The sequence below is a fragment of the Candoia aspera genome, chromosome 3 (assembly GCF_035149785.1).
Source record: "Candoia aspera isolate rCanAsp1 chromosome 3, rCanAsp1.hap2, whole genome shotgun sequence".
Lineage (NCBI taxonomy): Eukaryota > Metazoa > Chordata > Lepidosauria > Squamata > Boidae > Candoia > Candoia aspera.
In genome coordinates, this window is record NC_086155.1 from 195536889 (window position 1) to 195608977 (window position 72089).

Here is a 72089-nt window from a genome sequence, read left to right on the forward strand (position 1 = left end):
TTCTCCTTTTAACTCAGATGACAAGGATGGCTGTCAACTGTGCCTTCTGCCTAGCAGTCTCATGTCTTTTCTTGTTGCCCCCCTCCAATCCTGTCTTGGCCTTTGAACTAAAATTTCTTCAGAAATTCTGACCATATTCTTTCAAGTGGCTATTAGTGCTTAGAACAGCCAAAGAACATTGTTAGGTTGGTCTCCTTTTGGTGAAGCATGACTGTGTCACAGCTCCCTTTTGTATCCCAGAAAAGTGATGGTGGAAAAATAAACACTCTGAGAGGACCTTGTTCTTTCACAAGAGTGTGACTCATAAAAGGATGCTGAGCTTTACACCAGGGCCCCTGCATTTATGGGACTTTTGGTGTGGATTTGGGTGCTTTCTGCAATCCCATTCTTCATCAGCCTGACGCCTTCCACCATTTCTAGGTAATGTGGCCAATGGCTTAAAACACTATATGACACTTCTTTTATTTGGTGCCTTCCACCTAACAATTTATGTTGGCTAGGAATGAGGGAAGAGGTTGATGCTTGATAAGGGCTGGCAAAGGGGCTATTCAAACTATAAATCCATGAGAATAAGCTTCTCCTGTGATAATTTTTTGCCCTTGATGCTCTGCTTGTTTAATATGCAATGAGGGGAGAAATACACATAGCCAGCTTCCTTCCTTCCTCTACTCATCAATCCTGTCCCCAACCTGTATTGTAATACACAACTGGGCAGGATTCAAGAAATCTTCCAGGTGAGGATGCAATCCAGCGACTTGTGCAGACTGAGTCTCCACTGATCACATGATGCCATGAGGCGTGTGCAGTTGTGGGCAGTTTCAACATATCTCTGTATGAATCCTTTATTTGGAAAGGTCCTTTCAAGGAAGAGAAAGACACTTCAGAAATGCCAGTGCTTGCCCTAATGGACTGAAGGGGCAGTTTCTCCTCTCACCAGAGAGATTCTTGACTCACTCCATTTCCCATTTCCTGGCATCCTTTGAAGCATCATACTGACAGGTAAAGTAGGTGAAGAAGCCCAAACCCATCATCATCATCATCATCACCACCACCACCATCTGTTAAATTTGTTTTCCTTTTATTCACATGTGTCATACACACATACACACACACACACACAAGGTAACAATACAAGAGATACTTTAATGAGTAACCAGCTTAAGATTGAAACCTCTAGTATCTAACAATTATTTTGATGTGAGTTGTAGTAGTTCTTCTTCAAAGTTATACTCAACTTCGGATGAAAAAGCCAAATAATTCTATGCTCGATTATTGACACCCTTAATTGTAATTAACACTGGTGGAATATTTTTTCTTTCTCTTTTCTATTCTCAATATTATGTAGAACGTTAATAATTTTTAAACATACTATGCAAACATCAATGTATTGAAACAACACAATGTATTTAGATTTATAACAACAAACAACATTTCTATGGCAAAGCATAGAAATATGGTGGAACATAAATAATATATTATCTTTTATATTTGTGAAGAGGAAAAAGAGATGGGTATTATGTATAGACCAAAGTAGGGTAGGTGAGGCACTCAGTTACAGACCAGGAAAAATGTTCTGTTGAGTGACAGTTCTATCTGCTCAGCAGTTTGCTACAAGGATATCATACAAATATCATTTGGCTGGTGACTCTCTGGGAGACCCGTATATGTGCAAACATGTAAACATGTCTCTGGTTAGTGCACTGATTCCAAATAGAGCTCAAAATAGTCAAAACAGCCTGGATCAGTCTTGGGTACATGCTGAATTACATTCAGAAGGGTTAGGAGTTGGAAGAGTGTTCATCGTGAAGTATCCCAAGTTTGTGGAAACTACCTTTTGTTTCCTAACCAGAATCCCTAAGTTCTGTCAGTCAGAACCCATGCAAAATCCCTTTCAAATAAACATTTAAAAATGGAGTGCAAACATTTTTGTGAACTGAACTACCATTCAGAATCAAACATTCCACATTCTGGCCTCCAGATTTAATTCATGTTAAGGTGGGGGATAAACAACTGCAAATCAGAAATCCTTGCTACTTTATTGCACATCACTAAGCTGTTGATGAGTTGGTTGCAACTGGCCTCTGTTCGCTTCTAATCTAAACAACATGACACCAAAGGAGAAAAAGGCTAAAAAGGGAAAGAAGGAAGGGAAAATAGAACATAAGATATCAATTCTTAAATATAAACTGTTACTATAATGACCAGCCTTCAGCAAAGGATTGTTACCTTGTCGTGGTGCTGGAGCTTGAGTACCTCAATGATGCCATGAGCTAAACCGTGAAGGGCCACCCAAGATGGGAAGGTCATGACAGAGAGGTCAGACTAAATGCGATCCCTGGGGAAGGTAATGGCAACCCACCCCAGTATTCTTGCCGTGAAAACTAAATGGATCAGTACAACCAGAGATATGTCGGTATACCATTGGAAGATGAGACCCCCAGGTCGGAAGATGGTCAAAATGCTACTGGGGAGGAACAGAGGATGAGTTCAACTAGCCCCAGACGTGATGACACAGCTAGCTCAAAGCCGAAAGGACGGCTAGCGGCCGACGGTGCTGGTGGTGAACGGCAAATCTGATGTCCTAAGGATCAACACACCATTGGAACCTGGAATGTAAGATCTATGAGCCAGGGCAAATTGAGTGAGGTTATTGGTGAGATGTCAAGATTAAAGAGAGACATTTTGGGCATCAGTGAACTGAAATGGACTGGAATGGGCCACTTCACATCAAACGACCACCAGATCTACTACTGTGAACAAGAGGACCACAGAAGAAATGGAGTAGCCTTCATAATTAATAGTAAAGTGGCTAAAGCAGTACTTGGATAAAATCCAAAAAACGATAGAATGATCTCCATTCGAATTCAGGGCAAGCCATCTAACATCACAGTGATCCAAATATACGCCCCAACCACAGATGCTGAAGAAGCTGAAGTAGAGCTATGAGGATCTGCAGCACCTACTGGACAACACACCTAAAAGAGATGTTATTTTCATCACAGGAGGCTGGAGTGCTAAGGTGGGCAGTCAGATGACACCTGGAATTACAGGTAAGCATGGCCTGGGAGAACAAAACAAAGCAGGACATAGGCTGATAGAATTTTGCCAAAACAACTCACTCTGCATAACAAACACTCTCTTCCAACAACCATGGCTTTATACATGGACTTCACCAGATGGACAACACCGAAATCAGATTGACTACATCCTTTGCAGCCAAAAGTGGTGGACATCTATACAGTCGGTAAAAACAAGACCTGGAGCTGACTGTAGTTCAGATCACGAACTTCTTCTTGCACAATTTAGGATCAGACTAAAGAGATTAAGGAAAACCCACAGATCAGCTAGAGATGAGCTCACTAATATTCCTAAGGAATATGCAGTGGAGGTGAAGAATAGATTTAAGGGACTGGACTTAGTAGATAGGGTCCCGGAAGAACTGTGGACAGAAGTTCGCAACATTGTTCAGGAGGTGGCAACAAAATACATCCCAAAGAAAGAGAAAACCAAGAAGGCAAAATGGCTTGCTGAGACACTAGAAGTAGCCCAAGAAAGAAGGAAAGCAAAAGGCAACAGTGATAGGGGGAGATATGCCCAATTAAATGCAAAATTCCAGAGGTTAGCCAGAAGAGATAAGGAATTATTTTTAAACAAGCAGTGCACAGAAGTGGAAGAAGACAATAGAATAAGAAGGACAAGAGACCTCTTCCAGAAAATTAGAAACATTGGAGGTAAATTCCAGGCCAAAATGGGTATGATCCAAAACAAAGATGGCAAGGACCTAACAGAAGAAGAAGAGATCAAGAAAAGGTGGCGAGAATATACAGAAGACCTGTATAGGAAAGATAACAATATCGGGGATAGCTTTGATGGTGTGGTCAGTGAGCTAGAGCCAGACATCCTGAAGAGTGAGGTTGAATGGGCCTTAAGAAGCATTGCTAATAACAAGGCAGCAGGAGATGACGGCATCCCAGCTGACCTGTTCAAAATCTTGCAAGATGATGCTGTCAAGGTAATGCATGCTATATGCCAGCAAATTTGGAAAACACAAGAATGGCCATCAGACTGGAAAAAATCAACTTATATCCCAATACCAAAAAAGGGAAATACTAAAGAATGTCCAAACTATCGAACAGTGGCACTCATTTCACATTCCAGTAAGGTAATGCTCAAGATCCTGCAAGGTAGACTTCAGCAATTCATGGAGCGAGAATTGCCAGATGCACAAGCTGGGTTTAGAAAAGGCAGAGGAACTAGGGACCAAATTGCCAATATCCGATGGATAATGGAAAAAGCCAGGGAGTTTCAGAAAAACATCTATTTCTGTTTTATTGACTATTCTAAAGCCTTTGACTTTATGGACCATAACAAATTGTGGCAAGTTCTTAGTGGTATGGGGATACCAAGTCATCTTGTCTGCCTCCTGAAGAATCTGTATAACGACCAAGTAGCAAGAACAGACCACAGAACAACAGACTGGTTTAAGATTAGGAAAGGAGTACGGCAGGGCTGTATACTCTCACCCTACCTATTCAACTTGTACGCAGAACACATCATGCAACATGCTGGGCTTGAGGAATCCAAGGCTGGAGTTAAAATCGCTGGAAGAAACATTAACAATCTCAGATATGCAGATGATACCACTTTGATGGCTGAAAGCGAAGAGGAACTGAGGAGCCTTATGATGAAGGTGAAAGAAGAAAGTGCAAAAGCTGGCTTGCAGCTAAACCTCAAAAAAACCAAGATCATGGCAACCAGCCTCATTGATAACTGGCAAATAGAGGGAGAAAACATAGAAGCAGTGAAAGACTTTGTATTTCTAGGTGCGAAGATTACTGCAGATGCTGAATGCAGTCAGGAAATCAGAAGACGCTTAATCCTTGGGAGAAGAGCAATGACCAATCTCGATAAAATAGTTCAGAGCAGAGACATCACACTGACAACAAAGGTCTGCATAGTTAAAGCAATGGTGTTCCCCATAGTAACATATGGCTGCGAGAGCTGGACCATAAGGAAGGCTGAGCGAAGGAAGATAGATGCTTTGGAACTGTGGTGTTGGAGGAAAATTCTGAGAGTGCCTTGGACTGCAAGAAGATCAAACCAGTCCATCCTCCAGGAAATTAAGCCAGACTGCTCACTTGAGGGAATGATATTAAAGGCAAAACTGAAATACTTTGGCCACATAATGAGAAGACAGGACACCCTGAGGAAGATGCTGATGCTAGGGAGAGTGGAGGGCAAAAGGAAGAGGGGCCGACCAAGGGCAAGGTGGATGGATGATATTCTAGAGGTGACGGACTCGTCCCTGGGGGAGCTGGGGGTGGTGATGACCGACAGGAAGCTCTGGCGTGGGCTGGTCCATGAAGTCACGAAGAGTCGGAAGCGACTAAACGAATAAACAACAACATAATGACCAGCATGAATGATAACTGTTAAGGATGAGCAAGACCATAATGGACATTGATTTTTCAACAGAGCCAAATTAGTGGGTTCTCCTTCCCATCCCTCTCTCCCTCCCTCTCTCCCTCCCTCCCTCCCTCTCTCTCCAGACAGAAGGGCTGATTTCAGTTAATAATGGGAATCAAATGGAGCTAGTCTCTCAGGAGAACTGCTGGAATAGATTCTTTTAACCAGATCTGTACTAGAGGCTGTTCATTGGGTGAGACACTGCAGTGGCAGTATTTATGGCTAATCCAGTTGGTGTTGAATGGACAAAGTATTTACTATGGGTGTACTCCGAATGCAACAACATGTATATTGATGGAAAATAGGAGTTGTGAATCATGTGTATTTTGCAACCCATAGCAGTGTGGCTTCCAGTTACTACCCTGTCATTTTATTTATGTCCTATTAATTATATGTGCACTTCTGAATCACCAAATAAATGCAAATATTTTAACTTTCCAGATCTTTCCAACATCTTTACTACATAATGGAAAGTAACTGGGAAAAATATTTAGAGAACAACTGCAAATCCCTGCAAATCCCTCTCCAACTCTCCATTCCCAGCTTATTACTTTCTAGTGTCTCTTTTTCTAAAAATGAACCTTTGCTAGCTTCAGTTGTGCTAAGTGAATATGTTTCTTTTTCCACTTGTAGTTATGTCTTGATCCAGCCCCATTTGTGGGCAGGCAAGTTCAGCTTGTCTACCTTTCCAACCAGCTAGTCTTTGGACCACTCTTGTAAGTAAAAGTGACAATATCACAGCTTTAAAACACCATGTACTCAATAGCACATGGAGAGCAGCATCACCCCTGAACCTGTTACATTAGAATAGAAATAATAACCAAATTGTGGTTTGCAGGATACATTGTGTGTTTCACAAATGAGCCAGGTGCCTCATTGATGGGATAAAAGGTTTGTCTAGATCTGACCCATGTTTTCCTTTGTCAGTTGTGAAACAAACACATGGCAGGTATTTCCAGAGTGATTCAGAACTTGAAATGAAGAAGGCAATGGCAACCACTAAGTTTTACCATGGGCAAAATAACTGATTGAATGGTCCTAAGGACAACTTCTTGATATAACTGAGAAAAGAAGTACAGGACAGTGAGATCTATCATATGCACTACCCCAACTAGATACCTCCTCATGAACTTCTGATCATTGATAGCAAAGCAGCAGTAGCATTAATAAATTCTTAAGTATGCTACTTCCTGACATCCTTTGCAGCTGTGATTTTTTTTTGTCTCCATACTTTTGCATCCAGAACATCATGCAGTCTTCTGCATAGCCCTTGCCTACCACACTGCAGACTTCAAACTGCATCAGGTGAGATCAAAGTATAGGGTCCTCCATTGGGCATGGCTTGCAAAGCCAATCAGATGCAGTGCAGCTGAACTTGCAGTCATGTTATTACTTTCAGAAGAACTGGATGTTTGGGCAGATGTGGTATCTCCCTCTTCCCTGTCAACTAAAAATAATTGCCTGATGTACTTATAATAGCCTTCCCCAGGCTGGTACCTTCTAGATGAGTTGGGATTGTTGGCTGGACATTTTAAGAGTGATGGTCTCAACACACCTGGATGATGCCTGGTTGAAGAACATTGTTCACTGTTCATGACACTATGCATGCTCATATTCCCTAACAATTGGCAAGAATGAGCTAAAAATCCAGGAAATTCACAGAACAGTGGATTTTGCTGAACACAAACTGAACATATATGTGACATTTTTATAATTTCTGCCATAATATTTCATCTTGCCTTTATAAATTGCATTTTCAATTTTAAAAATTCTTCTTCCTTGAATAACCCTGAAATATGTTCTTCTAGGGATAATATGGAACTTAAAAAAAAACCTCTCAGGAATCTTTGAGCAAATGCAAAATGAGTGCACATGGCCTTTCCAAACCTCAGGCCATTTACTTTGGCCACCAAACGCCCACAGAAAAAGAGCTTTCGATTTATATATTTATACTTTCCTTACTTAGTATTGATTCTAAATAAAGAGGAAACCATGCTTGACGGGAAACCTATGAGTAAAGGCCCACGAATTAAAGAGTTTGTTTTATCTACCCATTTCCTTTTACTGTTGCCAAAATAAATAAGTCATCCCTGCTCCCATCCTCTTTATAGTCAGGTGGATGGAAAGACTACTGCTTGCTTCTAACAGAAGGTGATCTTTTTGAAAGATTTCTTGACTGGCAACCCTTTATTCCTTCATCTGACGTTCTGTAGAGAATCAGAATGTGATTTCAGCATTGAAGGGACCCTGAAAGCAAAGTACTGTGTGTCAAGGCCTACCAAAAAAAAAAAAAAAAGGGGGGGGGGAGGCCACAATTCATTGAGGGAAGAGCTGGAGAAGATCCATTGTTACCACAAAACGGGTTAACCCCAAACTTTCAAAATGATGCTGGAGGCATGCAGGAACTCAATGGAAGGCCATCAATTTTATTAATTCTCCTGGAACCTCCTGGAAGGCCATCAATTTTATTAATTCTCCTGGAACTTCTGTTTCTGAGAAACTAGTGCCTGTCTGGGTATCTCTGCAACTTCTGCCAAATTACAGGTCTTACATTACAAAGAACAGTCCTCTATATGAACTCATTGATAAGGCAGGATGCTAGTTAAGATCAAAAGAGAATATATTGCGACCTCTTTTGTTTGGCAATGTGTTTGAACCCCCCTTTTTTGTGGGGGAGGGTGATATAACAATGGCCATCCTAAGGAAATTTCTTCCTTAATTCCTCATAATATTATCACCAGGCAGAGTAAACTGTGCTGGCTGTCTTTCTCCACATGTGTTTGTATAATGTACAATGTGTGTGTATGTGCCTTCTAGTCAGTATTGACTCCTGGCAAAGCCTTGACAAGATTTCAGAACTGGTTTGCCATTGCCTCCTTCCTCAGGCTGAGAGAGAGTGATTGGCCCAAGGTTACCCAGCTGGCTTTGTGCCTAAGGCGGGACTAGAATTCACAATCTCCCAGTTTCTAGTCTGTTGCCTTAACCACTATACCAAACTGGGTCTCTATAATGGACCATACAATTCCAATATTTCCCAGACAAAGGACATTGGGTTGAAGAAGATTGGGTTAGTTAGAAACATAGTCTAGTTTAATAAGTAATCTACCTTTTATCTTACATCCCAGTAATACATTCATAAACACATACACATGCATCATACAGTTCAATTTTTAGGGACACAACCTGATGCAGAGCACATAAAAGGAGTCCAAAATATTAACAAAATTAAAGGCGTAAGAAAAAAAGAAACATAGCTAAAATTAGTTTACACCAGCATTATTCAGTACCTCTCCATATCTTTCTATTCTTGTAAATCATTCTTACTTCCACAATCCCGATCCACCACTTTATATTCTGCCTTTTGTTCTTTAAACATCTCATCTTTCTCTTTATGAGGATCTCATCCATCCAACTATAACATTCTTGACCTTTCCCTTTCCCTTGGCCCATAAATCATTCTACCCCTTATTTGTTTTGTGATTTATTCTTCATTGTTTCTATAAAATAAACATTTTAGTATAATTCTTTTGTATTACTTACTTCTGTTTGTATTTAATTCCCATTCATTCAACACCCATTCTTTCTCAGTTCTACATCTTCTTGTTTGACTACACAAAGTACTTCAGTACCTCATTCCCACTGCATTCAACCTACTTTTCTTCTGAGTTGTCCAACTTTCCCATGTAACAAAGTGGCAGAAGCACACTCTTACAATACACACTTCTTTCAACAAGCATTCCTCACAACCTACCAAATACTACCTACTATCTTTCTACCAGCATTTGCCCATCCATAGTAATCATTCAACAAGGAACACAAATTCATCTACATGCTCTAGTTTTTCACTATTTATGTGTATTTAGTCCATTTTTCCAGTCAAACACAACTACACTGGTTATTGATAAATCAATTTTCAGATCCATGTTACTCATTACATTATACAATCTCTTTTTATAATATTTTTATTAAAGTTTACAGATACATAAATAATAAAAAACCTAATACAAACTAAGAAAATACAAAAAATGAAAAGAGAAATAGAAAGTGCAGAGAAAAAAAATTAAAAAGAAAATATTAAAGAAAATATTAAAGAAAAAAGAAAAGAGATATATAAAGAAGTGATTTTCCCCCTCCATCAAGACAAGTACAATTTCAGTAATTTATCACCTTCTCTGATACTACAACAAAAGATCTCTTCTTCCCATATCTTATCTCTTATCTATAAACAAATCTTTAAAGCCTCATCATTTGGTCCTGGTTAAAAAAAATCCATTAAGAGCTACCAGGAACAACATATATATTTTAACCTTGATCAAATAAACCTACTTTATATTCTTTCCCTTTGCTTGTAAGAATCTTGATTTTTAATCCCTTTAAATAGTGTCCCAAAAGTTGATTTCTTTTCATTTTCTCTTTATCTCTTCTCAGAAATTCCTTCATAAGTTTAACACATCTCTCTTGTAAATGCAAGATAAGAAAGTTATCCAAGTCACTCTTCTGGTTTGTTATTTGTATGTTCTTTTTAATTATTAAGACATCAGCTGGTTTCATTTGTAAATCCAGTGTAACATCTTTTTCCGTATCATTCTCGTAACATGTCATTTTCACATCCACTTTTGAAACAGCCTCAGTCTCAGTCTTCTCTTCTATCACCTCTTTTAAATCCATTTTTATGATAAGAATCTTAAATGTAACTTCTGAGTGCATTGTTCCCAAATATCCTTGAATTCTTCCGAAGTTAGAATATTGTAGTCCATTCTGTATTAGTGGGTCCCTTCTCCTTTAATTATAATCTTTAGTTCTTTCTGGTTTCCTCCAGTGTCCAACCTTCAAAGTCCCATTTTATCATTTTTTTTCTAATCAACATTTTCCCATTGAAAGATTTATTACACTTAGTTTCAAAATCTTCATAGATTTTGTATAGAATTTTAAACAACCCAAATGAAGGATTCTTGTAGTTAATTTCAAAACCTTATTTCAAATCCATCTTGCTCCTTAGTATGTTTATAACTTTGCAAAATCAACATTCTAATCACCCTTTTGCTGTTTATTCCAAAATTTAAAAAAAATTAAGTCCTTATACTTGCATAAAACTTCTTTCGCCAAGGATTGAAAGAAACTCACCCGGTGTAATGAAACTTGCCTCTCTGAAGGTTCTTAATATCCAAAAAGCCCTTAAGAAACAATTTCCAGAAGTGCTTAGAAAAGGAAGTGGGCGAACCCAGTGTCTTTTTTAAGGTGTTGAACTGCGGTTAGGCAGAAATGGTTTTCCCTCAGCTCCCAGGGCTCTAAAACCTGCTGGAGACCACCATCTTTCAGTCTCCTCACAGGGAGCCCCTGTATGGAGCATAACAATCTATCTAACATTAACTGCAAATCTTTCACATTCTCAGCTAATAACATTGCATTCATCTGTCTACCAAAGTACACATATATTCAGGTTCCCAACCAGCTCTAGTGTCACCACAAGCATTCCTTATGCATTTATCCATAAATAGAGTAAACAACCAAGGGGACATCGCTCATCTTCAACTTACTCCTTGCTTGGGGTTGAATCTTTCATTTAGCATGTCATTTATTCCCTTGTATGCTTTACCTCCATTGTATAACAGTGGAATTTGGTAACATAATTCTTTTCATTCTCCCATGAAGCTTCACATACCTTTTCCTTACACTCACTTTCCATTCCATTCTAATCAATTTTATAATATGGAGCTCTTTGAACTAGATTCCATGGAACTTTAGGGTTTAGGGAGGAGTTGAGTGTGTCCCATGAGAGACTAATGGAAAAAAATTGAATGTACTGGTGATGGTGACTGTCAGACATGCCTTGATGCTGCCTTTACTCTTCCCTTCTCACTGGCTGCACATATCCAATGTTTGTTGTCATCAGTATTTGCAACTGCTGCACACAGGAGGTGACTAGCTGCCTTTCCCTTGCCACATGCACATGCACATGGACACACACACACAAAACCCAACTCCCTGCCTTATCCCAAACTATGACAAACATGTCTAACTTGCTTACTGTAGTGGCACAAGAGCAATAACGGTGAGTCCCTCCCACCCTCTTCACTTTCCACACCTCAGACAGTAATTCTGTGTATGCATGTGAGCATCATCAAGGGAGATATGATCAGAGCTTTATCAACTTTGGTTTTACACTGACTGGGAAGGAAGATGAACCAAATGCACAGTATGCTGAATGTGAGCAAGTGAGAGGTAATAGTAGATGGAATCTATCTTTCCCAAGATTGTATTTGTTTGTTTATGAATGAATGAGATTTATATCTACCTCAGTCTTTGTAGTACTCTTGATACTGCCAAGAAATTATGCATTCCACATTCAGAACCTCCCATCACTCTTTCATTATAAATAATCAGATTAATTATATTCATTTCTTTTGTTACATGTACTGTATACAGTATATAAATAGACTTTTTTTCTAAATAGATACTTAACCATTATCCAAAGGCTCCACTTTTCCTGTATTTCTCATCTTGTTCTCATTCCAACCATTCATGTCACCAGCAGAATATTTTTCTCCTACATCCATTTATTTACAGTATATTGTTGCTTGATTTTCCTCAAAATTTATCTCTACGGACTGTAACATGCAAGCATCACCAAGCTTTGCATTCCTACTTTTCATACAGTCTTTGAGTTCCAGAACTCCTACAATTTAAGATGCTTTCAGAAATTAGACTTAAAGTTGGATAGATTTTTTTCAGAACTTACCCAAACTATGAAACAGCCATAAGGAACATTAATTTCTATGTCTTATGAATAGACCATTCTTCACTAATTCAAAAATTACTACAGGATATTCATTACTCAGTCCAGAACTGACTTGTTGGTTCATTAAGTTCTGATATCTTGGTGACCAAGCAATTTCCATTAGAGGGCAACTGATAATCAAGCCTTAGTATTCCATGGATGGAGGAGGTGGAAGTAATTAATTCTAATTCCTGGGTTTTCATCAATCATCAATATGAAAGGGTCCCATTCTTTGTTCAATGGATAAGTTTAAACCAATATTTTTGTTTTGTCTCTGGGAAACTATAATAACATCAAACCAGCTCTCCAGATGCAGGTTACACTATATAATTAGGTGCTCAAGATAAACATTACTGTAGCAGCTGGAACAGAATGAACTTTTAAAGGACATCATGTTGATCCATCAGTAAGAATACAATTTTGACTTCGGCCAAGAAACGGCGACTTGATGATAGCTTTACTCTCTTGTTTTAGTAAACAAAATTATATGCTTATGAAATAAAATGAGATTTTTAAAGGAGATTACTCAGCTATGGATCCTCTTTTTTCAGCTTGGCAGAAGTGTGGGAAGAAATAGATGAGCAAAAGCCAACTAGACATGTGCATTATTAAAAATATTTGATTATGTCATCTTCTTACTTGTTAAGGCCTGAATGGCCAAGTCATCCATTAATCAATTATGCATCCAGTGCGTTACTCTGGTAATATTCATTTTCATCTTGTTTTTTACGTTCCTTTGTTTCTTCATTCCTTCTGATGTCAGTTGCGGACTTCAACAGTTTTGTTCCTGAAACCACATTTCATTTTTCTAGAATGCCCAAATGCAGCATCATCCCAAGGCATTTTGGCCAGGAGAAATGGCAGCATTTTCTTCTGGATTGCATAAATGTGATGGACAATGGACAAAATCCACAATGGACAGAATAAATAATATCTCAGAAGGAGATCATTCTAATGTTGGATTATCACCATCATTCATCATCAAAATTAGAGTAGACTCATTTAAACCAACAAACAAATAGGACATTAATGATTCTTACAAGAGTTTTCTAGCAAGACAGGCCTCCCTAGGAAGTGAAAAGTAAAAAGATTCACCCTGTCTCTTTTCAAACAGTGGAGACCCCTGGAGATAATAGTCTTCATATATAGTTAGATATACCTAGAAAAGGGTGGTCCAGTAGATATTTGTGCGCAGCTTTAAATATTAATAACAGCACTTGAGCTTAGTAGTACATTGAAAGCCAATGAAGTTTGTTTGTTTGTTTGTTTGTTTATCAAATTTCACCACCGCCCATCTCCCCCCGACAGAGTTTCAATGAAGGTGTCCAATAATCTCTTCATCTGCTCCTTGATTTTCCAGTATTCTGGACTAATTACAGTTTTAAAAATAATCATCAGTGGAAGAACATTTTGGCAACCTAATAGTGTCCAGATTCTTCACTTTCAACTTCATCAGCCCTAGCCAACGTAGTTAATGACAGTGACTTGTGAGAGCAGAGTATAAAATGTCTTGTCTAATCCATCCCAGGACCTATCAGAGATGGACTTTATCCCAGAAGTTTCATAAGCAGCATATCTTCCTCAACTAATTGAAAGTCCTTTATGTCACTGAGGTTACTTGAACTCAAGTTATAAATATGAATATCGCAGTGTTCACAGATTGGAATCTAGTTTGGGATCTATATTGGCTAGAGGGAATGTAATTTACCTCAGATCTACTGCTCTGGGCAGATGAAATCTTCACCAACATGTTTCATTTGGCAAGACTAAGCTTCCATATATTAACTTAGTCCAGTCCAGTCCAGTAGTACTCCCAGATCAACATTGTCTCAAATTACCCATCAAGAAGAAATAACTAGAAAAGACAATGTGCCAGCATATTAATGATACACAATTGCATGTACTAGAGATATCATTTAGTGGCTTCCTTTATATGGGGCTGCCTTTGAAGAGGATCCAGAAAGTTTAGTCAGTGCAAAGTGCTTCAGCAATTTACTGTTTGCATATTATAAACTGTTGTATAGAGGATTTCTCTCTCTCTCCCTCTCAGTCTCTCTCTCTCTCTGTATATACTGTGTGTGTATGTATGTATGTATGTGTATGTGTATGTGTATATGTATATGTATATGTATATGTATATGTCACAAGTAATATACAGTATATTAAACAATGGATCATTACTGTAAGCTATCCCAAAACATAAATACCATTGGGCTACGTTATAGTTCTCAATAACAACTTCTGTAACTGGGTCTCCATGTAGAAGAGGAAGAATACTGAAGTGTATCTTTAATGCCCAACGGAGAAGAATACACTGACTACCACTGGAGATTTCATAGAATCATCAGGGTTGCTTTCCTCCCCATCCCCACCCCCCGTCACTGTCAGTCAACAATCAGGATGACCAAAACGCTCTTGTGAAGGAAAACGAGGAAGACCTGTCCCCATCAAAGATGCTATATATGGATAATTTGAGATTTAAAATTAAATCACATACTATAAACCTGCATCCAGAATAATTCACAAGTCTTGTTTTGCTAACCCATATGTAGCCTCTTACAGTCTTCAGACCCTAAGGAATTAGTTCTAGCATCTCCTTGGAATCATATGGAAGTAGAAGTGGTCATGATGCAGCATCTAGGACCCTCTGACACTAAGAGAAATTCTGCACTGCGTCCTAAGCTGCTTGTCTCCCAAGCTAGTGCCAGTTGTTTCTTAAGATAATTTCAGAAATTCCAGTATGGATTGCTGTGGGTTGGCAATGGGACTGGGACAGTCCTAAGTCCAGACTCTGGCCACTGCAAGACCTGTGTCTTGCCCTTCCCATTCTTGCGGTGAAGGCAAGCCTTGTTGGCTAGCTAATGGATGGACCGTTATACTAGTGCCTGCCTTTTCCCTTTAGGTGATCTGCCAAGCAGAAAGAGTGAATTGTGATGATTTGGGACCTTAAAAACAGGTTCTATCATTGGGTCTCAGAGGGATCTGAACATTAAGAAAAATTGTTTTCAAGTTCAACACTGTTCCTGGTGACTTCTATGAACACATCAATGCAGTTTTCTTAGTATGATACAGAATGAGTTTGCCAGAGCCTTCCGAGATTTTTTTTTCCTCATCTAACCTACAACATTGGGGTTCCCTGGTAGTTCCCCCATCCAAGTACTAACCAAGGCTGAACTTGCTTAGCTTTCCAGAAACAAAGTGGCCTGCCATCTGAATAGGGTTTGATAAAAATCACCATTGTCAATGAAAATCTGATACTCCCAATCTGAAAAGCATTTTCATGAAAAGACCAGAAGCGCCCATGGCATCTCTAATGAACCAGTCTCATTGTATTAGCAATTTTTTATTTTTAGATTTTTTCTGCTATGATGTCATCTGTAATTCTCAGTGATTAACCATTTTCCTTGTGCCTAACATGACCCTTGTATCCTGTGTCTACATTTTTATGACTCAGTACTCAACTTCACAGTTCTCTTTCTATTGGAAGTCCTGGCAAACCCAGCATGCCTCATTTGCATGTGAATTAGCATGTAAATTGAGTTGTCCCACAATGCAACTCTGAGGAAGCTGTTTGTTGCCACTCCCACTTCCTTTTTCTCTCTTTCTCCTTCTTCCACCCAGGGAGAAGCAGGCATGCTGCTCTGCTCTCCATTCATCAGAGCCATGCACTCGGACCTTGATGAAGGATTCTGCCCCTTTCTTCCACACAGCCCTTGGCAGCAAAACAGGCCTGAGGGTTTAGGGCAAAACTAAGTATTTAGAAAAAAAAGAAGAACAAAGGAACTTCATCTTTTCCACCAAGATGGATGTTACAGAAGCAACAATAAAGTCAGCAAGAATTCTTTTACTTATCTTAACCTAATCTAAGCATGTGATTCTTTATGCTTGGGAGAGCTGAGTGTATAAGATCAATAACCTGTATTTCTCTGACATGCTCATTGAAGCTATTTTAAGATAATATTCTTTTTCTGTGCCAGCTTCTCAGCTGTGTTATAAGCTCTGCTCCATTTCAGTGGTTCTAGCAGGCCACTAAATTGGCTTCACTTTCTATATCATCAGCAGGATTCGCTTCGATTGGTATCAGCAGGATTACCAGATTTCCCTCCCCTCCCCTCCCCTCCCCTTTTCCTTTTCCTTTTCCTTTTCCTTTTTTTTTTCTTCTTTAGTACCACAAGGGGTGTGCTTGACCATAAAACCCAAACATCACTATTTAATTTGAGGCCCAAACCACAAGAAAAACAAACTGCTTGAATTGTGTGTTAGAGAGAGGAGGAGGAGGAGGAGGAGGATGAGAAGAAGAAGAAGAAGAAGAAGAAGAAGAAGAAGAAGAAGAAGAAGAAGAAGAAGAAGAAGAAGAAGAAGAAGAAGAAGAAGAAGAAGAAGAAGGCAGAGACAAAGACAAAGACAAAGACAGAAACAAAGAAAGGGAGATGTGTAGTGAAGTCATCACATTCAGCATTTTAAAATGTCTTCCTATCCTATCTTGTAGAAGGAGACCCATGGTAGACAGGACTCTTGTCTTTTCCAAATTTTAGTCAAAGGCATAAGTTTTTGTGAGCTGTGGCTCATTTAATCAGATGCAAACACATGTAGGATTGAAGCTGGGGTGAGGTGGGTATGGGAAGGCAGATATTGCACAAAAGAATCAATGTACAAAGTAACATCAGCGTATTTCAGCCTCTCAGGACCCTTCACAGCAGACCTCAAAGTAAGCATTGCACAAATGTACAAGAGAGTGCTGTACTCACACATATTAAAAGGTCTCAGGCTACCTCAAAAGGTCTCAGCAAACACAATGGGTTTTTAACACATTACCATTGTTAATTGACAAGGTACTTGTAATCTATCTCACACATAACCTGCATCTGCATAACCAACCTGTGTTCTCCTCCCCTTATGCCTTTTAATAAATATGTATGTTAGCTGGAAAATATACCACCGGTCTCTTTCTGATCTTTGGATCTCCTGTCTTGATACTCTTCAAATTAGTATTTACTTGGCCAATCCTGGCTGATTTTGAAAAGCTAAGCTAGGTACAGCCTCGTGTGGCGCAGAGTGGTAGGCGGCACTACTGCAACCAAAACTCTCCCCATGACCCAAGTTCAACCCCAGCAGAACCTGGATTCTCAGGTAGCCGGCTCAGGTCGACTCAGCCTTTCATCCTTCCGAGGTCGGTAAAATGAGTACCCAGCTCGCTGGGGAAGGTGAGGACTGGGGGGGCAATGGCAAACCTCCCCGCTATAGTCTGCCAAGAAAACGTCGTGAAAGCGGCATTCCCCCAGAGGGTCAGACATGACTCCATGCTTGCACAGGGGACCTTTCACCAAGCTAGGTACAGAACGCAGACCACTGATAAATTGCAAATATTTTGTCCAAATACTAATTGAATGCTAGATATATTTCCTGCAGATTGATTGATTGATTAAATTTGTATGCCACCCAACTCCCAACAACTCTGGGCAGCTCACAAGTAAAAGCATTTTAGAAAAATACAAAATAAAAGAATAAAAGTCCATGAGATATTACTGAGTGCCATCCAGACATTCAGACAAATGTCACCCAGACAAAGTACTTGTAGGAGCAGTAATTCGTTTTAGTGTCCACTAAAATCTGCTGATCCAGATTCTATTTAACTTTTAGGGGGAGTGGAAATTTATGGAGCAGCATTGCCTGCCTCAGAACCTATTTCAAATTATTCTGCACTATATACCCCACATTCCTGTTTCTTACCTGCAGTTCCAGACAGTGAACATTATATGATTTGGTTGGCTAACATGTGCTTGCAGCATATCTACTGCAGTGAAGTGTTCTTTGCATGGAGAAGACAGTTTGCAGAATCACAGGCCCCGATTCCCTTTGTTGATAGGATAGATATTCCAGCAAAACTGCAATGAGAAGTACAGAAGAAATTTTATGCAGGTCATTTAGCCATCACCAAATAGGGTAGCCATGGTTAAGTCAAAGCTTTTAAAAAGTGCACGTTTTGCCAGAAGAATAAACCTTTTCAGAGAGAAGAGATATTAATGGCTCCATCAACACCAGATAGGTCCTGAATGAGAATTGGAGCAGAACTTTGTGAACTTGGACATCATAAATATTTAATTGTTATAGACTGTTTTTCAAGACAGCTCAAGACTATGAATACAGCTGATCCTACCAGATATATGGCTGTTAATTGCTTTCACAACATAATGGTTACACAGGGAAGCCCTGTTGAAATCATAATCAATAATATCTTACAATCCACAGTGGAATGGCTTGCACTGTATAACTTTATTCATTATATATATATATATTTAAAAAACACTATACGCAAGCCAATGGGGAAACAGAAATTATGGTTCAAACTGCAAAGTGATTTTTTTAAAGACCCATTCATAGCTTTATTAAGTTATAGAGCAACTTGTATCTATCCCACCAAGTATACCCTACCCAATTATTCATGGATTGACCATTACAAATCCCAATTCCAAGTCTGACAACAAACCTGCATTCTCACTGTCTTGTTTTTAAGGAAGTCTGCTCATCAGATGCAGAAGCAGAAGTAACCTATAATTCCCACTTCAATTATCACTGAGGAGTGCAAGCTTTATCAGAAATCTATCCAGGATCCCAAATGTGAATTAAATTAGATGATCAGAAGAGACAATCAGAACCAGTAATTGTGTAGGAACAATAGCTGACATTTCAATCTTACAATGGCAAGATTAATAGAGACAGTTAGGATGAACAGCAAGTCACTTCCGGCTAGTACGAAAAACAGCAGTCTTTATGCTCACAGGAGCTTCAGAAATAAAGTCTAGCAGAGTAACTTTGCCAACAGGCTGAAACTCCAAGACTGAGATAGGGTCTAACTTTGGGCCATACTACTGAAGCATGACAGCTCTGAACTACATTGTCAGGGACTTGTTCCATGTCTTCAAGCCTACGAGCCGCACACTCCATTTCCTCTCTTCTTCCCGCACCTTCTCTAGGCAGGCTGGGGAAAATTATTGTAGGCAAGGATGCCCACTTGTGATATATGGACTTTGATTGCATGCTAATGGCTTTGATCTTGACTTTTTTGAACAAGTCTATCTACACCTCTGTTTGTAAGTAGAGGATTTTAGGTGCAACTGGTAGCAGGTGTAATACAGCAAAGACTTTTAAGAAGATATGAATTAATTAATGTGGGAAAGTAGAATTCTAAGAGCATAGGTATATACAGTATAATATATTTATATATAGGTATATATCATGATAAGAAAGCATAAAGCTTCAGGAAGGCAATGGAAATAAACTTATTTTAAAGGGGAAGGAAAAATAGAACATTGCATTTTCCCAAATGCACACTGCAACAGTTAACTGCTCACAGATTACTGTCTCACAACAGAAGTGCAGTTTTGAGAGAAAACACAAAGAGTGTGCCCAACAAATGAGAAATATGTATTTATTGTAAAATATATATTTTCGTCTTTGAGATTACAGCAGCTTTTGATGTTTGGAAGACAGGTCTCCAAAACTCAGTTTCCTTTGTCTGCATTCTCATGTTTATATCTATTTTGTGACTGAGAAAAGGAGAAGAAGAAAAGTAGTCCAAAGCTTTATGCTCAGTTGTATATCTAGAAGTAAATAAAGCATTTTCTGGGAATAGCGAAGCATCTGGTAATACTATATTTAGGAAGCATTTAAAGAAACAAGAAAATAAACAGGGCTGTAATTCTTGCACACATCCAATAAATGAAGCTTGATTTCAATATATAAGGTTAGAATGACCCCAGATGATTAGAGAACATGGCATTAATTTAAATTTGGCAAGGTCCCTCTCCATGGAAAATTGAGTTAAGCTTAAAAATAATGCTTCAATCTACTTATATATATGTCAATCTCCCTATATTTAGGAATCCTTTGCCCATGAGGACCAGACACTGCTGAGATAATAGTAGCAGTGGGTGTGTAACAGGAAATCCATTTTTCCCCCAGACTGGTACAAGCAGATACTCAAAAACCAGAATAGCTAACAAGTAAGGAAAGTGCCCTTCTGAACTCCCCCTGAACTTTGGTGTGTCTGTTTCATAAAAAAGCAAAGCCTAAAAATAGTCTGATGAATTACCTGAACATCATTTTGAGACAAGTGAAAACAGACTAATGACTCTGGAGGCCTGATTCTTTCCTGGTACAAGCTGCAATCGACTAAATTAATACTGCTTGGTTGCAATCTGAAGAACAGACACATATCTGCAGCTTCAGCTCTCTTAGCTGTTCTTTTCCGTCATTTGGTCCATCCTTTGCCCAGTGTTCTCACTCAAACAAGGCTTCAAGTATTCTACAGAGCAAGCTGAAGAAAGGAGGAGAGACAGTATGATCAGCTTGGAAGAGCCACAAGTTGGAAGCTGTGTTCCTGCCTCATTTCTCACTATTTGTGCATGTTCTGCAGAAAGAAATCTAAAAAAATCTAACTGAATTAAAAGAGGGCCAATATTATAGGCATTGCTAAAATAAGATATGCTATATGAAGAAAATAGAGAGAGGTTCCCCAGGGAATTCACTGTCATGAGATGTGGTGATATGTACCAGCTTTAAAATGGGATGGAATAAATTTGTGGTGGAATAACTGGACTGTAGGTCATGGAGAATGTATAGGAGAACATTCAGGACTGGGACTAGCTGTTGAGGAGCAGGTAAAGTCAATGCTCACCTGGAGACAACTGATTAGCCATAATGTGAAATAAAATGCTGGGCTACTTAAATCTTTAGAAGATCTGTTTTGGGGATCTTATGAGCCAGCAACTAAAGCTTCCAAGATCAAACAAGAGTGTGACTAGCCCATTTATGGATTTAGATAATCTTAGATTCTGGACTTAATGGTCTTATAAAGGGGTGGACATAGCACGCTTAGGTGCTATTACTTGGAAATACATGCCATTTGATTGTCAAAAGATAAAGATAATGAAGTGGGCATCTGTAATCCTGTACATCCATTCCTGCTTGACCTTGGGCATAATTTAAAAAGAAGAACAAAAGAAGAATGGCATAATGAGCATTTGTAATTCTGTGGGCTTGTCACGTCCATGTTGACAAAGGACCAACATCTACCATACAGTATTTGCTCAATTCATTTAAACTAGGATGATCACATTACCCTTGTTTCCTCAAATTATCTTTCCCAAAAGGAAACATATTTTTATACAATATGCCTGTGTGTGTAAATGCAGGATTAGAAAGAATGTATATAATTGAAATAAAATGAATAAAAATGACTTAAATAATATAAATAGAATTATAATAAAGAACCGACTTGGAGAAAGAGTGTGACTGGAGGACTTGTGAACCTAATCACTTTGTTGTCAACAGGCAACTTCAATGTCCCTGCAACGCCACCAACTGTGGGTTCTTCACCTTGAACTGGACAGGGAATCAATGTTTTGGCCATGGGTGACAGGAGTTGTAGCCCTGCAAATCTAGAGTGTCACGTTGGAAAAGGTTGATGGGAGGCATGGGATTTACTGCTAAGCAATGACCACTCTCTGCATTTCTAGGCAGGATGTTGGGTTTATTCTTCATTCAGGCTGTTTGCTGCTGTTTCTCATCCTATACCCTTGAGACTCTTTATGCCATTTCCAGTAATTGAAAGGGAAGATGAAAGCAGAGGACTATCTTTCTTCAACTCTTTCCCCCTCCCAACTCTTCTTCAATAAATGTCACTCCATCTAAAGAGATCTATCCTTCTGCTAGGCAGTGTTTAACAGCTCCCTGAAGACTGGGTAGTGCTGTTTGGGATGGGGAAGAGGAAACAAGTTTAATGCTTTGTGACAATGAATCAATATGGATTTTATTAAAGCCTTCAGAAAGATTTCTTGAACCATCTGTAATGTGTGATGCCTCCTAGATTAAGCCAGATACAGATGGCTTTTTATATTTGTTACTTCTGCACTTTTCCTGAGACCAAGTTTACATTTGAGATAACCTGAATGGATCCAGGAATGTCTTGGAAAACTCCTAAATCAGCAATTTAAGAAAGAGAGGCATTAGATGGAGGAAAAATCCAGAAACCTCACTTGAACAATGAGATACCCATGTATTGCAGATTCACTGAGGTAGGAATAAGGTTGGCCATTCTTCCAGCTTGACACATTTTCTGAACTTGTGGTGGAATAACTGGACTGTAGGTCATGGAGAATGTATATGAGAACATTCAGGACTGGGACTAGGCTTTGTGATGATATGGCACACTCATGCAGGTCTTCAAAGGGTTGCTTGACTTTGATGAAGATTCAAGGAAAGCACCCACTCAAAGCTGCTTCATATAGCAACTCCTCCCTTCTAAAAGCAAAGGGAAGTGGTCCCATGGCTTCATTAGGGCCTGCTTTGCAGTAGCTTCATCCTTTTCAAGGGACAAAAGAGACAAAGGAAAGTTCCAGGATGACACCAAGGGTTTCATCAAGGCCAGACATGTTATTCCTTTGCCTCGGTGAAGTGAAGCTCATTATTTCTGCAGCACAAAGCTCGTCTCACACGAGCCTAATGGTTAGCACTGGATCAAGTCTCTTTCCCACCCAAAGCAAAGGACAAGGGATGGTCCTTGTTCCTCATTTCTTATACAAAAGCTGACTGGGGTGGCATCCCTAATCACAGAAATGAGCCATCATTGGCCATAAGTTGCATATGCCCAAAGGTTAGCAGCAAAATGGCCCCATGTTGGTGGCAACTTTTTTATTTGCTTTGCCTTTAGGTAGCAAGCTCTTACCATCCCCACCCACCTGAATCCCTCCTGCACATCACAATCTATGGGGCTGATTTTAGACCTGAAGGGCACTTTTTGGGGGGCTCATGTGTGGGAATGGAAACAGGATACCCTAAAACAGAATTTCAAGGGAGGACAAGGGTGGGAACACGAGCTTCCTGCTCAAATTCCCATCTCTAAACTATGAAAAAAGACCCTAATAATTTTTTTTAAAAATGGATCCAGCTATCAGATTGATTCTCATCACACATATATGCTTCTTTTTAAAGGCAGGAGTTGCAAGAGAGCTAATGACTCCCAGGTTGGACGTCCGCCAGGCTGCTTTTGTCTGAACAGAACCAGCAGTGAGAAAAGAGGACACGTGCAGTGAGAGACAAGACAAATGCAGAAGAGGCTATGCCGTTCTTATTAGCATCAGCTTATGTTCCTGTTTAACAGTTTTCACCTTCATTAGCATTACAAGAGAGCCACAGAAATTGAAAGTGCAGGTTTGTGAGAAGCAACATGCAGCTCTGGGCTGAGAGTATTTCATCACTGAGAAGATAGAGCTATGTGGGTGACTGACAAACCCAATCCAATTATTTTACTTCCAAGGGAATGTCATTTGATAAACATTAAATACAGCTTTGCATGCATGTTTAGATGAAAAGCTGAGGTTGTGACATAGGCGTTTTGATGAAAACCCTATTTTTAAAAAATGAACAATTCCAAATTCTCATTTAAAACTTTACATGGAGAAATAATTAGCTGCAAGAGAACATTGCAGTTAACAGTATTCTCTCCTTTTCTCATTGTTAAACTTGCTAAATAGTCTGCACTTTCATGAACTGATGACAACTCAGTGTACTTTTTCTTCTAATCTGCAACAAACAGATTAGGATCAAAACATGGGCTGGCTTCACACAACAGGCTGGATTTGGCGAAACTGGTTGCTAAATAGTTTGAGGTTCAACCTGTAGGCAGGAAACAGAACCGCTGTCATAGAAAGTTGGATGAACCAGCCATCATAGTAAGCCATAATATGATTTATTAGTTTAGACATAGCATGTTATGTTAACACAATAACTGAGCTGTGTTTTTTTTAACTTGGGTTTAGGACTTAGTGCGTTCTATAAGCCCGCACACATATGATATCCTGGAATATGAACTAACATAGGGGTGGCATATCTGGGCTGTAAAAATCTGGGTGACCACCAGATGGCAGCAGAGAGATACAGACTCTAAGTGTTGCTGTTTCAGACCAGAACTGCCAGAATTCCTAGCTGTCCTTTGGTACAGAATGCTCTGGATCAGGGTTGCCAACTAAAGGAAAGTAAAAAATAATCTTGCATATTCTCATATCTTTAATATCGACCACTTGCTAACTGCTGCAGAGCATAATACAGTCTGTATACATGGACTGCTTCAAAGGTTAGCATCTATATGTCCAGGGTATTGCCCTTGCTTTCCACACAGTGTGTCCCAGGTTAAATGCCCAGCATCTTCAGGTAGGGCTTGAAAATCTCCAGTTTGAAATCCTGGACAGTTGCTAATAACTGATGGGTTACCGCAACTCCAATCAAGTTCATGTGAAGCCCAACTCTTGTGTTGTGTAAACCATGGTTTATATTGAGTGAAATGGATAAACCCGTCCATTGTAGCTTACTCAGTGAACCATAACGAAAACCATGTTTGAGCATTATGTGGAACAAAAGTAGAATTGACAATATTGGCCTAGAAGGATATTCTAATTCAGTGTAAGGCAGCCTTGTACCGCATGTTCCTATGCTTCTGAACTGATGCACTCTGTAGCTACCTTGGTTGGTTTAGTTTCATACCCATTGCGGTGACCATCAAATACTCCTGGACAATTTGACTCTGTGATGTTTGCGTGTATTGAACTCTTTTACAGTATTGCCTATTATTGTGTGTTGCTCCAATCCAACAGGACTCTGACTTGCTTTCAGAATGCTTCCATTCTATACTTTGCTTAGCTGGTCCCTTTCTGTGTTTCTGGTTGTATTGAGAGGCATCATAACTCACTCTTAAACACACATTTGTTCTAAAAGGTCCCAAATTTAGCTTGCAGCTAAACGATCTGGTACCAGGTGATAGGAAAAATGTCTATGTGAGAATCTAGACAGCTACCACTAGTTAGAAAATACACTAGGTTACCTCTAGACATAGACAAGTTTGGATAGCCTCTTTGAGATCATTGTCAGAATTTGTTAAGTCTTAACTGAGTTCAGTAGGCATTGTATGCTCATAGCTAAATCTGGATCCAACCCAATATGGGGTAAGAGAAAACCATGTTCTGACTCAGAGGCTAAATTTATATAATTCTACACTAAAATGTGTGGTTAGCTAGTTTGTAGCTGAATGCATTGTGCAAACACATTCAGTAAACTTAGTGCTGTATGAATCCAAACAATTGTGTTAATTCAGCCAACTATGAGTCAGTTAACCATGGTTTAGCATGTTTCATGAACATAGTTAGTACAATGTAGCAACATTTGTTCATAATTTTAGACCAGTGTTTTCCAAACAGGGCAAATCCCAAATATATGAACTTCAACTTCCAGGATTCGCCATCTAGCATTACTATTGCTAGGAATGCCTGGAGCTGAAGTTCACCTACCTGGAAGTTGTCTAAGTTGAGAAACAGAGTTTTACACCTATGTAAGCATTGTCAACTTTAAAACTGGAGGGATATTTGTAAGGTAAGAAAAGGTGAAGGGAGATGGTAACCATATTCTGCTGAACCAGATTAAAATTATTCAGATGATTTGGAACCTGTCAGCAATACCCAGCTATGGGAAGAACTAAAATCATTTTCAGCCACCACAGTGTGGAAATCATGTCCATATAACATGATAGTCCCTCCACCTTTTGACTTCTGAAGTGGCCAGAATAGGGTTTTTATCTACTGTGAGACAGAAGAACCAAAGGAATGAGCCATAGATATTAAATGAAAAAAATAGCTTTATAAAACATGGTCAAAAATCCAACTTGAAAACCCATCTTTTAAATATGGTACATTCATGTTCTAAAACAAAATGTACAGCTTCTTAATGATCTACTTTCAACATGTTTTTTTTTCCTGGAAATTATTTCCAAAAGATATTACATTCTATACAGACAAACCTAAGAAACAATCTTTAAAAATCCACAGAAAAAGAATGATGGAAAGGTCTACTACAAAACATAACCTATAAATATCTCCCCATCCCTTTTAGCTTGAAAATAAACAGTGTACATTCCATTCATTTCCCCTCTGTAAATTTGAGGGTGAAAACAGATGAAAAGCTTTCGACCTAGAAGTTTTATCAACATTAGAAGTCAGCCAACAGAGAGTGCAAAAGATTAAACAGCCTGCTGTTCTGATGACATCACCAGAGGTCTGCAACCTACTTATAATTCAGACTAAAGATTCAGTCATACATTCAAGATTAAATTACAAAAGAAAACAAAACAACTATGCTTTTTTTCAAGAAACAGTTATTGCAACTTCTTGGAGCAAGCTTCCAGCCTGCCATGTATGGATCCAAATCAGTGCCACTTGGAACGAGGAAAAAATGGCTTTAGATGGTAGAGTTTGTGTTTTTAGTGAAAGAAAAAGATGATTAATGTATCAGGGGTTTGGAGGGAGAAAAGAAGGATTTGGTAGTTTATTTTTAAAAATTCCCCTTGGGTGGGAGAAAGTAGAAAAAACATTTTGTTTCCTTACACTAACTCAAATTCATTCAAGAGAAGTGAATGCAGGAGATTTGGGATTTAAATAGTAGGAACACTGAAAAATAAAGCCAGTTTAGCCTACCTAAGCTGACAACTGCAGGCTAGGAATTCTGCAGGTTACAGTCTCTCCCCACCTAGAGACCACCACAATGGCAAAAAATGGATGAACAGGAAACTGGCCACTGTGACAGAATGGGATTTTGAACCTATGGCAATCTTTTGTATGTAGTTATGGGAAGCAAAGTGGGAAGTACTGTTTGAAGCTTTTGTGCGTGAAATGAGTACCGCCAACATGGTTTGGAGTCTGGTATGTGCTTTACGACAGAGATGTAAGTAAGGAATAGTTAGAAACATAGTGGAGAAATGAGTAGAACAGTGTTTCTCAAACTCGTCAACTTTAAGATGCATGGACTTCAACTCCCAGAATTCCCTAGCCAGCATGAAGTCCACACATGTTAAAGTTGACAAGTTTGAGAAATACTGGAGTAGAAGATCAATGGCCACTGGTCTCTTTCTGCAAATGGAGCCACACTTTTCCTCTGTTGTGAGTTTTCATTTGCAGGAGCCTAGCACTTTTTCTAGCCAAGACACTCACTTCTTATTATTATCAGTAGCCAAGGACAGCAAAGGGCACTTAAGATAACAACATGAGGTCATATAAGCAGGAATAACTTGGGGGGGGGGGTGGCTTTTGCATTTAAGAGGCACAAAGCCCACCTGAATGCATGACACTTTTTTTTTTCTTTGCTTGAAATTGATGAGAAAATCTCCCATGGAATTGACATTGAATTTCAAGGGTACCATGTTAGAGACTCTAACATGCTGGAAAATAAAGTTTTAGGGCCATCCATACACAGTGGGCCATAAGGGTTTAAACAATGACATTTGATAAGTGGTGATCTGCTTCAGCCCTTAATCTCAAACAGTTGCCAGTGAAGTTTATAAATATCTACAACATCTTAGATTTCAAATTAATATAAATAGCAAATCAGGGTGGGTGGGGTGTTTGGTTTTTTTTTTTTTTTTTTGCTATTACTTCTACATCCATGGAATTCACTGGAATTCTTGGATGAAGACAGATTCCAGATAAACATTTTAGTATTATAAAACAACAACAAAAGTGCTAAGATAGTCTAAGCTATCCCAGTCAGTCATATAAATATAAATAAGTATAATATAGGAAAACACTCCCCTCCCCCATTTAATTATTGCTAGCAGCAAGTGGCAAATGAAAGATCAGAGAATTTAAAACTACCCACGTCTCACTTTTACCAAATGGATCTGGTTTCCTAACATTTCTAAGAAAAGCTTCTGGTATAATTTATACATTGTGAAGCTGTGGAGGAATTTTACCACCTTCCGGAAACCTTGAATTGTTGTCTTGGGGAAATGGTATGTTTTCAAATGCTTCAGCCCAAACGTCAAGCCCTTGATGGTGTCTTGGTCTTTATTTTTTATCCTCCACAAATTCAGGAGCTTCAGAATTGGTTCTGTGGATTTGCACATCCTAAAAATATGTTCAATTTCTTCTCTACCCACTTTTTTCCCTGGTAAATTTTCCATCAGGATATTGAGTTGCTCAAAGGTGATGTTGAGATGGCCAATGTGCTTTAAAATGCTATTTTCACAAAGATTGATACCTAAAAAAAGAATTAAACATGTTTAGTTCTCTTCATTAAGGTTACAAAAATATGATTTCTTGTATCCTGTCTCCTCTGCTGCAATGCTGGTGGAGTTAAGCCCTTTTTTCTGTCAATACTTTCTTGAAATCATAAGCAAATCTACCCTGCAAATTAAAATCAATGAAAGGGAATCTGAGTTGGTGATCACAATGCCATCTTAGTAAATTAGATTCCACACTGATATAATAATCCCATATTTCCCTAAAAGAAGCTTCATTTTGTGCCCAGCCAGTTTGTGCAATGGTTAAAGGCATGGGCTGGAAACCAGGAGACCGTGAGTTCTAGTCCTAACTTTGGCAAAAAGCCAGCTGGCTGTACCAGTCCTTCTCTCTCAGCCCCAGGAATAAGGAAATGGCAAACCACGTCCCAAAAATGTTATCAAAAAAACCTGCATAGACTTGTCTGTGTAGTTGTCAGGAGTCAAGATTGACTTCAAGGCACTGAAAAAGACATTGGTTTCTCCTCACTGCTGAGCTGAAATTAAGTTGTCAGAAAACAGTATGTGTGTGTCAGTGTTGACTCCTGGGAACCGCCTGGACAAATCCCTGCACTTTTCTTGGCAAGATTTCAGAAGTGGTTTGCCATTGCCTGCTTCCTAGGGCTGGGATAAAGTGACTGGCCCAAGGTCTCCCAGCTGGCATTGTGCCCCAGGCAGGACTAGAACTCATGGTCTCCCAGTTTCTAGCCCAAACACTACATCAAACTGGCTCTAGAAAACTATACCTGTAGGAAATTCTCTCTCCCCTTTGTCAATTTCTACCTTACATCTCCAATGCCTCTCCTCCTGATCACTGCTTTTACCCATCTTGAGGGCGCTTTTGGATGTAAGGGAGGAAACTCTACTTTAACACCAATATAGCAAATGATGACTTAAGCCTGTCCCATTCATGGTCTGGGGATGAGATGAAGGCAAAGTCATGGGAAGATGGCAGGGAAGAAGATGTGGCCAAGGCATGTTTGCGCAATGCTTAGGTGTAAGTGGGGAAAGGCCCAAAGACACAGAAAGTTGATTTTAAATGAAGAAGACTTCCAAACAGCCATCATTTTCACACCCCCAACCTTCAAAGCCATTTTAAGATGATTGTGGCCACTTCCACTGACATCAAATGCTGAAGATAAGGAATGGCAGTCCTTATCTTGCCCCACGCTGCTACAGATACTGCAGCCAGAGAACATCCCTCACCCTGCTCAACACTAAAGGGAAAGAAGAAAAAGAAGAGGGAAAAACCACACAATCATCTCTTGCTTTGCAGTTGGCGTCATACTTTTCATGCGCTCAGCTCTCCAGTGCATAACTAAAACATGCGATATGTGGCCACGTGGCTTATGCTTTCAGAAGCTGCTCTGATTACTAATGTCAGAGCCACAATGGCCACTTTTAACTTACTGCTTTGACTGTTGTGGTGATTTAATTCACAGTCAGGAGCAAACATTTTACATAAACTGACCCAGTCTGTAAACATAATTCCCTGCTTTTCTTTAATACGTACCTTGGACAATATCTGTAACCATACTGTGGTCTTTATTTTGCTGTTTCCATAACTTCAGTAGCTGAAAGGTCTGGTCCTGTGGGCTGTGCTTTTGTTTAATTCTTTCTGTGTTTTCCAGAGTGACCTTTATGCCAGGCAGACTGTCCATGAGGGTGTTCAGCCAGGTGGATGTTAGTTTTCTGGGAACGATGAACCTGAAGAATGCTTCTTCACACAAGGTTACATCTACAATAATAAAGATACTGATTTTAAAATAAGGACATTGATCTTTCAGGCAGCCGTCAACAACTGCCTCTGCATCTTTTCAGAAAGTGTAATATTCCCAGCGTGATTTTCTCAAGGCTGCAATCCTATGCAGACCTAACAGGGACTGGGCCCTGCTGAAAAAGAATGAGATTCATTTTCAACCTAAATTTTGACAGAGTGCTTCCTTTGGGGGACAAAGTGTGTAAAGCACCCCTTTGAAGCAGGGTGGCCCTCACTTCAAACAGAGCAGCTGCATTATGTTGCTTCACTGGAGGAACTGGGCCTCTACATTTGCACAGCAGAAGATTCATAAAGCACCCCAACGAGAAGGTGTCGTCCCAGGCCGAAGCCCTTATTTAATGATAGATTTAAAGGCAGAAACAATGAGGCCAGCAGAATGGAGAGTATGCCAACAATAAGGAACTGAAAAGATGTATTTCTGATGTCAGTTTCACATTTACAGGGAGTCCTTGACTTACGACCACAATTGGGACCGGAATTTCCATCATAAGTTGTTGCAGTCATAAGTCGAGTCACTGAAATGATTTTACAACCATTTTTACGGCAGTTGTTAAATGAATTAAGGTGGCTGCTAAGCACATCCAGATTCCCCAATGGGCATTTTTTTTACCGGAAAACGGCAAAAAAATAGCAAAACAAGAGCATGTGACTGCAGGACGCTGCGACCGGTTGTAAATGCAAGCTGGTTGCCAGGCACCCAAAATGCGGTCATGTAACCATGGAGGGGGACAACACTTTACAATGCTCAGAAGTGCTTTACAGGCCATAAAGCACCCATTTCGAGGCCATTGTAACTTCAGACCGTCATTAAACGGTCATAAGTTGAGGCCTACCTGTACTTATTTCATAGAATCATGAATTTTGAAGAACTTTAGAGGTCATTTAGTTCAACCACCTGCCCAAGGCAGGATCCACTGGAACATCTTTGACAGATGACATACCAGATTCTGGTTTGAAACCTCCACCAAAGGATACTTGCCCGGTTCATGTGACATCCTGTTCCACCTGGAGCTGACAACTTAATACAATCAGGAAGTTCCTCCTGACATTTAATCTGAAACTATTTCCATGTAGTTTTAACCCATTGGTTTTGCTTCTGCCCTTTGGGGCAATAAAGAATAAATCCAGTCCCTCTTCTATGTGACAACACTTCCACAGGACAATAATTTTCCAGTCTACGTATTAGTCCGGTAGGCGTGATTGGTCTCATTCATTCCAAAATCAAGGCTAGATAAAATCTTATTGTATTCCTAACTGCACGTCAGCTGTAAACTCACAAAGAGTTCCATTATTTTATTTTTTGGATTATATACATACCAATTTCACACTGCTGATCCAATTTGTCACTCCCTTCTCCCTGGCATACATTATCATGTGTAGAGTCTCCCTTCTGCACCAATTTGAGACTTAGGGCACTACAGTTAGTGTGTTTTTGACAGGCAGCTTTGGATGATGTATCATTGGAGAAATGTCCTTCTGGACATGTCTCACAAATGGTGTCACTTTCAGGGGTACCTGCAGAAATGGAAAGAGATGATTAAAAAAAATATTTATCAATCACTTTGTTTATAGCACTTCAGGAATTTCCCATTCAACAAATGACAACACCAAGGACTGAAATGAAAAACACTCTGACTTGCTTTGAAAGAGGAATGCCTGTCACCCAGCATAATTTAGTAGATTAATGTTTTAAATCTCACCTGAATCTTTTGGTTTTGTAAACAATAATTCAGCAAACCCTCAAAGAAAGGGACTATTCCACTTCAGAAAGTGACAGAAGATATTATTTGTATTTCCTCCATGTTAAACAAAAAACAGTATCCCTGCACACAAAAATTCTACTCTAGGAAGAATAGAATATTTCACTTGCATAGCATTCAGCCAAATGGAAGATCCACATGGATCTAGTTTGACCCAACCAGAAATTAGATAGATAGGTATGTCATAAACATTAGGCCTGTCCAGCACTTCAGAGATCATTAGGAAAAGATGCTTTGGAATATACAAGAGCATGAATCAGAAGTGCAACTCATTAAAGCACCTGCATCTTTTCCCATGATTGGGCAGCTGCCTTATACAGCTACCACATGATCCTGAGAAAAAGCATGGCTTCTTTAAAAATAAAAAAAAAAGGGGGGGGGGAGACAGGTGCCACATTCCCATTCATGTCCATCTAAGCACCTTTTCAGAATTGAATCCAAAGCATTTCTTAGCCCTAAAAATATCTGATACACCATTCAAAATAGTGGGAATGTTAGTCTGTATAAATAGAGATACTAAAGACAAATTGGGATGATTCTGGATAGTCCACCTAACTCCCAAGTTCCAAAACTATAGTTGAGCAGAAGATTTTTTTTCCCCTAGGAATAAAATTAGCACCAGCATCTTGTCTCTGGCTGGTCTCAGCACCTTGAGACAGCCAACTAATATAGATCCCTGTTCTGGCATTCCCCAACTGTCCACCATTCTGCATTTCTCCTAATGAGCCAGAATACCTACTGAGCCATAACATGTTTTCAGGATACTGGTAGGAAATAACATGCCAAAAAAGAGGCTGTTATTTTAGTATTCCACCACCTTATGTCGGAAAGTTGATGGAACTGTGGAAAATTCAAAATGGCAGATTGTTATTGCCCACTCCTGCTATCAAATACAAAGAGAAGAGCTGCTGTTAGAAGGACTGATGAAGAAATATGTCACCACAAATAACACCTTAAATAAAATAATTTCTAAACACTTTTAACAAATTTTCCCCTTTTTATTCGGGACACTGAAATCAGTTATTTTGCATCATTTAACAAACAACAAAAATTCTTTTCCTTGAAGCTGGCTTATAGAACTACTATTCCATGAGTCCCACAGAGCAAGCCAACCCTACATTACAGCCTGCCGGTGCTTAATAACCCTAATCTCTTGAGCAATCTGGAATTACAAATGGGAGTGTTTCTCAAGCACCTGGTGGCCTGGAATTCATGGTCCCTATTCCACAGATGGCTTTGGGGCTGCCAATTTGATGCAGTAGATTTAAGTCTCTTCTAAGCAACTTTCCATTTCTATAATAAACCAAGGAAAATGGTTATGTTCCAAACCAACTGGTGTACATATCTGTGTGTTCTTTCTTATGCAAATATATCCTTCTAAGCAAGGAGAATTTTATTAGCTTTGACCACAGGTTGGAGTTAGGTAAGTTACGTTCTTGGAAACACTAAATGAGTTTCCACAGATTTTTAAAGGCAAGTCATAATTTGTTAAGGTAGCTCTGTAAAGATTATATATTGATTCTACTTTCAGATGACTAGATTACTATGAAATTCTCCAAGATAACATAAAAAGTATTGTAAACTAACATGTCAGATGCTATACAATGTTTTGTTTTGTTTTTTTCAGGACAATCAGGCTATTTTTCAGAGCGATTGTTCTTTGTGCACTCTCTCAGACTAAAAGATTTACAAAAGTAAATTCAATCTGGACCTGAGAACAAATGCTGCTATGGTCACTATGCTCATACATGGAATTTGCAGTGGAAAATATTATCAACATACAAATTATTATGTAGGGGAACAGAAGCTCTAGGAAAGTATTGTTCTAGCTGTCAAGCCATTTCTCCACACCTTGTTTGGGCTTTTAAAGTCCTACGAAGCATAGTTTGAGACAAAGATTAGTTTGCACCCACAAGAGCTAAAAGTTGGAGTTGGTTTAATTTTGTGGAATTCCTAGGGACATTTACTGGGCTGCTCATCAGAGACTTAAAGAAATAGCTGAAACCTTCTTTCAAAGAAGGATTTTTGGTTGATCGCCAGAACCGAAAATGACCCAGATCTTGTGGTCTTTTCTTCATCCTGTTGATATCTGGGCTGTGGCATTCCATCCTTGCTTCACCACTCCAGCTCTGCAACATATTTTCTCTTGTTGTCCATGCTTGTCAGAATTACTACTATGGCCTCTGTGGGGGGAGCAGAAGTAATACCCAGGCTCCACATATGGAAGTGCTCCTCACTGAAGTATCGGTCCAGATTGGAAATGATCAGATGGATTAGGAACAGTACAACTTCTTGTAAGTTATGTGGGTTTTCCTACATGTGCCTGATGACTGAACCATTTACTTCAATGGAAAACAACCAACAGAGAAAAGAAGAATCCTTTGACACAGAATAAGAAAGAAGGTGGAAGAGGCTCAAATGAATATTGCACCCAAGTCCTCCAACCCTTAAAAAGGTCTTCATTGCTACCATAATTCTTTAGCAAAATATATATGTGAATCACACAAAAATGATTACAGCTCAGAGCAACCTGAAGCCTCAAAAGTGTTCAGTTTCCATTTCAATAAAGCCAACTCCACTGTCCTGTTGAAAGTATATGCATCAGAAAACTTATTTCAAAGAAACTGTAGCATATGCCTAAAACATTAAGAATGTATTGATAGTCTCCTGTTTCCAATACAAAACTCAAGAAATGCCCTTTTAATCAGTAATTCTCAAAAACTCTCTTTGCAGCTGTTAACTAGGAGTAGCACCCATTAACTTTTAGGAAAAGATAAAAGATGTGTAGTTTATTTACCTATATGTTTCAACTTAGGAAGACACATACTTGGGAAAGACATAATAGTTCATTCACATCTTTCTCAGCAGTGAGAAGATCATATAACCCCTGTCTGATACAGCAATTAAGTTTTCAAGCTTTCATAACTGAAGTCTTTGCAAAGCAAAGAACCTGGGTCCCACCAAGAGAAAGACCCCCCTCAAAAACCCTATTTTTTAAAAGAAGCATTGCAAGTATTATTTTATTATTTTGATCATATATGATAAGATTGTTGCTATATTATATTGCTATAATTGGAAAATAATGAGCAAATCCATCCAAATAATGAGAGAGCAATCTAAGGCATGACATTATTTTATAAGACTCATAAACTTGACCTCTCAGAGGTTATTATAGTTTCACACCCAAGGAAACACTCTGTTGAGATGCTCAGTTCCCTTTGCCACAACACTCAGCATAGATTGGCAGTTCTGCCCATTTTCTTTGCTTTTTTCCTATCATGGCTATTCCTTAATTTTGAGAGGGAGTTACTTTCCATCTAGATCAGTATTTCTCAACCTTGGCAACTTTTAAGATGTGTGGACTTCAACTCCCAGAATTCCCCAGCCAGCCATGGTACTGCCAGTAGTAACTATAGTACAGTATATCCCTGCTTGAAAACTGATGCCTTAAAGAGAGCCTTGAAGGCATTGGTTTAAGCTAAGTTATGATAAATTATACTAAATTATACTAAGCTATAACTATATTTTACAAGCCATTGTAGCTGGATTCACATTAAATACTATGTCATAACATGGCTGGGTGATTCTGCTTATTGTTCTAAGGATAATTTTTCTAACTTTTCTTTTAATTAAAAAAAATCATACATAGCTGTCTTCATATACAACTACAAATTGTTATGACAATATTGTTACTCAAAATTGTTAACGTTTTCTGCTCTGCAATCCTATAGACTACAGGTAAGCACAGTTTTATTGATGTATTAGATTTATATCCCACCTTTCATTCAGGAGCACAGGACGGTGTATATAATGCCCCTTCTTCTTTTCCTCACAACAAGAAGCTGGGCTGAGCAAGTATCACCCAATGAGTCTCCATGAGGGGACATTTGAACCTGGGTTTCCTGCTCCTATTCCAACACCTTCACTGCTATACTGCATGGATTCTTGGACTGAGAGAAAAGGACTGTCCCAAAGTCACCCAGGAAGCTTCTGTGGCTGAGGCTGGACTAGAACCTGGACTAGAACTCCTTAGAACACATGTAGCCCATGGGCTAATTTCAAAATCCCTCTGCATATTTGAGTCCTTGGCAAGAAAGACCTTCCTGTTCATCCCATGAGCAGTTCTTTGCTCAGAAATGTAGGAGAGAAAGGAAAAAGAAAGAATAATGGCAGAGAAAGGGATGACCCTATTCACCTGTGTACCTGGCTTCAACCATCAATAGATTAATCAAGAAAGAAAGAAAGAAAGAAAAAGTTCTCCACATTCTCCCCACTATGCATTAGAACTCTGGAAATGAGTCCTGTGTCTTAAGGTGCTTCTTCTTTTTTAGTCTTCCTCTATATACATTGCTAGAAACTGGGAGACCATGAATTCTAGTCTGGTTTTAGGCACAAAGCCAGCTGGGTGACTTTGGGCCAGTCACTCTCTGTCACCGCTAGAGGAAGGCAATGGCAAGCCACTTCCCAAAACATTGCCATGAAAACTGCATGGACTTGCCCACACAGCCACCAAAAGTCAAGACTGACCTGAAGATACACATTTAGTTAGTTTGCCCAAAACTTAGTTGTTTTGACATCCAAACTTGCAAGTTATACCTTGAATGAGGCTGTTTAAAGGTATCATACCATATTTGTAAACCTGGCTTGTCAAAATGATTTACTGATGCAGATACAGCAGTAATTGATTTGAGAAAGCTATTGCTCATGGGTAGTTTTCAAATATAATGAATAAAACAGGGGAGAACAAATAACCGGTCCATGATTTGGAAGATCACCAATATGCAAAATGAACTAATGTGTTACGCAGAAAGTATAACAGTTTCATGTACGTATCTTTAGATTTTCTATTTAGAATATACCTTAAACAAAATACTTTACATGATACATAACTTGGATTTGTTTGTTTTACATGCTAGATTTGAATTATGAGAATTCTTACATCTTTGTCAATACAGGAAACCCTCTTTATGTACTAGCTATATTTTTTTTCCTTTAATATTAGGAGATCCATCACATTTTAAATGAAAAGTCCATTCAATCAGAGAAGAGTAACTAAGTCAAATGATAGAACTAGTACAGGCTGAGTCATTGTGAGATGTTTATTGGTTCTAGAATTTGTCCACTGTCTTTTAAATGCATTCTTTGGTGATAGATTTCATTTTTCCTTCAGTGAAAGATTCCCCATCATCACCCCTTTCAAATTCCATTTAATATGGTCTTTATCCTGACTTTGAAATACAGGATATTGCCAATTTGTCTGGCAAGAGAACTTCTTGTAGCTTTGTTTTCTACAAGGATCCATTTGTGATGCAGGTGATTAATTATGGCCATCCAGGTATGGTGACTTTCGCTGATACTCTAATATTGTTATAATTACTCTCCTGGTGCTATATCAGTTAACACTTCTGTTCTGTGTTATGGTGCACAAGGCCTTGGAGTGGCATGCTTCCCAATGAAAAATGTTATCAATTATCATCCATAAATATTGCATCTCAGATAATGTTCCCATGAAAGAGGGCAATCCATCACATGTCTCATTAGAATGCAATTTGCAGCCATTAGATTAGCCATTATCGTAAGAGTAGAGTATTTTGCTCAACTGCCAGCAACATTCCTTTTGGTAACAGTCTGAGGAGACTGTTCTTGTAAGCATCACAAGAAATTTAGTATCCATCGTGTTCATCTGAGCACGCTTATTTAAAAGCCAGGTGGAGCTTTGTTTTTGCAGGTCCAAGCAGAGGGCAAAAACAGTAAGCTTAGTAAGAGCATTTTTTCACTCACATCTAACCACTGCACAAGTATGCCCCGGTAACTACTTTTTGATGTTGTGTCCTCATGACATTGCCTTCATCTGATCCCAACTCATATCTCAGATAGCTTTAAGTTATTCATCCCTGGCTGTACCAATGTTAATGTAGTGTCTTCTCTCCTATCCCAGCATAGGTTTTACTGCAGATACAATCTGTCATGTTTGTAATCATTCTGTTTCTGGGGCAGTCAAGTGACCACCAAGGAGTGGGATCTACTGGCTACCTAGGAGGCTGCATGTATGCCCCCTCCCACTGGTTCCTGGGCACCGTCTTCCAAGGCTATTCTGCTTTGGGCAGTGGGAGCATCAGGTTCTTTCAATCAGGACTCTCCTCTTGCACTGTTAGGTCTCTGAATGAATATCTGGCTTGGAAACCTGGATCAGGCTAAATAGTGATAGTGGTGAGGGAGGGGGGTGCACAGTGAAGCAGGGGAGGGACAGTTATCTCTCCTATGCTTAACAGTTGCAAACCTTCCCATGCCTGTCAGCTGTTGAGCTGCTTTTGAACCTAGGTTTAATGCTCACTCATTGCAAAACACCTATGCAAACACACAGCAAGTTTTGACAGATGGCTCAACCTACTAGTCTAGTTATCTTCAAAATATGCCTCCTTCCCAGCCTCATCCCACATTAAGTAGAGTAACTTCCTACTAGCTGGTGATGTTTAGTGGGTGGGGAACCCACCCATCCTTGTCCTTAATGTGCCTTGCATACAGTAAATAAGGAAAGCACCATTTACTGGCATTGTTGCCTATGGCAGATTAGGGATTGCCAGTGGAGCAGCAAATGTTATGCTTATATAGGCTTGACAGTTCAAACCTGGTAGATATTTTAATTTGGCTATAAGAAATAGCTGTAACCATTTATGGATGACCCAGCAAAATCTCTCTAAGGCAAACTTTAGTGATCTATACCAACTTGGCACTTGATCTTTGAACAGCATGCTGAGGATGTAGGTGGGAACAACAGCAACAACAAAAAAAGCAGGGAGAATGGCCAGGGCCAAATAATAATAGCAAATTTTTGTTTTTTTGCATCTGTGCAAAAATATAATTTCCAAGTTTTCTGAATGTAGTATAATCACACAGTTTTAAAAAATTGAAAAAATGATGTTAAATTTTATAGCATTTTCACACAAATTGATCTCCATCTAGAAAACACCACATTGGATAGAACAATAATTGAAAGGAAAAGAGTCATTTTTGTAGATGTGGTAATACCCAGGGAGACCAGAATTGATGAAAAAGAATTGGGGAAAAATTACAAAATGTAGAGATCTAAAGACTGAAATGGGTAGATTATAGAAAAGGTCTTGCTATGAAGTCATCACTATAGTTATTGGCACATTAGGCAACGTAACAGACCTGTTTACAAAAAAAATAAGTATTTCATATACATCAACTATGGATTTACAAAAACCCACCTTGTTGGACATGTTAAATTTTGTGGCATTACTTGGATAATTTCTAGGTTTCTAGTTGGAACTTGTCATGGCTGTCATCCTATTTGTTTTTTGTGCTATGCTATTCTTTAATAGAAACATAATAATTGTAATGGGATTTAAAATATAGTAAAGTTAAATTAAATGCAATTAATATATTCGTTCACCCCATACTTATTCAGTGAGCATGACTGAGGAGGGATTTGAACTCAGCTCCATTTTCACTCCAATTGCTAGCCATTCTATTATACTGTCTTTCAATACATTCTGCCGCAGTAAGATCAGTCTATGTGTTTTTTTTAATCTTCAGGATAGGATAAACCAGATTTTACTCTTTTATCATAACACCTAGCTGGATGGGAGCAGTATCTTTTCCACTTAGTTGCCTGGAAAAGATTTTTACTCACCCTGAGTGACCCAGACACAGCCTTTGATAGTTGAGCAATCTTGACATCATCTCTTGAAAAGAGGTACATACCTTTTTGGACCACACCAAATCCAGGGGGACATGCTGTGTGCTTCAAACAGAATTCTAGGTCAAGGTGCCGTCCTTCTACGCACTCACAGACACGGTTTCCAGTGCTGGTGCATCTGACTTTTTCATATTGCAGTTCCTTGCACACCACATTGCAATAGTGACATTTTTCATGATTGTTCCATTCATCTGCATAAGATTGATCTGGACAAGGAGCACATTCAGTCTTTGCTGAGGCTGTACAGTGCTGCTTGACATAGGTTCCTGGAGGGCACTGGTCACACATCAGTGGATGGGAGGTCATAGGGTCATAGTGGAGATATTTTGGAGGAAGAGTTTCCTGGACTGTGCATTTTACTGAGATGTCCAATAACTAATAAAATAGAAGTAAAGCAACTTTAAAGTTTGTACATTTGAGGGTTGTTGTTTTTTTGCAATACACTGATGGTGTCCTCAAGTGCTAAATCATACTTTATAACTATGGTTAGTTGAATAAACAGTGGCTGGGTTAACATATTGCGTTAAATCATAAATCATGAAAGTCATGTCATACTATGTTAAAAATAGACATTTCACAGAACTAGATCAAGATTTTATCACAGAGAAGCTGGGGCCCCACCAGTGGCAAGTTACTAGAAAACATTCGCTACTGCATAAGTAATATTTATCACAGACTGCTATGACAAATTTTGTCATCTCTGTCAAGTTGAACCAATTGTCATATAATTTTCAGTTCTATTAGCCTGAAATTTTGTCATAATAGGTCTATTAAAAACTACAGATGTTATCTTAAGTTTTCAAACTTTTAAAAAGGCTCCAGTATTGTACAAAGAGTTATTCTTTTTCAGCCAACCTTCTCTGGATTAAGAAGCTAAGCAGGGCTGGTCCTGGTTAGTACTTGGGTCAGAGAAAACAACCAGGGAATGACAGAATAACTAACTAATTTGGGGAAACAAAATACATCCTAGAAAAAAAGGTAAGAGCAATCACATCTATATTGCTGTCAAGAAAATGACATGAATGTATTCAAAAGTCTTGACAAGTCAAGCTCAACTGGAAGGACACTTCACTTCTTTCTTTTTGTGGTCTTGCCAGAAGAGGGTTTTTGAGAGGGAAATGACATTCTATTAACTGAATTCTGAACTTTCACAGGCTTTTCCCTGATCTCCAAACGAAAGCCAATGTCACTGTTCCATCCCTGTGAAATAAATACAGATTGGATAGTAATTACCAACACAGCCCATGTTCCTTCAAGCATTTTTTTTCCTTTTCAATCACAGCTTTGTGATTTAAAAAAAAAAAAAAAACTAGTTTTTCAGCATTCAAAAATATGATTATATGCTTCAGCTTTGGGTTTTTCACACAGACCACAGAAGAATGCTTGAATTTACTAAAACAGATAAAGCGTCCTCTGTTTGGAATTGCAAACATATCCTGAAGCCTAGTTTTCATTTGAAGACAGCTGCCAAGGGCTGGGCAAGTGCCAAGTCAAATCTGTAAATTCTGGCATTTACTTTTCTACATTATGTAAGAACATTGTAATTGCCTTCAGGCAAAAATCCAGCTTGGCTCTCATTCTATTTCCAGCAGTAGCCAGCAAATGGGAGCTCACCAGCAGGACATAAACTTGATTATCCCCAAACCACTATTTTTTTGCCTGATATTCAGGGAGATCCTGTCCTGGTGATAGATATTCAGTTCAGCTGTCACAGCCAATAGCTAATAAACAATTGATCTGCTCTGATTTCTTCTCTTTTCAAAGCTGTTAAAAGCAAATGAAGACCACCAAATCATCATGGTAAGAAATTACATATTATGGGAAGAAAGGAAGTTTGCCTGTTATTCATTTAAGCCCTGATACACTTCTGAAAAGGCTTTCAGTGGATAGACCGATTTTAAAAAAAAATAGGTCTTGTCTTTTAAGTTTCTAATCTTAAAAAAGACACAAAGGAAAAAAAAAGGCTGTGGATGAAAACAAACAAGCAAACATGAATTCTCAGTATTGGTAAATTTTTGATGCTATATGTATAAATACCAGACTGTTCTATTTATCTATGTACTTCTCTACTTTGAAGGAACAGTTGCTAGACCACAGCTCCTTGGATCATTTGTTAAACTTGCACTAATCAATTTCATTGAGTTCTAATATTATAGAAATGATTCCCTCTATTATGCAATGTCTATTCATTACAATATCTTGAAAAGAGCCCTGCACATAATAGCTGAACTTATGAACATCCTCTACAGAAGTTCAGAAATCTGGAATTAGGTGAGCAGTCCTCTATCTGATGACCTCATCCCTCTATTTGAAAGACAATCCAGTTCAGGTCCAGTTTGCAAAGAAAGAACCATAAGAAGGGAGAGTCCAGCAATTTCCATCCTATAAGGCAGCAAGGAGGTGGTGAGGATGAAGCAAATGTGGTCCAGCTATTGACATACAGAATAGTGAACATTCATTGGTTGAGGACAGAACTTGCTGTGGTGATATGTCTTCTTCCCACAGTCTAGAAAAATGGAAGTCTAATGTCAATGCTGTGTTGTCTTCAGAAGAAGTCCTCTTCTGAAGACAAGAGGAGTTCAGTGAGAACAAAGAACCTAGGGAGGCCAGTCCTGAAGAAACCAGGCCTAGATCAGAGATCTTACCAAAAGATTTAGGCTGCATTTCCTGGTATTGCTCATCCTAAAACAGTAGGAAGGATCAAATCTAGTTAATACTGGATGAGGGCCCATCCAGAAATACAAGGGCTGTATGTAGGCCAGCCTTGAAATTTAAGAAACATCACAGAAGAAGGCAATCATAAATGCATCCATACTGATGCCAAGAAATCAACATGGACATTTCTTTATTTGATTCTATTTTGGTGCTGACAGATCCAGACCAACATGGCTGTAAAGGCACCACCTCTGACTCAACCCAAAGGAGAGTTTACCTGAAACAGCGAGTTAAAATATTAAGCCACCCTCTTTTAAACTGGAGCTGAATCCTGTTAGATGTGAGAAGCAACATACCTTTAATCATCACTTCCTATTTCTCAGTATTTTCAGCAGGTGGCAGCACCTGGCTGACTTAATTAAAACATGATGAGGAACCAAAGAGGATGGCCTCTGTCCTGTGAAACCTTACTGGTGCTTCCTTTTCATGAAGACAACGAAACAAAACTTGAGCAGGCTATTCCAACTGTTTAAGGTTAGCAGGATGCTACTCAAAGACATAAAGTATTGGAAGAAAACATATAGCCAGTCAAAGCCTATATTTTCTGTCAACCAGCCAGCAAGGACTGCCTTGCCCGCAACTCAGTTTTGCACCTTTATGTCTACTTCTAAAAAATCAGTTTCTACTGCTTATTGGTGTAGCAAGCATTTCAGATTCCTTTATCTACTCATGATTTCCTGCTGCCAGGAAACACTTCCTCCATTCTTCCAGGATGGCCTTGTGCGGTCCACCCTCAGGCAATACTGGAGATTATGCAGTGTATTCGCTACTTAAAAATGGAAGTTCTCCATTTGCAACAAAACTAAGAAATATGGCAGGAAGAAGTCAGGAGAAAGTGCAGTGTAGCTAGACTGATTAGTAGTGGGGCAGCCACACTATTATTCAAATTTCTATTACCGCCCATCTCCCCCCAAAGAAGGGCTGTTTACAATACAATTATCCCTTTAAAAACCTCAACATATAAAATTACAAAGTCAGCATCCCAAATACTAAAATACTAAATATAAGTATAAAATCCAAGTGGGAGAGATTACATTCAGTAGGGAGAACTCTACATCACCAGCCATCCCCAGGAAGACCTGTTTCCCTTCCCATCCCAGGTGAGGCGGCAGAACCAGATCTTCAAACCCTTCCGGAGGGTCTGGAGTGAAGGTGCCTGCCTCACCTCGGGGGGCAGGATGTCCCACAGGGCAGGTGCCACTGCAGAGAAGGCCTGCCTCTATATGCAGGTAGTGCTATATTTGCTACACAACTAGCAGCCCTCATAACTTGAACTTTTTTTTCCTCCAAAAGCATTGGCAAACCCCAATGCTGCAAAGTAGATTAGACTAGGCAGATGTGATTAGAGCAAGGGGCAGAGACTGGCCCCAAGATCACCAATTGTCTTTTCTGCCTGCATAGAAATTTGTACCTGGGTATTTCCAAATTTAAATTGGTAAAAAAGTCAAGTCTCCTTCAAGTCAAGTCCTAGTGACTTCATGGGTACATCCATGTGGTGGTTTTGGTAATAATATGGGAATTGTTTGACACTGAGAAATTTAAAAAAAAAACTTCTGGAAGAACACACTCTAACTTCAGAATGATCCAACCCTGGTCCAATCCTGTTTATCTTTGCGGGATCAACCAAAGCTGACCAGGTACTTTTACTTAAGATCAAGTATTACATTTTTTAAAAGAGTACAGTGTGACTCAAATGCTATTAATTCAGCACACTTGAGACATCTTCATTTTCCAAGTCTCTCTCTTTCTCTTCCAGGGACCAAGAACCTCTAAAGAGATATTGCTTAGTGTAAAAGGGTCTGAGGCAACTCCATGCACAACCGCTAATGAAATGACAGCCCTTGTAATTTCCTATCTTGGCTTTATACTTGAAAGTGAAATACCAGTACAGTATTTTGCCATTAGGATGCCTGTTGCAATAGAACTGCTGTACTCATTGCCAAGGCTTCTTACCTCCAAGTCTTCTCCAACCTGGTGGAGTCCAGACAGTCTGGAGCACTCTTAGCATGACCAATGGCTGGGATGATGGAGTTATGGTCCAACATCTCCAAGGCACCCGTTTGGGAAGCCTATTTTAACAGATCATCCATATCTGCATACCTCAAACAGCTGAGAAGATACCGAGATAATTCCCAGTAGGCATCCTTTTTTTATTTGTGCAAGCCAAAGGTAAGTAAAATTCCTTCTTAGACCAAAGAGTTAAATCACGTATTATGCTAGGGACAATTCTAATGTCATGCCTCTGTTGTTGAAGATGGTATCAATTTATGTATGTGGCAACTGTAAAGGGAGAAACAATTGCATCTTTGATCACATCTCTCATATGTGCTGTTTGGGCGTGGACAGAGGCAAGATCATAAAGCTAATTCCCCTGACTCTTTAAAAACTATGTCTTATAATTATAGGCTTGATCCAGCCAAAATTAAGTCTTTAAAAATTAAGCCCACAGATGCTTTACTATCACTAAACCTCATGGAATTTAGAAGTGTTTTAACTTGGGCTGCAATATTCCCATCTTATTTAATACTTACAATTGTGCATGAGCAAGTGCATACTAATTTTATATTGTTTGATCAGTTAACATGAATGGACAGTTTAAGAACTGTTTTTCAAACTTGTATGATGCTGGTAAGGATTTCAATGCACATGTTTCAGTTGGACCTCTTTTTTTCATATCTCATACTTACTTTTTTGTGGGGCAGGGGTAGTGCAAAACAACTGCAAAGTTTTTCTTTATAACCACTGGGGAAGTGAGGCTTGAGCAAGACATTTCTCAATGGATGGAATTCCATTGAAAAACAAAATATAATCTATATAAAATCAGAACTCAAGGACTTTTATTGTCTGAATAGCTACTATGCGAATGACATTATTAATTCAAGAGTTGTGCACATGAAACAAACTTGGCAGGAAATAAAGGAAGCATTCACAGTTATTTTATCAACAGCCTTTCCTTTCTTTCCCCAGAATGAAATATATTGAATATATAGCTTCAAAATAACATCAGACATTACTGTTCCTTGCTATGGGCCAATTCTGAGATAAATTACATTTATATATGTTGATTCTCCCAGGCTGGGATATAAATTCATTAGATAGATCCCCATTGTAATTCTGTAATAGACAATGCAAGAAGTTGAAGAATGGGTAGCACTAAATGGTACACACACTCATTTACTGATTCTGAAGCATATATGGAAGTTTCCCATTCTCTTCCATGTCATAGGGAGCTCATGCAGACAGCCAGATATAAAAATGCCCAAAGATCTGTAGTTACTTACATTGGGAAGAAGCAACAGAAGAACAAAAGATCCAAGTTCTGTACTTGGCATCTCTCAATAAAAGAATGACAGAAGATCTCAGTTTGAGACTCTGAAGAATACTTGCTGATCACAGGAGATAATACTGGGAAAGATGGCTCAATGGTCTGACTCTGTATCCAGCAGCCGCTTACATTCATACAGACCCTTTTAAAATTAAACACATCTATGCTCTATCCAGTTCCATCCCATAGATTTTTACTTGTTGTTCCATAGTTTACAACCACACAGACAATCATGATCTATCAACCAGCTAATGACATTTGCAATGGTTTTAATTCTGTCATGTGAAGATACAGTAAGATTCAGAAGATGCTCCTTCTTCAAAAATGTGGCAGGTATTTCCTTTGCCTCTAGAAGCAAGGGGGAGCTTGCCCAAAAATGCTCCAACAGGAACTACTAAAGACTCAAGGAAGCAAATACAGCTTGTAAAGAAACAGAGAGAAGTAACATCATTACTTTGTACTTTCCAAAGCAACCCTCAGCCTTCAGGCAAAGACTTACCGCAAGTATGCAGCAAAGAAATCTGTTCATTGTGCTGGTGTTAAAACCCTCAAGGAGCTGGAAAGGCAACCAGTCAGGGAGTGCTTGTCTTTTCACAGCTTGCAAATGGAGCCTCAGCCCATTTAAGGCTCATTTATATATATTTCTGTGGCCCCATGCAGCAGGAAAACTTGGCTCAGCTTGAAATACCATTCCCTCCCCATGATAAATTTCTTTCATTTTTTTTTAAAGGAACCTGTTGATGATTTCATGAAACTTCTTTCAGCCGTATTTAACCGCAGATTCTGGGAGGGGAGAAAGGAAGGAGGACCAGGACCTAGGCAGAGTGATGGGTTAACTAATTACTGCCTGCCAGCCACCACCTCCGTTTTGAAACTGCCCACCCCTTTTCTCAGCAAAAAGGGGAATCCAAGGAAGACTCACCTTCAGGAAAACAAAGAACAAGTTATTCACAGTCCTGGCTGTTATAGGAATGGCATTTTAAAAATAACTTGCTGAAACTGTCTTCTTTAAAGTTCTTGCTTTGGACCTGTTGGTGTGCGTGGGGGGGAAACAGCAAGGATGGGAAATCTTGTTATGCTTTATTTCCCCCTCAGGTGAAAGGACCATAAATGTTTATCCTTTAATTTGACATGTTTTTTTTAATTTGCAAAGTTACCTGTGTTTTGACTGACCCCTTTTAATTTCTTTGCTGTATTGTTACACATCATAACCTGTAAGAAAGGCTAGTCTCATTTCTCTTTAAAGGAAATGGGTGCAAGAGGACTTATTTTGCTTGGGATGATGTATTTCTTTGGAAACAATTATCACTGAAAATCAAAACAAAAAGGACAGAAGCAATTTAAGGGTATGCTGCAGACCTCAAACAAAGTTATAATTGTCTGACCGTGATGTGAAAAAATAAGTTCAATAGTTTCTCCTGAAGGTTTCATTTGAACCTAAGAACAGCTACCGTTATGAGAACCTATTGGCCGGTGACTTTGCCAAGTCCAGTATGTCTCCCAGCAAACTCCTTGCTACAGTTTTGCAACTCCATTCTTATTTTTCCTTTTGCTAATGTGGATAAGCACATATACATAAAAATCTATTTTTAAAGGATATAGACTTTTTAACTCTTACCTCTTCAGGTGTTGAGTGGTAACCCACATGGAGAAAAGCATGCTTTGGCTTCTTCAAGACATTTTTGACAGTCACACACTCCTGTCAGCAAGTTATGTACTTTTCCTTCCACACCTCACTGCATCTCCAGTACTTTCTTTTGCAACTGGAGAGGCTGACTGTCCACCAGATTTCTTGCCTACCACCAAGTGAGTTGAAAGCCTAAATAAATTATTCTTCTGTTTTGACCTCCTTCCTCTGCCAAGGGATCCATATCTTTCTCCAACAATAGAGGTGGGGACAGTAGACAGTGCAATGACTGGAAAGGAAGTTATGCGGGTTAGAAAATGACTCCAGGAGTAGGACTTCATCACTCCCTATGTTAAGGTGACCATTTATGCATCTCTTTAAAAGATAATTACATCTCCCCAAAAGAAGACATAGACTTGAGTGGACTTTGCATATGTTATAAATGTAGATATGCCAATTTAGAAAATATTACTATAACTTAAAGAGAATTAGAATACATCCTACCATAGTGAAGAAGATTATGGCTACATGAACTGTCCATTGGTTGAAGACCCTCTGTTTTTACTTGCATCTGAATCCAGCAGAGAGGCTGGGTTTAAATTTGTACCATTTAATACCAACTTCTTTTGCATTAACTCCCAGGTCTAATTGATTAACTTCCATTAAAAATCAAAGCAGATACTCTTCCTTGCAGTGGTCCCAGTAAACACCTGGCCAACCATAGATTTTATAAGCAGCTGACAAATTCTTGGATGCATGAATACTAATTCACAAAGTAATTGCTGATGACTTTTTCTGAAAAATGAAGTTATGGCAAGGAACTAGACTTCTCTTCACATACAAGCAAAGCCTGCTTCACTGTAAGAAATTTTGGGAGTTTCAGGAAGAACAACCACACAGAGAAAGCACTGCATTCACTTGGATTCTGTCCATTCTAGGTAATGCATACAGGTAAGTATTGTGGAAAGAGGACTAGTCTGTATGTCAGCCCCACTAGGTAGACCACACCAGGAAATCAACTCCACAGGAAGTTTAAAACTACTTTTTAAAAAAGAAAATGGCTAGACCTGAGCCACCTCCAAATGTTATCTTGTTGTTCTGAACTTAAAAATGCTTCAGCCCCTTTTGCCCAGGCAATGGCTCCTACTTTTCTCCCTCAAAGTTTCTGGTTTCAGTCCTGACTGAGACTTCACTTCGGTTTTGAATATTGCATGTAGTCCATTTAGTTCCACACCACTTTGTAGACCAACAGAGAACAGTTAAATGTGGTCTCAAATATTTGATATTCTGAGCTTCCTCCATCCTGTAGCCCATGGCAACTCATTTTGAAATTATCTAGGAAATAATCAAGATGCTCATACTTCTATTCTGGAAACGTGTACCTTTCCATAGGAACTACTGGGAACATTAAACTGTTTCAATGGGAGGCAGCCCTTTCTCAACCTCCTTAGTTCTAAATCAGTGTTTCTCAACATACTGCCTGGGGCATTCTGGGAGTTGAAGTCCACACATCTTAAAGTTGCCAAGTTTGAAAAACATTGCTCTAGTTCAACCAATGTACAATGAATTTTCTTTGAGAACTCTATGAAGGTGAACTGGTTCAAGGAATGGAAATCTTCTCTGCACTTCTTGCCTGGCACAAAGCCACACTACACTTCTGACTTTCGGTGGGAATATGGTGGACTGAACAGCTGTGCCTGCAAGCTCCATGGGCAGAACTGGCATCATGGCAATTTTTCTGGCTCAGGCTGATTCCTCCTGAAGCCCAGGAGCATTTTTCTGCACCAAGGAAAACACTCAGAATTGACCCATTTGTCCTCCGGATGATGAATTGCAGCCAGGAGATAGTAAACAGCATTCGTGATTGATGGGTAAGACTTTGCCGGGAGGCTGGGACATCACCATTTCCAAGCCATGCTGTGGCCTTAAAGGAACATTAAGTCCAGCCACCCCATTTCTAAAGCACCCAATTTATTTAAAAAAAAATATTTCTACCCTAAGAGAGGCTGTCTACATTAAGGAGAAACGATCTCTCTTGGTGTTTATTGTTATTTTTGTGATTAATTAAAAAAAATTAAAGCTTTGGATTTTGCTTTCCATCCAGTACTATGAAGGGTTGAGAGTATGTTATCATCTCTCTGTTATTATTTTTGTGTTAATTTTGAAGATTTTAACTTTTCTCCTACACGCTGAATCTGCCATTCTGAACTTTTACTTTCCTGCCACTACTTTCTCTGGGGAGCTGTCTGTTATCTTAACTCAGTTTGGAAATTTTCCATTACCTTTCACTTCTGCCAGTTAAGTATCTAGGGGGCACCATAATCTACTGCCTCAGACATGGAGGACCTTAACCAGGCTCTCACCGACTTTCACAGAGACACTAAAGCAGATATTAAGCAGATTCTTTCTGATTCCTGTCAAGTTATTATGCAAGACATTTAGATCATTGTGGAAAATATGTGGACTAAAATGTGCCATCTGTTGGGGATGTTGTGGATGAAACTGAAGATCTAACAGCCATGGAAATGTCTCTCCTAAGAGTGAGATTTGGGCTTCTGTTGAAATCCTGGATAAAATTGACAGTGCTGAACTGAAGAACTTAAATGGAGAAATTGAGCTGCAAGACATGAGTGAATTTGACTTTCTGATGGAATGTTATGGAAAAGATGGGGTTATTATATATGTGAGGTTTTTTGAAGAGAAGTCTGTGTTTGTGAGGGGAGCAGTTGGGCTGTTTGATTTCTTTAAGAAAATAGCTCTGTGTTTTTTATGGGGATATGTAAATATTTTGGTCTATTTTGAAGTGGGTTAAGGGACCGAAAATATTTCTCTGGATGGTCTTTTGGCTTTGGATCATTTTATTTATCATAATGATTGGGATTCTGATTATTGAGAGTTTTTAATTAATATCAATTCATGTTTCTTGTATTATTAATTATAATAGCAGACAATTTACATGCTTTTTTATTTTTGATCTTTATTATAGTAGGAATGTCTAGCATAGTACTAGGAAGGGAATAATTAAGTAATTGTTATTTTGGGGGGAAAGTTGATTAGGTGCTTTATACTTTTTCTTTTCTTTTAACATAAGGGGAGAGAGCAATGGTATTTAGTGATTTTTATAATGTACTAAGGGGTTGACGTGTAGAAATAATGTGATTTTAGTTTAATATAGAGTAAGGGATTGACAATAGAATAGGAAGGACAAGAGACCTCTTCCAGAAAATTAGAAACATTGGAGGTAAATTCCAGGCAAAAATGGGTATGATCCAAAACAAAGATGGCAAGGACCTAACAGAAGAAGAAGAGATCAAGAAAAGGTGGCAGCAATATATGGAAGACCTGTATAGGAAGGATAACAATATCGGGGATAGCTTTGACGGTGTGGTTAGCGAGCTAGAGCCAGACATCCTGAAGAGTGAGGTTGAATGGGCCTTAAGAAGCACCACTAATAACAAGGCAGCAGGAGACGATGGCATCCCAGCTGAACTGTTCAAAATCTTGCAAGATGATGCTGTCATGGTAATGCATGCTATGTGCCAGCAAGTTTGGAAAACACAAGAATGGCCATCAGACTGGAAAAAATCAACTTATATCCCCATACCAAAAAAGGGAAACACTAAAGAATGTTCAAACTATCAAACAGTAGCACTCATTTCACATGCCAGTAAGGTAATGCTCAAGATCCTGCAAGGTAGACTTCAGCAATTCATGGAGAGAGAATTGCCAGATGTACAAGCTGGGTTTAGAAAAGGCAGAGGAACTAGGGACCAAATTGCCAATATCCACTGGATAATGGAAAAAGCCAGGGAGTTCCAGAAAAACATCTATTTCTGTTTTATTGACTATTCTAAAGCCTTTGACTATGTGGACCATAACAAATTGTGGCAAGTTCTTAGTGGTATGGGGATACCAAGTCATCTTGTATGCCTCCTGAAGAATCTGTATAACGACCAAGTAGCAACAGTAAGAACAGACCACAGAACAACGGACTGGTTTAAGATTGGGAAAGGAGTATGGCAGGGCTGTATACTCTCACCTTACCTATTCAATTTGTACGCAGAACACATCATGTGACGTGCTGGGCTTGAGGAATCCAAGGCTAGAGTTAAAATCTCTGGAAGAAACATTAACAATCTCAGATATGCAGATGATACCACTTTGATGGCTGAAAGCGAAGAGGAACTGAGGAGCCTTATGATGAAGGTGAAAGAAGAAAGTGCAAAAGCTGGCTTGCAGCTAAACCTCAAAAAAACCAAGATTATGGCAACCAGCTTGATTGATAACTGGCAAATAGAGGGAGAAAACATAGAAGCAGTGAAAGACTTTGTATTTCTAGGTGCAAAGATTACTGCAGATGCTGACTGCAGTCAGGAAATCAGAAGACGCTTAATCCTTGGGAGAAGAGCAATGACCAATCTCGATAAGATAGTTAAGAGCAGAGACATCACACTGACAACAAAGGTCCGCATAGTTAAAGCAATGGTGTTCCCCGTAGTAACATATGGCTGCGAGAGCTGGACCATAAGAAAGGCTGAGAGAAGGAAGATCGATGCTTTTGAACTGTGGTGTTGGAGGAAAATTCTGAGAGTGCCTTGGTGTCATGACCTTGTTGCAAGGCACAAAGAGCCTCACAACGTAGATCATGATCATCAAGGAATAGAGGAAGAAGATAATTAAACCAGGGATTAAAACAAGCACCCACACCCATGGACCCATATACAGCTGAAAAGAAGGACATCGGATGAGCAGAGATAAGCCGCACCTGGTGCCCTGGAGGACACACCAGAATCGAGAGGACAAGAGAAGACAACGGGAAAACGCCTATGCAGCCATCAAGGATCCCATCAAGAGGGATTGGGACAATAGAGGATGGAGGAGCCCGGGGCCCTACAAGAGGGTATAAAATGGGCACCTCCACACCACACCCCCCATTCCCATTTTTCGTTCTGTCAGCCACCATTCCAATAAACCAGAAATCCTTAATACCCATTAAGTGAGTCTCTGTCTTATTGCGAAGCGAGACTGACCCTGACACTTGGACTGCCAGAAGATCAAACCAGTCCATCCTCCTGGAAATAAAGCCAGACTGCTCACTTGAGGGAATGATATTAAAGGCAAAACTGAAATACTTTGGCCACATAATGAGAAGACAGGACACCCTGGAGAAGATGCTGATGCTAGGGAGAGTGGAAGGCAAAAGGAAGAGGGGCCGACCAAGGGCAAGATGGATGGATGATATTCTAGAGGTGACAAACTTGTCCCTGGGGGAGCTGGGGGTGGTGATGACCGACAGGAAGCTCTGGCATGGGCTGGTCCATGAAGTCATGAAGAGTCGGAAGCGACTGAACCAATAAACAACAACAAAAAAGGGATTGATTATGGGAAATTGCTGTATAGCCTTGACGTTTAAAGTTGGAAGTCACTTCTCTTTGTAATCTGTTTAAATTTTTTCTCTTGTACTTTCGCACTTTTTAGGTATATTTGTAGTTTTTTGTTTTTCTGTATCTTTTATCTTTTTCTAAAATTTAATAAAATTCTCTTTTTTAAAAAAGCCACACTACTCTTCCCAAATTTTGCTCATTGTCACCTCTTGTACCCTTTCAGTCAGAATTTTGCTTAACATTCCATAAAATAAACCCATTGTAGTATATGTGTTCCCTCTTGTGACTTTTCCATTTGCATAGGGAACAATGATGGCATTCTTCTCATTCTCAGGCACCGCAAAGATGCAATTTGACAGACATGTCATACAAGTCCCAGAGCCACTCCTTAAACAAAACACATCCATAAGCCATCTACCTATGAAGCTTCACCGTTTTTTCAATATTCTCACAGTATTTATGGTTTCCTCTTCATCAGTTTTTCTTAAGACACTGCCATTTATAGCATTCCTTTCAAATCCACTCTTTGACATAGTACCTTCATTCCCTTACAAATCACTAAAACATCTAACCCAGCATTCTTCCATTTTAGTTCCTTCCCAATTCATGTCATCATTTTTCTTTTTATGCCATTCACTCTTTGTTTAGCCCTTTTTATTCACTTCCAAAGCATTTTTCCATCCAGATCATTCTTCATTTTCTCTGCCTCTTTTCATCTTAACCATTCCTTACAACTACTTTTTCCTTCACACAGTATACACATTATACAATATATTTATCTCATCCTCATTTTTGCAGCATTCTCTTATATGATTTTTTTCTTAGCCATAGCTTCTTTCTTTTCATCATTCCACCCAGCATCCTTTTCCATACATCCCATTAGCCATGGTCACCTGCAGGGAGACAAAGGGCAAAATATGTGTGATGACATCATCATGCAAACACTACAACTTATGTACTTGTATGAGATGTCAGGACATAAGTACATATGGGTGGCATTTGCATGATGACATCACCACTCACTTGTCATTTTGACTTTGTTGCAAGTGGTCCGGCCCTTGTGGATCTCCACAGAATTCTGTGGCAATCTATAACATAATTCTTTCCACTCTGTTCCAAGTAGCTTCCACATCCTCTTTCCTTACATCCAACTCTCCATCCATTCATTCTGTTGGGAGGTTAATCTATGTTCTAAGACTTTCGCATACATGGTTTGAGCTTTTTGTTCCTACAGTTGTTCTACCTTCATTCTTTTCTTTCCCTTCTTTCCTTTTCTTCCACCTCCATTTTTCCCAAGATCTATTATTGACAATAACAAGAAATAGTCTTTTTCCACATTGAGAACTTTTCATTAATATTGCATGGAATAGCACTGAGCATGCATGGAGTAAAAGTGGAATTTAGTTGTGTTTGTGGCATATTGACCAAAAGAGGTCAAAACTGGCCATTCCCATCCTTGTTATTCTACGCTAGCAACGATCTCTAATCCTGAGACTACTTTGCAGCCAAATATACCTTTACTCACCTTCTATCAGCTACTGTAGGAAATACATGCAGCATACTGACCTATATTCAGGATTCTCTGGTTAGAAATTTGAATTAACTAGATCAGTCTTTTCCATCATACAGAGTTGCTGGGGAAGCATCTTGCAGAATACCCTGCTATAATAGGGAGATGAGGTCATACAGAGAATGCAACCCGCTCTGTCAGTTTGTGGTCATCATGTAGCAGATTAGTATTAGCAGAGGAAGGCGCAGGAAAGTAGCTCCCTCCTGTGCAAATCTGGGCAGTGTTGTGTGCAGTAAGGCCAGAAGAACCTTTTCCATCCTGCAGAATTTTGTAGTAAGCTCATTGGAAATAAAGCCAGTTTCCTCCACTTCAGCCACAATGATGGTCATGGGTTCTACCCGAGCCATGCTTAACACAGTCCCCAATTAGTGGATTCCCCTGCTTCTCTTTCTCTCCATCCCCCCACCTCCCCATGCCAGGACAGCAAACATCAACTATGTTCCCTTCTGTGGGGAGGCCTGGTTGTCATGAGTGCCGTTGAGCTAAAGTCATCAGCGCAATGGCACTCATGACAATGACAAGGAAATAAGTGAAGGGGCACAAGTTAAGTAGCCATCAACCCACAACGACTAACGGCTAACAAACAATAGCTAAACGAATCACGGAGCCACCCAAGCCATCAGCGGCAATACAACGGGGATCGCCCAGCTGAAAGCAATCAGCAGAAGAATGGAAACCTGAGGATGGGCGATCCCGGAAACCCTCAACCAATGGCAGGGCAACGCATGGGACAAAGGGGGGTGACGTGACCGTGAGCGAGGGGGCGCTGACCGGCGCGGGGTATTTAAACCCCGCACCGGCGCGCTCCTGTCACTCTCAGCTTTTTTCTACCAACGTTGTACCTAACCTGAAATAAACCAGAACCTGCTTTGCAAACCAGCGTCTGAACGTTATTCAGAGGTAGGCAGCGCATGACATAAAGCTGAGAGTCATAAACTCAGCCTCGCCGAGCCCCACCGGACGACAACGAGCCGCGGGAGGAGTAGACGGCGAGAAGACCAGCAAGATGAGGCCGGAACGGCGCGGGCAAGGAGGGCGAGCCGCGCGGCAAGAGACAGAGGAGGACCGACCGAGGCCAGAGGCACCGCGGACTCCCGGAGCCATGGACGCCCACCCCACCCGACCCGAGCCTCAGCTCCAACCCCAAGGGGAGATGGCGACGGAGGCAACCCGACCGCGGGAGGGAGCAGCACGACTTCCGAAACCAGCGGAGGACCCCGCGCCCCACATCGCACCCCAGCAACGGGCGTGGAGCGACAGCCCCACGGTGCTCAACACGGAGGAGGACGACGGAGACACCCATCAGACGGAGGAGGAAGCGGACCCGCGGCGGAGGGACGATGAACCCCACCGGCAACCCACCCCCGAGGACGCGCCAACGGAACCGGCCCCAGCGGCGGCGCGGGCTGTGGACGAGGAGGCACGAGCTGAACTCGCGGCCATGCGGGCTCAGCTGACGGAACTCCGGACCATGCTCCAGGCGCTTATGCCCCCCACGCCACCCAACGACGTCCCCGCACAAGCCCACACCCCGAGCGAAGCACCGAACCCACACGGGCCAGCGGAGAGCCAGCAGACGGCACAGGCGGCCGACACCACACCCCGGGAAGCGAGAGGCGGGGCCGCACAAAACGCCCGGGCCCCAAAGGACTTCCCCATCTTCTTCGATGGGACCCCCTCAAAACTCTCGTTTTTCATTACCAACGCTAGGGAGTTCATGGGGAGGCACGGACACTCCTATGACTCCGAGGCCGACAAGATCGCCGCCGTGGCGATCAAACTCCAAGACAGGGCGGCGGACTGGTACGTCCAACTGTACGAGTCCAGCTCCCCCGCCCTCGCCACCTTCCCTGCTTTCATCAAAGAGATGAAAAACTACTTCGAAGACCCCCTAGCGAAAGTACGGGCGAAAAGCGCACTCCAGAGACTTAAACAGGGCACACGCACGGTCCCTGACTACGCCCTGGAGTTCAAAGCCCTCGCGGGAAAGGTCTGCGACTGGTCTGAGACCACCCTGCTGGAAATCTTCAAAAGGGGGCTCAACCGCGACGTTCTCCAATGGGCCCTCTACCGCGACGACCCAGAAACGTTACACGGGTGGATCCACCTCGCGGGGAGAGCCGAACACGCGCACCGCACCTTCCTTATGACAACCACGGAAGACACAAACTATGTCGGGAAAAAGGTACCCGCACCACACGGGGGGATGGCCGGCCCCATATACCCAAAAAAGAGGTTCAACCGGGAGCCCTGCGGGAGGTGTGGCAAATTAGGGCACAAGACGGCGGATTGCTTCGCCAACCGACCGCCGACCAGCGCGCCCAAGCCCGCCCCGAAAATTAGCCCCAAACCACCCAACCCGGGGCCGCCCCTTCACCGCCGAATGACCGTGGCCACAGCGACACCGGAAGAGGGCTGGGACGCGTACTGGGGGGAAGAGGACAATACCGACCCCGACCAGCCGGCGGGAAATGCTCCCCGCCTGCTCTGAGACGCGTGGCGAGGCAGGCGGTGGGACAGCAACGCGGACCACCTCAACGAAACGACAAAAGCTCCGTAATATTGGCAGCAATCCAACTCTCTGCCGGCAACGGAGCCACCACGGCCGCGGCACTAGTGGACTCGGGGTGCTCAAAAAACCTCATCCACCCCGACCTAGTCGCCAAACTCGACCTCCGCTGCTTCCCCCTCCCCACGCCGCTGGCATTCCACCAGCTGGACGGCTCTACAGCGGGAGGGAAACCAGCCACGCTACAAACCGAGCCGGTCACCCTGCAAATGGGCACTCACACCGAGCGCACATCGTTCGTAGTCACGCCCATCGGACGGCCCATTGCAGTCCTGGGGATGCCATGGCTCGCGAAAAACAACCCGCGGATCAACTGGGCGACCCGCACCTTCACATTCGGCGACGGCGAGTATCGAGCACCAGCACCAGCTGGCAAAAGCAACCCCACGGTAGGACGAGCGGAGGCGACCACACAAGACAACGCCGCTACCACAGCAGACCTACCAGAACAATACGCCGACTTCTCCGAGGTCTTCGGAGAGGCAGAGGCAGACCAACTACCCCCCCACCGCAAGACGGATTGCCGGATCGACCTACTGCCCGACGTCCCCCTACCTAGACCAAAGATCTATTCGATGACCCCGAAGGAGATGGCAACCCTCCGGGAGTTCATCGATAAAAACCTAGACAGGGGATTCATAGAGCCAGCATGCTCACCGGTCGGAGCCCCCGTCTTATTCCGGGAGAAGAAAGACGGGACCCTACGGCTCTGCACCGACTACCGGGGCCTAAACGCGGCTTCCCTGTCCAACAAATACCCCTTACCCCTGGTAAAGGACATGCTCGCCCACCTCTCCACGAGCAAAGTCTTTTCCAAATTGGACCTTCGCGAGGCGTACTATCGCATCCGAATCAGGGAGGGGGACGAATGGAAGACGGCGTTTAACTGCCCCCTAGGCGCCTTCCAGTACAAGGTACTGCCCTTCGGACTCGCGGGGGCCCCTGGGGTGTTCATGCAGCTCATCAATGAGGTACTGCATGAACATCTGTTTAAAGGGGTCCTGGTCTACATCGACGACGTCCTCATTTACACAAAAACACACGAGGAACACGTAACCTTAGTCAGGCAAGTCCTCGACAAGCTCAGAAGGGCGCAGCTCTATGCAAAGCCTACAAAGTGCGAGTTTCACAAAGAGCACCTAGACTATTTGGGGTATCGAATCTCCGGGGACGGCATCGAAATGGACCCCGCAAAAGTCGAAGCGGTGCTAAACTGGGAGCGGCCCCGCAACAGACGGCAACTACAGAGCTTCCTGGGATTCGCGAATTTCTACAGGTCCTTCGCCCGGGGGTTCGCTGAGATAGCCCTCCCCTTAACGGACCTCCTCAAAACCAAAGGGGTGGGGGACACCCGACGCGCCAAGAACCCAGGCACAGTGCTGAATTGGACTCCCGCGTGCCAGACCGCATTCGACAAGCTGAAAGCGCTGTTCACGACGGAGCCAATCCTCGCACACCCGGACCCAGAACGGCCATTCGTGGTCCAAGCCGACGCCTCAGACTTCTCCCTGGGAGCCATCCTGCTACAAAAAGACTCCACGGGGCTCCTGAAACCATGCGCCTACCTGTCAAGGAAGTTCTCCGAGACAGAGAGGCGATGGCACGTCTGGGAGAAAGAAGCCTTCGCGGTGAAATCGGCACTAGAGACATGGCGTCACCTACTAGAGGGAGCCACCCAACCATTCGAGGTCTGGACGGACCACCGGAACCTCGAGGCCCTACGAACGCCTAGACGCCTTAGCCCAAAACAGGTCCGATGGGCCCAATTCTTCAGCCGCTTTGACTTCCAGCTGAAGTTCATGCCGGGCAAGAAGAACTTCCTGGCCGACGCCCTCTCCCGGCTGCCCCAAGACGAAGAGCCCGCCCCAGACACCATTGGGACGGTCCTATCCGCCTCGCAACTGGGAATGGCCGTGACCACCCGAAGCGGCGCACGGAGGCAGCTCGACGCTACGGCGCAGCCGACGGCGGGACAACCGGCGACGGAAAGAAGCCAACCGCAACTACCAGGGGGAATGCGCACGGACCTCGCCGCCGCCCTCAAAACCGACCCCTGGTTCCTGGCAAACCCCGACAAGGTAACGATGGCGCAAGACCTGGCATGGGGGGAAGGCAGAATCTACGTCCCGGACTCGCAACGCCAGGCGATCTTGCATAGGTCACACGACGCCAAGCAAGCGGGACACTTTGGGTTCCTCAAGACCCTACACCTAACACGGCGCCAATTCTGGTGGCCCGCGCTCAGGCGAGACGTAAAAACCTACGTGGCGTCCTGCCCAACGTGCGCTAGGGCCAAACGGGCACCAGGCAAACCCGCGGGGCTATTGCAACGGGTGGCAGAACCCTCCCGCCCATGGGAGGAAATCTCTATGGATTTTATAGTGGACCTCCCACCCAGCCAGAAGAAAACGGCCATTTGGGTGGTGAAGGACTACTTCTCAAAGCAGGCCCACTTCATCCCCTGCACGTCGGTCCCATCCTCACAACAACTAGCCAAACTCTTCCTCATCCACGTGTACAGGCTACACGGATGTCCCGCACGTGTGGTGACCGACAGGGGCACACAGTTCACCTCCAAATTCTGGCGGGCCTTCCTGAAGCTGACGGGGACCCAACAGGCCCTATCTACGGCTTGGCATCCGCAGACGGACGGAGCCACTGAGGTTCTTAATGCCACCTTAGAGCAATTTATACGATCATATACGAACTACCACCAAGACGACTGGGCTGAACTGCTCCCGTTCGCTGAAGTCGCATACAACAACGCCGTCCACACGAGCACGGGGAAAACCCCGTTCGAAGTAGTCTCGGGGCGCGACTTCGTCCCCATACCGGAGCTACCTCAACCCCCGGAACCCCAGGTGGACGCCAGCGACTGGGGACGGAAGATCGCGGAAGCATGGCCAGTAATCACGGCGGCGCTGAAGGAGGCACAGGCTGCTTACAAAGAGCAGGCCGACAAGCACCGGCGCCAACAACCGCCGTTCCAGGCGGGGGATATGGCCTATCTCTCCACCAAGTTCCTAAAGTCAACCCAACCCTCGAAAAAACTGGGGCCTAAGTACATCGGGCCGTTCCGAGTCACGCAAATACTGAACCCGGTAGCAATACGCCTGGACCTGCCACACAACCTCCGGAGACTCCACCCGGTGTTCCATACCAGCCTCCTAAAACCGGCAACCACCTCCCGATGGCACCCAAGCACGCCACAGCCCGCACCGCTAATGATCGACGGGCAACACCACTTCGAGATCAGGGACATCCTCGACTCCCGCAAGCAACGAGGAACTCTACACTATCTGGTCAGGTGGAAACACTTCCCCCACCCGGAATGGGTGGCGGCGCACAACGTTAACGCGCCTGACCTGACCAGAGCATTTCACCGGGCATACCCCGACAAACCGCAATCAAGGTCAGCAAAACCAACCCCCCCCTCGCAGGCCCCCCCCCGCCTCCCGTGCCCCAAGGGAAAGGGCCCCCCCCAAGCCCGCGACTTGGGTGGACCTTCCCCCCCCCGGGACTCACTCCCCCCGCCCCGGGCCCACGGGGTGGTGACAAACGATCGCCAGCACCCTCCCCCCGCCCCCCGGCCGCGGGGGAGTGGCAAGCAAGTCAACAGGGCAACCTGGGGGCAACGCCCAGGAGACACAACAAAGGCGACGCACTCTAAATAAGAAAAGAAGGGCCCTACCTGGAGCTGAGCAGCACCCGACCAGCCACGCCTCTCGCCTCGCCGAACTGAGCCAAACAAACAGGGTGTGGTTGGAGCATGCGCACGCCAGGTCAGAACCCGAGCATGCGCACCATGGACACACCCTGGGAAGGCACGTGGTAGAGGGAGGAGCAAAGGGAGGGGCGACAACTACTCCGGCGGGAACTTTGAAAAAAAAAAAAAAAATGTGGCGTTTTGACAGCTCCACGGGGAAAACCAAGAAAACCGGGGGAGAACACTATTCGAAAAGGGGGCAGTATGTCATGAGTGCCGTTGAGCTAAAGTCATCAGCGCAATGGCACTCATGACAATGACAAGGAAATAAGTGAAGGGGCACAAGTTAAGTAGCCATCAACCCACAACGACTAACGGCTAACAAACAATAGCTAAACGAATCACGGAGCCACCCAAGCCATCAGCGGCAATACAACGGGGATCGCCCAGCTGAAAGCAATCAGCAGAAGAATGGAAACCTGAGGATGGGCGATCCCGGAAACCCTCAACCAATGGCAGGGCAACGCATGGGACAAAGGGGGGTGACGTGACCGTGAGCGAGGGGGCGCTGACCGGCGCGGGGTATTTAAACCCCGCACCGGCGCGCTCCTGTCACTCTCAGCTTTTTTCTACCAACGTTGTACCTAACCTGAAATAAACCAGAACCTGCTTTGCAAACCAGCGTCTGAACGTTATTCAGAGGTAGGCAGCGCATGACACTGGTGAAAACTGGTGAAAGCCAATAACAACAAAATCCACACTTTTTAAACTTCTTCCTGTGACAGCTAGAAGAACGAAGGTGCAAGGTTGCCTTCCCAGCAGCCTAAGGATGGCTGAAGATAACATTATCCATTTCTGTCCCCATTCCCTCACCAACAGATAGCTCAACCTCATGATGCAAAAAAAGGCAGATCAGCCATAGGACTGGATATACAGAGCCAAAGTGCAGGAAAGCCTATTCCAACTGGGTGTGGTCTATAAATGTGGCCTTCAGCTGCCAGAATTCCTCTCCCAACAGGGCCATTGGGAAAGTTGAAGTCCACAAATTTAAAAGGTACCCAGGCTGGAAAAGACTGGTCTGGGGGCAGCACTAATAACCGGAAGTCCTGGTACCTTTACGATTATATTTCTCAGATTATAGCTTATTTTTCTTTCAGCAAAATGATATTCCCTGAATTATTTGAACCCAATTGAAGCAATAAACCTGGCTATTTAAAGATGGTTCTGGTAAGAACATATACTCCCAGGTACTAAGAACAATAACCAGTGTCAGAAACACAGAAATATATGGATAAATACATCATTTCTTCTTTCCAATTTCCCCAACATCACTAATTTCAAGGAGAAAAGTTGGAGGTTGGTTTATCTTAGTGTAGTAAAATATTACTTTTTTTTTTTACCATTAATGGTAATCCATGCACATCAGATGAAGTTTTCCATAAAGCACCACAGGAAGAGCAGGTGACAATCTGCTTCATCCTTGCTTCAGAATTGCCAGATTTGACCTACATCAAAACATTCAGCACATCCACTAAAACTGGATCAAAAATTCTCAGGAAATAATTTATGATAAGTTTTCTTAACTTTTTTCTTCTAGTCGAAGCTCTTAAAATGGTTGGGGAATTTCAGTTTTCCAGTCTTTGCCTATCCAATTTTCCCATTCACAAATAGAGCAGAAAATTATCCCAATCAATCTCATTTAATTCATTGAATGAATTCCTCTTTCATTCACTGGAGTAAATTAACAAACATTTACTTAACATGAAAGAAGCTCAAGTATTTCATAGGCTGATAAAAAGCTGCATTCCCAGTTTCTGCATCATACTCTCAATTATTTTCTTCAAATGCTCATGTAGTTCAAAGAAATCTGGAATGAAGTCCTTTTAGGAATAGGACACCTTGTTTTCATAAGAGAGCATTGTATTTTCTTCTGTCCTTTCTTTCCTGTTTTCATTTCATTATTTTTGCTGCTGTTCTCCTACGGTGCCAGTGAGCCCTCCACAATATATTTTTTTTTAAAAAATAAAACCCAAATCCCCTAAATCTTCCTTAGTTTTATTTTATTTTTGTAGAACAAAGTACAAAGAAATGAAGATGTTGCACCTAGATGTTCCTCCCTGTGAGAGATGGAAGGTCTTCCATGGCTTCCTAAATTGTCAGTCTAACTTGGATGGTGGCTTCTCTGAATTACTTTTTTCCACCTATACCTCACCACCCCATCTTCACACAGCACCATCCCATATACTTACTTAAGGTTCATATCTTACTTTTCCTCTTGGAACCTAAAGAAATATGCATAGTTTCTGTCTTCCAATTTTATCCCCACATAAGAACAGTCTTGTTAGATCAGGTGGCTTGGGCTAAGGATACTGAGTGTGATTTTTGGAAACTTCAACCCTATCCCAAAAATATTTGATGGAATGGTTTCCAACTGTATCATCTATAAAGGATGTGTAGAATTTTAGAAAGCCATTTTCTCACAACCCTTTCAGGTCTTAGAAATTTCTTATTCCACCAGTGATCCAGCAAATATTTAGGCCAGCTTTCTTGTAATTCACAGATTTGGGCTGGGAATTATGAAAGTTGAAATCTAGCTTAGGGAAGGCTTCCTTAAATTGTTTAGATCAGATAGCATTATCACTTTGGATTAACATAGTGCTGATAAAGCAGTTGGAGAAACTCTGAAGGAACTCAAAGTTCAGTCTGATTTAGGTGTTTCCTAGGGTCCTCAATTTTACAGAGAACTCTGTTTATCTATACATTTGTAGGCTACATGGAATGGAAACCTTCAGTTAAATAGAGAGGTTCCAGGATTACTTTTGGTCCATTTTCTTCTCTCTCCCTTTCCTTCTCTCTCCCTCTCCCTCTCTCCTCCATAACCACTGAACAAGTTTATGTATCTCTACAGTTATACTGAAGGATAGTTTTGGATTAGGAACAATGTCACCCAAATCTTAATAAATCTAAAACAAAAACATTTCAAAGCCTGGCATCAGTGATCCATGATGCTTAAGATATTGTAATGAGTTGCAAAACATTCATCCATTTGCATGGAGTGCCTGGGAAGGAACAAGAATCCAAAGAGGCAGATCTCTTTCCCTCTTCTCTTCCCATTATATGGCAGGCTGACTCCAAGATTAAACAGAAAGAGATTATTGCCTCAAATGGTAAATGGTGCAGGGTTACTGTGGCTGTTTTTCTTGGATTCTTCTCTTGGATTCTTCAGGGCTGTTTCTTCTGTTGGAAGATAGAGCTATATCTGTCTCCTAATGAGACATCAGGTTTTGGTGTTAAACCAAGTTTAATAAAGGGGAAAAAAAACTGACCAGGGCCAGCTAATTTAGCCTGCTGCTTTAGCCTGTAGTAGAAGCATTATCTCATTCTCAGAACAGAAACAAGTTTAATTACTTTCTATATATGAATTGAGAAGAGGTGCAATTTGGTCTTTTGTCCCAAGCAGTAGAATATTTCTGGCTGGTCCTGATTATGAGGGAATGGAATTAATGTCTGAATACTCACATTCTGCTATTAGCCAGCTCAGGACTTTGGATGGCTGTGGATCTTTGTGCTCTGAGTAGCCAATATGCCATAGTTAATGTGAATCTCAATGTTGCATTGGCAAGGGCCTGTTCCCCACTGTCAGTCTTTATATGAGTTCAACTGGATTCATGACTGTTCAGATATCAGACCATCCACATCCTCAATACTTAACTGAAAGCAAAAGTTCAAGAAATCAGAACTATCTGATAAAAGATCCAATAGCTTGGGCTTGCTGTGTACCTGCAGGGACCATGGAAGCATGCCTTTTCAGCTGCGACCCGCCTCCTCTGGAATAGCCTGTCCCCAGATCTCTGAATCGCCCCTTCCATCTTGGTTTTTAGAAAATCCATGAAAACATGTCTGTTGCATCAGGCCTTGAAAACTAGGACATTATGATTGTTCCCTCAGTTGAGGAATGAAGTGTTACATTCCTGGCTTTCACATATTCTTTCTTTCTATGGATTGTTGAATTATTATAGTTTATATTGTTTATGTTATATGTTCGTTTAATCAGAGTTTTGAAGATGGGAACTATACCTCACTCAGAATTGGCCTTGATTAGAGTGGCTTACACTGTAAATATAAATTATTGTAGAATAAATAAATAAATAAATGCTTTATTGAAAACTAGTCATATTTGTGCAGAAGATCAGCTGTTAGAGAATGCCAGAACCCAGCCACACTATAAGCCTTGGAGAGTCTTGTATCCAAGGGTATCCACCTTCAAGAACCCCATAATTGGGCCTCAATGGTAGCCCCCCCTTGTATCCCCCATCTGTGAAACAGCTTGCCTTCTATATATGGATGACCAGCTCTCAGCTGAGTTCTGCAGGTCTGTCAAAACATGGATCTCTGATTGAGCATTTGGGGAACACTAAGTTTGGGCCTGTCTCTGCCACTATTGTGACATTGTGGTTTGTCCTTGTGGTTTTTAATTTTCTTTTTATGCTGTATACTGCTCATACATTTGGAATAGAACAGCATGGAAATGTAGGAGAAGGAGAAGGAGAGGAGAAGGAGAAGGAGAAGGAGAAGGAGAAGGAGAAGGAGAAGGAGGAGAAGGAGAAGGAGAAGGAGAAGGAGGTGTGTGTCAGCGCTAGGATTTAAATGTATTTCTTCTGACCTTTTTGCTGCTCTTTTCTCAGACAGGAATGTGGACACAGCCTGCACTATATTAACAAAATGATCTTGTCTGGTCTACTGCCCTCTGCTTCCCACTTTGCAAGCTTCAGCTCTCAAAACCTTTGCTGAGTGAAGTTCTCTTCACCCATCCTTGACTCACAGGAAACCAGCATGAAATTTGCTGTCCCTACTGTCAATCTCTATCCAGTCTCAAGTCTCTGCAATTACATGACTCCCCATGTCGGATTTTACACATGTTACAAGGGTTAAAAAAAAGTGTGTGGGGGGGGATATATTTTAACACTGGCACAGCTAAGGATGATTTAAGTCTGTCTCACTCCTGGGCTAGGTATCAAATGAAGTTAGCATTATGGGGATATGGCAGAAAAAATATGTTGCCAATGAATGTTTGTGCTGGAGTTAGGTGCAAGTGGGAAAGACATTAAGGTAATAAGTATTTCTTGCAAAATCTATTAGCAGTGCCATTGACAGATAAAACTGCTTGTATGCAATTTTGCAACCATCTTCCTACCATGGGATCGAGCAAGCAAAAAAGCAGGATCTTCAGAATTGTCTAAGTCACACACTGAAAACTATCTTCTTAAAATTACAAGCAGTTTGTAATGTAAAATTTTAATCCCCTTTGCCGAGGTTTCGTTCAACGTGAATCAGGCATTGTTGATTACATCCAGGAACTACCCAACACAGTTTCAGGATGTGAGGGACTTGAATGAACAATGTAAGTTGTTCATAAGCCATTACTGGGAAGTTTGAAAATGGGAACAGATGTTTCTCTTGCCCAATCTTACAGCAATTATTTTATTTACTAGAACAAGCAAAGAAAGCCAGTTTGGTGCAGTGGTTAAGACACCAGGCTAGAAACTAGGAGACTGAGTTCTAGTCCCACCTCAGGCATGAAGCCAGCTGGGTGACCTCAGGCCAGTCATTCCCTCTCAGCACTAGAAAGAAGACAGTGGCAAACCACTTCTGAAATCTTGCCAAGAAAATTTCAGGGACTTGTCCACACAGTTGCCAGGAGTCAACATTGACACAAAGGCACACATACACACACACACACAAAAAGCATGGTGTTGCAAGTGGTGCAGAGCATGCCTATAAATAGAATGCTAAAGTCACAGACACCAAATTTAGCACAAACATGAAAAGGGCTCAGAAATGTATGTATGTATGTATAACTCTTCATCAGAATAAGATTCCATGGTGATTTTGGGTTGACTCTGCATAACACACTAAGCCATAAGCCATGGTTCTGAACCACAATGGCTAGAGATACCAGAACTGGGCTACAGAAATATAGAATAACACAGAAGGCAGCAAAGGAACATAGAAAACCCAATGCTCATGCCATGTAGTGGTCATCTGGACTTTTGCAATCTAGGTCTGGTAGCCCTATATAAAACACACCAAGCCAAAACCAATCAAAGCTGAGCATCACATAAAAAGACATCCAGTGAATGATATTGAGCTGAAGGTTCCATGGCCCAATTTCTTATAAAATATGTTCTTAAACTCCTCAACAGATAAGAAGGCAGTCAGCAAGAATGTAAAGTATTTAAGACTATTAAAGGGTATTTTCTTTGGGGATTAAAAGGAAGCATCTGGAAAGCATCCATGAGCAGGGTTCTGCAATGGTATTTCCTTGCCAAATAGAGTCCCTTCCAGTAAAGGCAATAAATAGTTGTGTGGTGCCATACAATGAACAAATTGATTATGGCACACACTTTTATTGCAGTCAACTTAATCTGTCTCACATGTAAGTGAGGGTGAACACACAGATATCTCCCTGGGGTATAATTTTAAACAATGAGGTTGGAGAGAAATGAAGTACAAAAAGTGTGAGCAGTGGTGATTTATGTTAACAGTGGTCATTCACAGTTATTAATGATAACGCAGATATTCAAGCATTGGTAGCCTAATTATCATTTGTAGTATGATAAAATCACCATCCTGATACAAGCTATCATTGATGTAATTCAGCTGTTTCATTTTGAAACTTTCCTTTAAAATTCTTTTCTTTAAGAATGACCACTTTTTAATCAGTTTCGGTGGGGGTGCCAAACCTTTCTCTGTTGAGAGCCATAGGAAAATGGTCAATTAATTGATTAATGGATAGATACAACTTAAGCAAGTGGTGGGCAGTCCGAAGTCCTGACTGGTGGGCTTCCCTTTTATTATTTTATTTTATTTTTATTTTCACAACTCTATTTTCTTTTTCTTGTGTGTGTGTGTGTGTATGTATGTATGTGTATATATGTATGTATGTATGTATGTATGTATATATATATATATATATTTAAAAATAAAGTATTGTACACTATTGATTCAGCATGAAACATGTTCCCAGCACCTACTGTTCCTTTTCTTGCCTTTCAAAATTTGCTTTCCTTCCATGCTTGAGTTAGGATTGTTATGAATTTATTTTCTATCCAGCCTGTCATTATCATAACTGAATCTATAAATGGATCTAAGCTTTAATCTTGTCATTGATCTGTGGAGGGGAAAAAATACATGAAAGTTGAGAACAGTGACTTGGTGCCTGGCAGGTGAATCTTATAAAAAGGAGGCAGCTCAGATTTTCAAAAGAATATTTGTGGGGCAAAACAGTGGCTTTTCTGAATCCAGCCACATCTTTAAAAATAGCCACATCTTTAAAAATGCATCTACAACCAGGGCATTTGAAACCCAACATGCAATGTGGTTGGCATGGGGCCTCTAATGTAGCAAGATCTTTGATGGAAGATTACATTGTTCAGCTTTTCCTTCTTTTCAATATTGAATGCAAAAGATCCTCGGTTAAGTTTTGTGCACACAGACACAGACACAGACACACACACTCTGTTCGCAACTCTTGAGGATTGTGGCCAGTTAGTGTACATCAATAGGCCATAGTGACCTTATCTGGTTTATACTGGTTTTCTTTGTTCTATTGCTCCCTTGTATAGCTGCTGACAATAGACTGAAGCTGAATTCACAACCGATAGGAAGAATTCTGATGACAAATTCCAAAGTATATGAAGAAATGACAATAAATAGGGTTGAGATTTCTCTCCAGTTTCAAATCCTTGGATGGGAAGAACAGGATTCCACAGTAAGCATGAAATCTGGCCCTCCAGAATCACATGGATTCAGTTAATGTGGCTTGCTATATCTCCAGAGGCCAGACTTGGTTTTTTGCATTTTCTAGGAAAAAGGACCTTTTCCTAAAATATTCTTCCCCAATCTCCACATCCAGAAAATGAAAGAGTGCACTGATTCTGGTAACATGACACACACTTCCAAGAAGTCAAATCTCAGAGAAAAAGCAGTTATGTTTGTTCAGTAGCCCCTTCATTTTTTTTTTTTTTGGTCTTGGTTTGCAACCTATACTGAGTGCTATTGAGGTGAACAACTGTGTCCCATGAATATAATTCAAAGAGTCTCTGTCCGTCTACTTTTAATCACTTCTGCAAATATCCAGTTTGATTTTAGAAGCTCGATATTCATAAGTCTATCTGATAAGCCAAAACTGGCTGATGCCAAGATCAACATCTCTTCCACTTGCAAGCTACGGATCCAAAAGAAGCAATAAAATATTGTCTTTTTCTAAACCCATCACAAGTTACACACATGGAATTGATGCAAGATAAGCTTTGATCGGTATATTTTCCCAACTTTGATGGGTATATTTTCCCCCTATTTCTGTCTCTAACTAATATTTGTTTTATGATTCTGTACTTTGGTTAACCAGCTGTGGGAGTGTTTTGTTATTCTGGGAACAATGGTAATCTGTCCATAATCTCCTTCTTAATGAATATCAGATTATGACAGCAGAGGCTCTATAAAATGTTTTTATCTTGAGTATCCTCTCAAGAGGCTTGAAGTGGTTAACACAAGCTTTGTGACCTGAAATGTGAATTAACCACGTCATAATTAAGGCTGTTGTGCAGAAAGCAGACCCACACTTATAGCAGCAATAGCACCATGGACAAAAATGTGGAGGGAGCAATATGTAGCAGCCAATCTCACTGTGCTCATTCTGTAACTCCAATATCAGCTATGGTAGCATTTCAATGGGTGGGTTCAGACATTTTATGCTAAACTATAATGTAGTTTGTTGGGTTTCAGCTTAAGATGATGTATGGCTAAAGTCAATGAACAAACCACACTTGTTTTAGGTTGTAAGCCACAGTTTTAAATTATTGTTGACTTACCTATTGCAACTGTGGCTTCATGTGAAATATGAACTGAAATAAATGGCTTGTTTGTAACTTCCTGGTCTATTCTGGATATGATTGATGCCCCCCAAAGCTTCCAATCATTTCCAGATTTCCAAGAAAAAGGTAACTAAAAAAGAAAGGAAACCAAGCCAGGAATTGGCTAAACAGGGATTGATCTGCAAGACTAACTCTGGCTTGCTCAACAAATCACAGTTAAAGAAAACTAAATTCACTGTATGGCTGCAGACAGTGCCACCAAATGTTATCACTGCATTAGTAATTGAACGAAAACTCTCTTGCATTAAAAATATAGTATTGTTTAGGTTGAAAAGGCAATAAATTTTATATGACAGATTAATTCTCCATTCTTAATAATGAAGCATGGATAAAATATAAATACTGAATCCCACTGTATAGATGAAAACAGCAAAAGTGTCTTAAATGTCTCTCTTGAAAAATGAGTAAGGCTATTAGTTTTCTTAGACTTGCCACCAATCTTTCCCTACATGGAATCATTCAAGAGAAAACTATGGAAGCCTGTCTTACTTGGAATCACATTAAGAATGTTGAGGGAGCTGTGGGAACAGATTTTCTGCCTTCATTTTCTATACAAAAATAACATGAATTGGTTTCTCTCTAAATGGAAGAAGAATTTTGCTGCAGAGACAGCAATCGCCAGACTCAGCTAAGCAACTTCACTGTCCAGTCTCCCTATTTAGAATTGCAAGGGTGATGGATATGCAATGCTATTTGCTTTAAAGCAACATCTGGTGTCCCTTGGGTACCAGAGCCACACATATGTTACATTTGCTGCAGGCTGACTCTTTATTTAGAGGGGCTGAAAACAAAAATAAGTTATTCTACTCACTGAATAGTCAATTTTCTGTACAATTTTCCTTATACTTTTCTGGATTCTCTTCCCTTCAGTTTCATTTTATTGTTTGTTTATTTTTTCAGTAAGCCTTCAGCTGATAAATTCCTCCGGATGGTGTCATTTTATCTGTAATTAGCAATGGTACACAGAGTCCAAATTTTGGAGTCAGAAAAACAACATTTCCATAAAAGCTAAGGATGGTTGAGAAAGTTTAGAAGTGGGAGAAGCATTACTGCTATAACCATAAAACAACACTGGCTTTAAATCTGAACTGAAGTTCAGTTGTTCCTGTTGGTGAACATACATGCTTCTCCCTTCTGCTACACATCTTTGTTTCTTTTGGCATTCCTTTTTTGTAGTACATGTAGCAGCAGAATTTTTAAATTTTTTCATTTAGAAAGCAGGAGGGTCATTTCCTTTGTCCCTGTCTCTCTCTTTAATACAACCTGGCAATACCTGGAGAACTTGAACCATTTTCTGAACTTTCAAAGAGATCCACATTTGGTTTAGTAGGCAAGAAGGATTTCCTCTCTGATTCATAAAGGAGTTTAGGACACAAGCAACTTGCCATAAATGAGGCCTCTTTTCCCCCACCCCACCCCATACTTGTATTTTTTCCCCCAAAAGACATAATAATGCATAGGAGGAGAAAATAGAAAGAAGGAAACTCTCATTGCTTCCAGTAATCTTTTTAAGGGCCAAGTGGAAGAAGTATTGATTTGAAATTTATTAAGCACATCTGCTTTGAACTCCTGGAGGGCATCTTTGGCCTAAATCCTGAAGCTGTAGTTACGATACTTTCTAAATTAATCTTAAGTACTCTCTCTTCTCACATTACCCTTCCTGGGGGCAATTATCATTGACCTCCAAGAGCAAGAGAGTTGGGGCAGTTCTAGACATATGTTATGTATAAATGTCCATGCCAAACCATTTACAAATGGATATGGAAACAGGATGGAACAAACTTGAGTTTCAGGAAATTCTCAAATGATGGAAAATGAAATAGGTTTCTATTTCACTATATTTATACCCACTCCTATACCCACTCCAGCTTTGCAGGATGCCATGATCACCACTGAAAAGTCTAGGACAGGGTTCCCAAGGGAGGGGGGGTGATCCCCTAGGAAGGCATAAGAAAGTTCCAAAGTGAGACACATGGGAAAAAATATGGGTGTAAAAAAAACCTATCTATCTATCTATCTATCTATCTATCTATCTATCTATCTATCTATCTATCTATCATCTCTATCTATCTATCTATCATCTCTATCTATCTATCTCTATCTATCTATCTATCATCTCTATCTATCTATCTATCTATCTATCTATCTATCTATCTATCATCTCTATCTCTATCTCTATCTCTATCTCTATCTCTATCTCTATCTCTATCTCTATCTATCTATCTATCATCTCTATCTCTATCTCTATCTATCATCTCTATCTATCTCTATCTCTATCTATCTATCTATCTATCTATCTATCATCTCTATCTCTATCTCTATCTCTATCTCTATCTCTATCTCTATCTCTATCTCTATCTATCTATCTATCTATCTATCATCTCTATCTCTATCTCTATCTCTATCTCTATCTCTATCTCTATCTCTATCTCTATCTATCTATCTATCTATCTATCTATCTATCATCATCTTCTTTACAAAAAAAAGGCCTCTGACCTAGAACCCATGTCCTTCTGGAGGTTCTCCAGACCCTGGGAACTGCATTTCTAGGACACAGAGTCTACAGTAGTGAGAATGTAGAGAAAACCTTTGAGCCGAACTCTGCTCTTGCTCCCCCAATCCAAACTGTAGCCTTAGTTGACTAATACTCAATA

The 72089-nt window shown here is 40.9% G+C and overlaps 1 protein-coding gene across 1 annotated transcript; it reads right to left on the bottom strand.

Annotated features, from left to right (window-relative positions):
* Positions 1-25910: 25910 nt before the first annotated feature.
* TNFRSF11B (TNF receptor superfamily member 11b) lies at positions 25911-46309 on the bottom strand. The gene is made up of 5 exons (XM_063299617.1): positions 46143-46309; positions 39609-39978; positions 31438-31635; positions 29854-30078; positions 25911-28321 (listed from the first exon to the last, which is right to left on the bottom strand). Exons 1-5 carry the CDS (start codon positions 46170-46172, stop codon positions 27933-27935), a joined length of 1212 nt encoding a protein of 403 aa, XP_063155687.1. The 5' UTR covers positions 46173-46309; the 3' UTR covers positions 25911-27932.
* Between the last annotated feature and the right edge of the window lie 25780 nt (positions 46310-72089).

Excerpts from the sequence above, each read along its gene's own strand:
- TNFRSF11B (XM_063299617.1), bottom strand. The coding sequence starts at position 46,172 with ATGAACAGATTTCTTTGCTGCATACTTGCG. Across the intron at positions 31,636-39,608 it reads ATTTGGTGTGGTCCAAAAAG|GTACCCCTGAAAGTGACACC; the intron begins GTATGTACCTCT and ends CCATTTCTGCAG. Across the intron at positions 28,322-29,853 it reads GGTTACAGATATTGTCCAAG|GTATCAATCTTTGTGAAAAT; the intron begins GTACGTATTAAA and ends TTCTTTTTTTAG.